The sequence below is a fragment of the Passer domesticus genome, chromosome 3 (assembly GCF_036417665.1).
Source record: "Passer domesticus isolate bPasDom1 chromosome 3, bPasDom1.hap1, whole genome shotgun sequence".
Taxonomy (NCBI): Eukaryota; Metazoa; Chordata; class Aves; order Passeriformes; family Passeridae; genus Passer; species Passer domesticus.
This window is the reverse complement of record NC_087476.1, coordinates 85,557,905-85,609,630: the sequence shown is the minus strand read 5'-3', so window position 1 is coordinate 85,609,630 and position 51,726 is coordinate 85,557,905. Positions and strand designations below refer to the sequence as shown.

At 42.0% G+C, this 51,726-nt stretch overlaps 1 protein-coding gene across 1 annotated transcript; it reads right to left on the bottom strand.

The window, feature by feature from the left end:
* Positions 1-13,075: 13,075 nt before the first annotated feature.
* CAPN8 (calpain 8) lies at positions 13,076-43,778 on the bottom strand. The gene is given in 21 exon segments (XM_064415857.1): positions 13,076-13,250; positions 14,633-14,678; positions 15,269-15,391; positions 16,291-16,375; positions 17,689-17,757; positions 19,062-19,126; positions 19,662-19,719; positions 20,635-20,700; positions 21,336-21,373; positions 21,983-22,193; positions 23,900-23,911; positions 25,916-26,093; positions 26,809-26,967; positions 27,961-28,035; positions 29,376-29,461; positions 30,250-30,345; positions 31,239-31,407; positions 31,711-31,844; positions 32,980-33,098; positions 40,884-40,953; positions 43,545-43,778. Coding segments are annotated over 21 exon segments (2,127 nt in total). The 3' UTR covers positions 13,076-13,216.
* Between the last annotated feature and the right edge of the window lie 7,948 nt (positions 43,779-51,726).

Below are 51,726 nucleotides of genomic sequence, written 5' to 3'. Positions count from 1 at the left end.
TCATGCAATGTTGTGATTTCAAACCTTTACCTCTCCTGTAAATTAAAATTTTGAGGAAAAAGAAATTGCATCAATTAATTGATATTCCCATTCTGCTTCAGCTCTCTTCTGAGCAGCAAGCCTGATTTGTTTCAACACACAGGCACTTTCTGAAAAAAAGAGCATTTTGAAGGATCATTTCTCAAGTATCTGTTACAGAGGCAGGCTGAGAGTTTTCCAAGATCTCCCCCTGCTCGCTCTGGTACTTCACCATTGCTACAACTCTCCTGTCTCCAACTTGTCAGTGCCATTCATATAATTGGAATATCAAAATAAAGGGTCTGCTTTGTCATCCACAGAGTCTGGGCTTAGCAAAATGGTTGAGGGAGCTGCTTTGGAGCATAGCTGCATATGGGAGAGCTGAGTCGTAAACTCCGGGTTTGCATTTGGGGTGAACATTGAGATAATCTGGAATAGCTGAGGTGACTGTAATAACCTCAGTGGGGGGGGGTGTGCACCTGAGGGAAGGCATCAGGCAACACAAAATGAAAAGGGAAAAATTCCCTGGCTTTCCCTGCACGGTGAGCCTTGTACATCTGGACTTCAGGAGGTCAGGGAGGTGCTGGTAGTGACACAGAGAGACACTCAGCATCAGCTGCTGCTCAAGCACTCCCAGGTTTATCCGCAAAATTAATATATTCAGTGCTGATAAAGTAATACAAGATAAGATAGGAGACAATCAGAGCTGGTCTTATTAGGATGTGATATAATTAATTTTAAATTACTTATTTGTGAAACTGTGATGATCAGTTTTCTCTGCAGATGACAGGGTTATTAGTTAGCTTCAGGCTGCCTGAGGGTATGAAGCAGAAAAGAGCTGTAGTCAAATAGCAGGCATGTACATGCTACACTTCTCTTAATACCCCTCCCGTTTTTTCTCCCCATCATGCCCCCTTGCCATAGCTCCTTGGGATTTTACTTGCTTGACCTCTGGCATGTATTAAAAAACCACTGACCATCAAAGGTCAGTACAGTCACTTACTACTGCTTTTAAACAATATTAATCAGAATTTAATTTCAGCTGCTGCAACACAGTGTGAAATAGAAGCACTTTCTTTAAACACCTCCTGTATTTTCTCTCCAAGCCTCCAAGATTTCATTAGAATTACCCAACTGAGCTTTGTCTTGCAGTGTTCAGATGACATTTACAAAATGTTTAACAAACAAAAAAATAATTCTGTGAGGGGACACAGACAGTCCTTGATTCCTCTCCCCCATACCAGGGCTCACCCAAAGCTTGTCCCTCGGTAGAGGTTTGCATCAAAGCAGTTGATGTGAGCTGGAATTGGGCTCATGCTTGGGATCCATCCAGTGCTGACAGTTTGATTCTGCACTCGTTACCTTAAGGCAGCTCCAGCATTGGTGGAAGTCACTGGCAGCACAGCTATATTGAATATAAAGTATGGGGCATCCCTTCTTAGCTGGAAATAAAGGATTCAGCCACCTGGAAAGCCAGGAGCAATGCTTTATTTTAATTGACTTTTCAGATATCATGGAGCCTTCTGTCACATTCCAATTTTTTTTTTCCTTAAAGAAAAAATGATATGCATTTCTATAAAATCCAAATAAGGCTTATGTTACATTTTTAATGTTTCCTATTGATTTTAGTGTGTTTAATGGAGTTCTTTTTAAAACAAATTTACAACATTCTTTATACCTGTTCAGAAATCAGCTCAAATTTAAAGTTTAGTGTCAACAGAATCAATACCTAGGAGCTTTTGCAATCTGTCCATGTCTCTTTAAAGACAGAAGATGCTACATAGAGGATAGAAATGGACATAATAAATTCAACCCATAAAAAAAAAAAAAAAGAAAAAAAAAAGGTGTTAACTGGAATTTCAAAAATCAAAGTGAGACCATTACAGCAAGGTTAGCTCAGACTCTGTCACTCAAGCCCTTCTGGGAGAGGAGACGCTTGCAACACCTCTCCATCATTTATACATCTTTGGCTCGTTCTGGCCATGTTTCTTTAGCAGGTTTCTCAGTAGAGGACCTTTAAAATGGGGTGGACATCCCTGTGAGGGTCTTTCCCCTTCATTCTCCTCTGATAGAGTTTGTTCTGAACTCCCAGGCAGTGCATATCCCACCTGCAGCACCACGCCCCAGACAACAGGGGCACATTCCTGAAGAGCCCAAGGGGAGCTGGAGCTTTCCTCTGCTTGGGAGCTGCCAAGCTGGAAAGAAACTCCCAAAAAACCTCTGCTTAAAAATACCCAGGCCCTGCCAAAAGGAGCTGGTGTGTTATCATTTCACCAGTCCTGCCATACATGAGTACTCACTGGGTCTTGCAGTTAAACAGTTCTAGCCTTGAAAATGAATTTGAAAACAAGAGATACTAACTCCTTCCTTTGAGCAGGAGCTGGTGACATCCCCTTGACTCTTCCCTGTGTATTGAGTTGTGAGTCAAAAATTCATGTCCAAAATTAAAATTAAGCATATTTATTATTTTTAGAGCTAGCCACTGGCACTGGCATATGTGAGTATATTCAACAAAGTTGTTTTGAGGATTAGAGCATCCTACTAATCTGAACTGGAAAGAATGAACTGTTTTATTATCTTACCTAACCTTTGCTTGTATTAGAGTCGAGCCTGTGACTTCAGTGATAATTCATCTTTTATTGTCTTTTTATTCCTGTTACTCCTAAAAACCCTGAAAAGTGTGGTCCAGATTTTACTTCCATTCTTTATCACCAGCAAAATAATGTAGTGAGTTCCCAAACATTTATACACTGCAAATTCACTTGAAGCAAAGATTCTGCTCAGGGTCCAAGGCTGGAAAAAGGTACCAGGGCCTTTTTTTTTGTTTGGTGGAACCTGTATTGAACACAATGGTCTGGGACATCTGCCCAGGCTGATGGGAGGCATTGAGAAAGAACTTTTTCCCTTGGGAACTGAGCATATTGTTTTAAATGGATATTGTGGGTGACAGAAGACACAGGGCTCTGCAAGCCTGCATGCAGAACTCTTCCTTTTAGAAAGAGGACTCTCTTCTAAAACTCAACATCAAGATGAATGGTGTTGCAATTCCAGCAGTGCAGACTGTCGCATACCAAGAGAGATCCCAAAGGAATAAGATGGGTCTGGAGGCTCATGCAGACCTTGCTGCTGTTTTATACTGATTTTAATCAGGCTGTGCTGAAAGGCAATTTTTGTATTTCACTGTTTGTGCAGTGCTCATGGATGCGGCACCTGATACACTTCTTATCCAATTTAAAAGCATATCTGTCTCACAGATCTCGGGTGTGGGAATAGATGACAGGGAAAATCTTGGGCCAAAGCCTTGTGTTGCTGGGAGTGAGTTAAAAGGGCTACATGAAAAGGAAGCATTACAGCTTGGATATCATCATCATCACTAAAAAGCATGTTTGCAGACAAATATATTTCTCCCTTTGGGCACCCAGACACTTCTCCTCTGGGGACTGATCCCTGTCAGGATAGCTTTTTTTAAAATTCTAGTGGTTTTTTATTCCATCCCACAAATAATTTTCTAGAGCTGTTAGAAAATAGGAGTTAGGAAGGGATGCTTTCAGGAGATCTGGGTTGTCATCAGATCTGAAAATCAGAGCCATGGGTTGTTGTCCCCATGTTGTACTTCCCAAGGGACATCCAGGGAGGCTTTTCTGGCAGAGACCAGGATTATATTAAATTATTTTAGTATACGTCTCAGTGCCCTCAAGCCCACATATTATAAGCAATCTTTACAGAAAAACACCAAACAACTAATTATGCTTTTCTAGGTTCTCTTGTGCTTTAGAGTAATTGTTACTAAACAAAAATATTTCAGCCAATTCAATAATTGGCCAGAACTGGGCTTTGCAAATACCTATCACAGTTTCATTGCCTTATAAATGTATAAATAAAGAATAAACATATGATTTATCACTCCATAGCAATTATTTAGGATGCAGTAAAAGCAGCAAAGGAAGGAGGAGGAGGAAAAGTGAAATCTTTCTGAGAGGGCACAAGTTCCTTCTGCTCTGTCTCTCTGCTCAGCAAAGCAGAAGTTGGCAGGAGGCTCCTGGCAACCTAGAGGGGTGAAATTCAAAGCACTGGTGATACCTGCACAGCAGATGGACCAGTCTATTTGAGGTAACATGGAGCAAGCACCAGTCTCCTGGGAGGGATCTCTGGTCAATCCAGTGGACCATCCTGCCTCAAAGTGTCAAAGATCAAGTGTTTCAGAGTAGCCACACAGATGGAGGGTTATTTTAAACTTCACCGCAGGTTTGCTCTCAATCTCTAATATTAGTGGTCAGCTCAAAGCCTGAAATGATGAAGTTTTGTAATTTTTCAAAAGGTGGTTTAGCAATAAAGATTAAAACAAAACCACTGATTGTCCTTTTGTCCCTACAAATGTCTGATCCCTCTTCTCATCTTGGCAAGTACTGTAGACCAACAACATCCAGTTACAACAAGTTTTGCATTTTAGTTAGAATTTGAAAATCTATTTCCTTTGATTGGGTCTAAGTGTGTTACATCAATATTATATTGAACAACTTCTCCTGCAGTACAGCAGATGTCTTCTTGAGAGATCTCCTGGCAAACCCACTGGCTAAGAATTTAGGTTCTACAAAATTTGAAAACAGGGGAAGAAAAAAGGTACAAAATCTACCAAACATTATTATTATTCTTGGCTGGTTTCAGCAAAATATGGGGATAGTGCCAAAAGTATCCAGACTCCACTACTTGCCAGGAGTGGTGGAAACCCAGATGCACCAATGCTGTGTTAAAGCACATTGGTGCCATTGAAAGATGTGGAATACACTTCAGGTATTTAACTTCAGTCTGAGTGAAAGTGCACCACTACCTAGCAGATGTATTTGGCAGCACTGGGATATGTGTGCTCCCTGGCAACCAGACTCCTCACACTTGGATTTTGGGTTACCTGGCTTTTTATTGCTGGTGGTAATTACTCTTGCATGGTTTTATTGTGTGCTTGACTGCACCCCTCTGTATTGCAGTTACAATGGTGGGATATATGGAGGTGTCTGGAGGGGGAGGTTCTTTCTATCTGTCAGATGATTTGGGTGTGTTTGTGTTCCTTGTTTCAGGAGCATGCCTTCTACTGATAAAGACTTAGTTATTCCCCAAATTAGATGGTACTGAAGAACACATAGCCCAGCTCATGGGTATTGTAGGACCAATGAAACTGTGGATGAGCACTGCCAAAGGCTTCCTCTGGCTCTTGTTCACAAGAGATCTTAACAACATCCTTCTATCATGCGGTGTCTCCACAACAGCCCCATGGCTGCAGTGGCCCTACTCAGCCAGGGACCCTGTGTGAGTGAGGGCATCCATCTGGGCATGAGAGATGTCACTACAGCACCTGAGGGCTCTGCCAAGTAGTCCCCAAGCAGTCTGTGTGTGCTAGCACAAAATTAGTCTGGGGACTGCGCTGATACAATGACAGCCAGAATAATCTGACCAATAGATAAAGAACCATGAGTGGTTCCTCAGTGTAATTAGGAAGAGCACTCTTATGCAATTAAGATAATTAATTAGATGTAGATGTAGGGAGTGCAGGTTGAAGACATATTGCAGCAAGGTCTTGTCTAGCTCTGTGGTACTTTTGAGATCTGCTGGCGGTATAATTGGTTTTACAGTGTCTCTGAATGAGCTGCATTCACAGATTTCTCTATTGACCATTCCTGTGTCATGGAGCATGATTTACTACAAACAGCAGAAAACTCCAGCCGATCAGAATTGATATCAAAATATGCTCAAGGCAGTGAACCTCATTAGTCTAGCCAGAATCACTCTGATGGAGAAGGAAGACTCGTTCACCAGATGATGATCTACAAGTCCCGTCTTTATTCCCAAATCGCCAATTATTATACACCTTTTAATTAGCTCATGCATAGTGCAAAATCCCAGCTCACCATTGGCTAATTAGTTATCAGCTATCTATGTGCTGTTTTGGTGCAACTACCACCACTTTCCCAAGCTGTTTTGCTTTACCACCTGTTTTTGTACATTACTTCATCCCGTGGGACAAGGACACACAGTTTAATTGGAATGGCAACTTCCCTCATTCTCTATCTCGGTCAAATTAATCTCACTGTGACCTTTAGCTCGGAGCCAGCTTGTTACAAAGCTCTCAACATCACTCCTCTTCTAGCTGAGTTCTGATTTAGCTGTCTCCATCCCTCTATGAAATGATCTTGTACTTTGGGATAGAAACATCAAGTAGCCTCAAGCCAGCTATCATTGTGTTACCAGCTCCTTTTAAATGAAATGAATGAGACCTGGCCAAAAGCATTTTACTTTCCTTTTTCTCCCAGGAATCCCAAAACACGAGTTCATTCAGAGGAAAAGAAAGTTGAAATTAAAAAATCATTCTCCTGGTATCTGAGGAAATTTCATCTGTTGTATGTGTAGGAATCCAGAGAAGCAATACCATGGTTTGACAAACATGTGATTATTCAAGACATGCTCATTTATATGTTATTCACAAAATGTACCTTGTGCTAAAAGAAATGTAGATTCCTAGTGACAGTATGGCATCACTGTTACAGAGCTCCATTATATCACAGAGTGTTGATAGGACATCAGGTACTGAGGGGAGATATCCTTTAAACTAGGATAATGTTTGCATCCTATAGAAGGGGGGGGTGGGGGTCAAGAATTTTTATGAGGACAGGCAAAATTAAATCTGCCAGGGTAACATGTAATAATAACCCACATAATTTAAAAAATAATTTTTTTTCTTCTTACTCACATTATTGGTATCACCATAAAGTACAAGGTGTAAGTTTTGAAATTAATTGTGTTTTCTCCCTCCATAAAGCTTTTTCATTGTTTGTACTCTAGTCAACCTGGACACTAAAATTTGGTTAGATAATTTCTCATTCAAGCTTTCATGCACCAGATCAGCATGCCTGCAATTCATACATTATGAGCATGTATAAAAGCACACACACATAAAAACAGAATCCCACCCCAAGACTGAGATGAGTTCAAATTAAATTAACATGTAGAAAGTTGGCACTCTCTGCTGGAATCTTTGTTATGATTAAGTTTACTACTGTTTCCGATAGCTCATTCTCTCAGGGTTCTGGCTAAAGGTGCTTTACAAATTAGAGGTCAGGTTGGTACTTTATAATTTTCTCATTTTTCCTTTAATCTCATTTTTTTCCATTTAATTAATTCTATGGAGATTCTTTCTGAAACTGAAAACATTTTCCTAGTTTCCTGTATTCACAGTTACCATCTGCCGGGCAAAGCTGCCCCAGCAAAGATACTTTCACTCAAGGCAGATGGGAACACCCTTCATATGACACAACCTGCACACTGCAATATCCCTTGGGAATGCTGCTGCATCCCAACACAGAGACCCTGTGGGATGCCACACCACCAATCACCACCAGTCATCAATCCCATGTTTGACAAGCACTGCATTTCCTGAGCTCCAACTCCGTGCAAATTAATAAGCAAATATGATGATCTTTTAAAACATTGCAAAACACAATTTGAAATAAAATGTGTTGGTCACAAGGCTCATTTAAAGTCTCAAAAGATCATACCTGCTCTGGTATGTGCACTGGGTAAATTTGCACAGTGGTCTAAGATTGTGATTACAGCTTGGGAAAACACACACAGTTTTACAAACACAGTTTTAAGCTGGCTGGCTTAGTTACTGTGCCAGATACCTTATTCATATCAATTACCAAATAAACCTCTTTAAATAAAAAGAAATATTTTTTTCCTGATCAAGCCTACATGGATGACATCAAAAACAGGTAACCTTGAAGTCCTGGTATCAAGAGAGCTATGCCCAAGAAGTGGCCTAGGAGTGCTGGGTAGCCAAGTAAAGCTGTGTTGAGAATCTAAGACAGAGAAATGAGAAATTTCTGGAAATGCCAAATCCTGTGCTATCTGTAGCTAAGCTGTGGCAAAAGGATGCCCATCTTTACTAAGGAGAGCACTGATGATTTCACCATTAAAGCAGTCACACTGCCTTGGCCTATCCTCCTTCTCCTTTGAAAGCTTCATCAGACAAACAAGTAGCCTGACTCCTTTCAGAGGTGTTAGAGGCAATGGGAGCTACTGGTTTAGTAATAAACCAGTTTCTGTGTCTAAACATAGGCGCTCAATGGCAAGGAGGTTGGCTGCTTATTTTCTCTTTATAGTCTGTGATGCCGTTTCAAGGGCAGTGATATTTGTGGTGGAAAGTTCAGTGGTGTCCCTGTGGAGTTACAGAGTTGAGTAAGGACATAGAGAAAACACCCACTTACATGGAAATGTGGTTACTGTACCCATGTATCTATGATGCAATCTATGATGCAGTCTTTGGGAAGATTTATGGTGTTTTCTGTGTGGACAGACTGAAAGTTTTCTTGAGGACTCTGTGGGGACTCTGTGCCCCATGTTCCTGGGCTCTGCAAACTCTTTCAAAGTGCCCTCAGCAGAGCACCTGGGTGATGTTTGCCGGTGATTGTAGCTATTCCTGCTGCTCCACCTCAGTAACTGGTGGTGGTATGGCAAGTCTGGAGCACGGTACAGACCCTGTGATCTAGGTATGGCTTGTGTCTTCACTGGCAGGGAGTGAACAACTGAGGAAGATGAAGGAAGTTCCCCTTCAAAACCAGCCTCAGTAGTGTTTTACATATAACAAAGGAACACTGAAACATTTCACTGTGTCATCTGAAAAGAAGCGTACAGCAGAGATAAAAATGTGACAGTCTGTGCATTTTGGAGAATAAGAGAGAGACTATAAAAAAGGATATAGGAATTTAGGGAAGCCTGAAATTCTTTAAGATATTGGAAGAGGGCCCTCACTGTTATTTTCTCTGTAAGAGTGAGATCAAGCTACACCATTTAAATGAGCCTAGGGAAACCTAATTTGGTCAGAGGGATCACATCAAGGAGCACACCAAGTAGTTTGAACTTAAAGAAAATACCTTTGAGTTTGGTGGTTTGTGGGTTTTTTGAATGAATAAAAGGTGGATTAGAAGAAATACCTTAATTACTCCTTGGGCTGATTATGTACTTTTTATATATTTAGAGGTGAGTAAAGAGACAAAACTACCCATGTTTTACAGAGTTTTCCAAATAGCAAAAGAGCATTTTTTTCCTAAGTCAGCCATGTGTATTTTGAAGGGAGTGTACATGTCTTCTTCCCTGAAACTTGCAGGGTCACAGAAGAACCCATTTTCTCCAGTTCCTGACATTGTTCAGCCCCTGAATGGAGCTGCTTCATTCAACTTCTTCCTGGTTGTTATTTCAGTTATTATTCCTGGTTTTTTGTCCAGGCACTTCTTGAGTCCATCTCTCAGATACATTCCTACAGATTATTTTCTGCTCTTCGTCTTTGCACACAACCCTCCCCAAGCACCTCCTGTTCACACAGTGCAAGTCAGGTGAGAGCTGCATCGAAGATTTCAAAGACTGAGGAAGGAGTTAATGAGTGGCCAACAGTAACAAGTGAAGTAATTTGCTCTATTAAAGAAAGAGAGGTTTTTATGCTGTACATGCCAGTTATACAGAGAGAGACAGACACCATGGCAACAAGCTTGTCAGGCAGGAGCAGGGCACTACTTTAAGATGAACTATCACTGGGGACATCATTAGTGGTGGAGAAACTTCAAAAGCTTTGGAATTTGGGTTCCTTTTGCACCCAGAATTTCATCTGCTGTTATGGAATTTGAATCTCCAGTCTATAAGCTTAGCCTGGGATAACAATGGCAGGTTGGGATGTTGGATGCATCCTGCATAATATGAAAAGGAAGAATGTGACTACAGTATCTCAGTGCTTCCAGGCCTGCCTGGTTGTTGGAACTGTGTGGAAAGGAAGAATGAAAACATACCATTGAGTCAGGTTCAGGAGGATTGTCTGAAATAAAGATTGAAAGGGAATTTGTAAAGAACTGTTCCTTCTGTGCTTACTCATAAGCCATGGATCTGATAATTAGCCTGCACTGATGGATTGATCCCCCTGTAAATCTCCCATTCTGGCAGGGTGGACAGATAATTGCACATACAAGGTTGATCCTTTTTATTCTCCTGTGGTTGTCCTGTCCACAATGCAGACACTTAGTCTGGTGCAAAGCTGGAGTCAAGTGCTGATAGGGTAGGATTTATACCCACGGGAAGCTCCTCTGTAGGCAACCACAAAGCAATTAGTGCACAAGCCATGTGGGACTCTGACTGTGGTCTAATGTGAATCTCATTTTACCAGAGCAACATACAGAGTTCAAGTTTCCAGTTCACAGCCTGCAGTGCAGAGGAAAACATTTCTATGGGCAAATGGAGAGGGAAAGGAAAGTCCTGAAGACCTGTGGTAGAGTTTCTGTGACTGTCTCTTTAGCCCTGCCACGTGTATGAAGTGCTGAGAATGCCACACAGCAGAGTTTTCACTGTGACGGAAGGAATCACAACTTCATGAACCTTTGTGATTTGCCTGTATTATAAATCCCCATGACTGAGCTACTCAAATCTAAGGAGAGCTGCAGTCCTTCACAGCTCCAAAAATGAAGCACAGCCAACATGCAGAGTGTAAGTGTGTAGAGGCCAGATGCCTAAGCTATGTCTCAACTCACCATGCCCCACTGCTTCCACAGGAGCTGCTGCAGGAATTTTAGTCAAAAGCTATTTTAGCCCCATCAGGACTAATTGGGAGAAGTGATGAGCACAGACATTTGCCCACCTTGCAGCATAGGGAAGGAAAATCAGGTGGACATTAATCATCTTTTTGCAGATGCATCAAGTAAAAAGGAGAAGCATATTCAATCCCACAAAAACACTTATTTTTGAGCAGTTGTTCTCTAAGACCTGATAGCCAAGTGTTGTACTCAAAGAACAAATGAAACAAGAGGTGGCTCCTCTGGCACTGCCTGCTTTCCAAAGATAAAGGAAGATGGAGTGCAGCATTCTACCCATCCTGTACAGGAGGGTGAGAGCCATTGAGATAACTTGTTGCTGTCCTATTGCCAAGGTTCCGTACCTTCTCGGTGGTTTCTCACACACAGCCCCTCACAGCACTGACTCCTTCTTCTCAGCACAGCCAACAAACTCCATCACTCCTCTCGATCAGCCAACCTGCTCTTTTATAATACCCCTCTTAACTGGATCCAGCTGTGGCCTATTAAGAGCAGGCTTGTTCTTAATGCTTGATAATTAGCACAGCTGTAACTCCTTAGGGGCTAGATTACCTTCACCACTGTCTCTATTTTCCTACTTTTTATCTAACCACAATAACTGTGAGAATTATTGTGATGGGGGCATCTGGCTTGCTCTAAAAAGAGAAGAAGTGGGAGCATTTAATGGATTTCTGCATGTGTTTGAGTTTTCCCAGTCCTGTGGAGAGAGGCCTCTCTGACCATAATTGGAATGAACTAATGAACAGTGCATGTGAGCAGAAAGCAAATCTGAAGCTGTAAGCAGCCAGCTCACCCTGCTGCATCATTAGCAAGGAGACATGTTGCATATGCAAGATGCAGGGCAGGGAAGGACACACTCATCCTACCGAAAAGGCAGAACATTCACCAGAATTTTCTGGTGGTTTTGGAGAGGTCATCTTGCCCCAGGTAGCTTTTCCTTCCAGGCAAGTGAAGGTATACAGATGTCTGTTGTTGGTCAGCAGGCAAAAATCTGCCAGGAGAAACTGGTGGCAACCTATGACAGCTGCACAAAGGTCATGGCTAGTGATGTGTGCAGAGGGAGAGTGGGGGAAAGCCTGTGGTTCCTACTCTGGCTTCTTTTATCCTGCAACCTAAACTAAATATTTATTTCTCTTTTACTGGCAGAGGACATCAATTAGAAAGGCAGAGTCATGCAGTGACACAGGTTATGCATCCCTTTTAGTCACATAAGGCCAACAGCAGGAAGAAATGCTGGGAGACGTGAGGTGTGGGGTTTGTCACCAGGCATTCTGTGATCAGAGATGGGAATCAAAACAACAAACAGCTTTCTTCCTGCTCAAAGGAAGAGCTTAGGAACCAGCAGGCATGCAGAAAGGCCTCTCTTAAACACAGCACTGAAGAGAAAGAGGGGGACAGAGTCATGGCCCCACATCTGCCTTGAGGACACAGATGTCAGCTTCCACTCCTGCTCCTGGGGAGAAGTGTGTGTCATGTCACTGACCATGACATGCATGGTCTTGTCAGATCATTACTGCAAGTTCCAGAAATATCTTCTGATTGCTAATACAGCATGCTAGATTATCTTGCCTGCTATTATATTACTCTTTAAAATACTATGAAATTTAATGGAGAGAGGAGCTTTTTTTTGGAGGAACAAATGTTTTACCAGGTCTTAGGAAGGCATAGCACTGTGAGCCAGTGCAAAGTTTAAGATGCTTGAAGCCAGCTAGCTTCAGTTTCTTCTTCAAGTCACAATCCACATTAACACATCCCCCACATTCTCAGGCTCCTAGACCCCCTACATGTGCATTTTTTTATTTCTTGCCTTCAAGAGATTCTGAGCTCCAGTCACTCATTAAACTAAAGCTCCAAATCCCGTCATTTGGCATGCATATGGACAAGCATTCACAGGAGAAGATCTCAGCTGAAATAACTGCAGAAAATTGCATCTGACCTTCCATCCTCTCTCCTCCTCCTGGAGGACTGAGCCAAGACTTGTGGAGGAGTGCCATCACATTTTCCTGATTCCCAGTTAATCCTTGGGGCTGTAACTGTGCCCAAATCCTCTGTGCTCTCAGTAGCTCAGCATCTGCCTCCAAGTTCCTTACCCCCAGCCTCTGAAGACATTTGGCACAGCCAAAGATGAAAATTGTCTGCAAAAGGAGGTTGCCAAGGCAGCAACATAAATTTTGCTCACACTCTTGAGCATGGAGCAAAATGTATGCTGGATTTTGCAGCAATGGAGATCCCTTCCAGGATTTTGAACACTGCTGAACTTTGCTGCACAGTCAGAAGTCAAACCACAGCCACCTGGGTCCAACCATGCTAAGTCAGAACTGATGAGATTTCAGCATGGCACAGAACAATATTCTTTGGGCAGGAAAAGTAAAGGAGGTCAGTCCTGGGTTTGTTTATTTGTTTGTTTAAGAATCTATTTATTTTATAATTGACAGTTGATCATTTTTATTGGCTTAAAGTAACTTGCCAGGAATAAAAACAAGTTTCTCTTTCTTTTCTTCACAACAAGGAGATGCCAAACAAGTGGTTTTATGCTCAGAAGAGCCTCAGAGGTCTCTGCTGAATTGATTGACCGTGGTTCAAACCAGTGTGCAGCACAGCCACTGAGGGAGAAACAGAACAAGGAGTCAGAGCATCAGGAAGGTCCAATAGTAAAAGATTTTAAAATCATAGAAAATTTGGGGATTTAGAAAGAAAGCTACACTTAGTAGGCCCTGGGAAATTGTTAAAAGTAGCCCCTGGGAAACACTAGGCCTTGTGTTAGCCAGATCATGTGAAATTGCACCTGCGTAACCAGTATATGATAAATGATATCATGTTAGATGTGATGATTGTTTAATCGTAAGAAGAATCATGAGAAACTATGTTCAAGGGTTTGGGGGGGATCACAAGAAACCTATGCTTGGATGAAATCAAGGTATGCAATAGAACAATGTAAGTTTAATAATTAATATGTAAGTTATATAATGATAGAATATAAAAACATGTTCATCCCGAACCCATGGCAGAGTCAGATTTGGTCTGTACCCCTGACACCCAGAGCTCTTCAATAAAAGCACCTGCATATAATCATTCTGTGATTATGTGTTCCTGAACGCTAACAGGTCTACAGGTTGCCACTGGGGCACTCTTCCACGGGCCTCTAGGAGAACAAGCTGGCAAAGGCTGGAATTGCATTTTTATCTTTTATATGTGTAGGATCCATCTGCTCTTGAACTTCAGGGAAATCTACTGCCAGGATCAAACTCAAACATTGCAAGTAGGGTCTCTTCCAAAGGAAGATGAGTTCTGCAGGGCAAGCTGGAGAAAGCTTCAACTTTTAACCTTGAAACCTCTAGGGTGGGAGTATGCCATGTACAATTTCTGCTATATTTAACTAACTATGACTGAGGGTCACAGGGCTTTCTAGCCATTCTCCTTCCTTCAAGCCAGTCTTCAGCTGAGAGGACTAATTGGAAGGACCTCTTGGAGCTCCTTCCAGCTGTTTTCTGAGATATATTTGTATTCTTCAATGGGAAGGCTCAAGCTGATTGCTTTTACAACAGCTTCAACAGGAAAAAATTACATTAAAAACAATGTGGGAAGAAAAAAGACCTGGCATCTTAAAAGGTTTCTTCTAATTCTGGCAGGTTGATCAGTACATTCTCTGCCAGAAAGAAGAGTTCCCTGCTGTGTGTTTTCTAATGAATTGACCACTGCCCTCAAAAAGGAGATAGTGAAATGCACTGTGTAAGCACTTTCTCCATCAGCCTTTGGACTTTTGAAAGTATCTTTATTTTTTTGCTCGTATAAAGGTAAAAGTTCATTCTACTAATTCAGATAGGCCTTGTGGGCTGAAGAACCTTTTCACATAAACAAACTTGCCCTTTGAATCACTACCATGTTTCTCTTACAACAATGATTAAATCACTTACAATAGTGATTTAAAATAAGTGTGTTTTAGTGTGGTCTACTGCTACAGTTGGATCAGGAGGTATTTCAATCTGACCAGCAGAGAGATCTGGATGACTCCATTCTTGTCTTTGTACAGGAGATGAAACAAAGAAGAGTGGGGGAAAAAAATGGATATAAACCACAGACTTTGGCACGTAGAGAATCGCTGCCCAACAAAATGTAAAAGCTTGGTCTGGCCATGATCTACTGGAAATTTAGACTGGTTCTGTCAGATAATATTACAGTGGTTCTTCTTTCTTCTTACAAATAATTTCTAAGCTGCTTCATGTGGTGGAATAGACCTACAGCAGCAAAATGGAAGTTGGCAGGAGGACAACTATAAAATCTGATGTGGTGGCATCTGGCATGACCTGAGGACAAACCTGTAAATCAGGTCTGAGTAAGGACTGCAAGTGATAAATGGTCCCATTTGTCAGAGCTGCGACAATGTGGGGACCAGAGCACTGACCATAAGTTGCTGATGACTGTAAAGCACAAGAGAATGGTGTGTTACGGAAACGTGTCCCCTAGTCCCCATGGGCATTCAGACAGAAAGGCTTTTGCTATTTCTCTGCTGCTTCCTCTGACTCAATTTTGCTGGCATGCTGACCTTTCCATGCAATTTGCTACATTCACAGCTAAAAGACACCAAATACCTAAGGCAACCCCAAAGATTTCAGCAATTTCCCTTGGGCACTCACTGAACAGGGTCTCCAGGTGGATCATGCAGGCCACAAAGCCATCAAAGTCGATGGTCAGCTTGGTGCTGCAGGCGTAGCAGGTGACAATGCTGTGCTGCACCTCATCTTTGAGCCTGAAACCTGAGGGCCAGGAGAGGACAGGAGTCACTGACACAGCAGTGTTAAAATTTACTGTCTTGGATGTGACTTATCCGTGGACTGCTGCAGCTGCAGGTTGAAGGGCAGGATTGTTCCTCCCAGAAGGTCTGTTGGACTTTCACACCCACCTCTGTGGGTCCTTTCCAAAGCCAGTTTTGCTGGCTGAAGAGAGGCATAGAGTTCTCCTACAGAATTTTGTCAGACTGCATAATTCACATTGTTTCACAGTATAACCAGTCCTACGTTCCCCAGCTAAACCCCTAATTAGCGAGTCTTGGCACTGCAGCTGAATAGCAGTGATTGAGATAGAGCCAATTGCTCACATAACACATTGGGCTCTATTCAAGCTCATATTCGTGTTATTTCTGTCTGGATCATTCACATAAAATCCACTGAGCACAAGACAAATAAAAAAAACTCCCAAACCAGTGCTCCTCTAGACGTCCCTTAGGTGGCAAGCTCTGTTCCAAAAGTGACATCAGAAAGGACATCATTGGAGCATGCCTTGATCAGGCTTGCACTTTCTCCAGAGGAGAGAAATGAAGGAAAAAGAGGGTGGGAGGAAATGAAGGAAGAAGAGGGTTTGGGTGTAGCTCTGAAAGAGGATTATTAGATTAGGAAATAATGAGGCCAAAAATACAGCAAGTAATAATCAGATGCATAAGCAATGGTCACAGCATGGACAAAAGTACCAGTGGTTCAAAACGCAGAACAGAGGATGGGGTTTGATGTGTGAAACAGCAAAAGGATTGCAGTGTGTGACTGTCAGGAAGGCAGAATGTCACTGGAAATGCTGTGATCTACGTGACAGGAGAGAAGAAGAGCCGTTAAAACGCTCCGCTGTTCTCCCAGTGTTTGGTGATCCAATCCCCAAGCAGCACACTCATCTGCCTTTCTGAGGGCATTTTGCATCTTGTGGGAGTTGATGGCACCAGAGTAGTCACTGTCCACTTTCTTATAGATTGCCTGTGGCAAAGAGGAAGGAGGGAATGGAAGAGGGGACTCGAGTGTATGCCCCTGCAAGCAATGCTGTGGTGTGGGCACCAGAGGCAGGCTGGGCTTGCATAGCTGGCTCACAGCACCTATGAAGTTGTGGTAACACAGGTCTCATCAGGGGCTACAAGCCACAATGAACTACTCAGAGGGCTCCTCTAGGCTTTAACCTTGGTTTGCTAGCCCACCATGCCCTGCCATTGTCCCTGCTTGTGTAGCTAACCAGTGCCAGGACAATCATTCCTACCTCTGCCATGTTCACACTGTCACTGCTGTGCCCACTGATGGCTGGGACAGGGACTGCCCTACCACCACAAGTTCCTACTCTTTGAAACACTAACGAGCAAGAGAAACACTTCAAGCGACAAGTGGCAAGCCAGGCAGAGTGGGAAACACGTTCCCCTGGGCTGGCAGCTTGCCTGCCTTCACATTACATGGTGGCAGACAGGTCATTGAGGAAAATATCCTATCATTTGGCAAACACTACAACAGACCAAGTCCATCTTGCTCAATGTTTCAGACAAGATGACAGATGCCTCCTACTGCCAGCAGGTCTATTATCCAGAATTAGAAGCCACCCAGACCTAGAGTTAATAGTGGATTTTGGTCTCAAGGCTTGCTTTTCTGACAAGCCTTAGGGCAGAGATGTGTCTTCATGAACCCAGTATTTCTTCATAGAACTCCAGGGCAGATGCTCTGTGATGAACAACATCAAGTATGGTGGCAGCAGGCTTGCCTGAAAGGGACGTGGTCACACCAGGAAAGTCCAACTCTAACCTTCCTTTTGACCGCTTCGTTCTGGGTGAACTTCTTGGAATATTAACTCCTCTATAAAAAAAAAATAAAATAAAAATTAAAAAAAAAAAAATTCAACAGTTCTACAAGATTTCAAAAATACAAGGCAGTTTTTTCTAGTCTTAAAAATATGTTTCTTGTGTTTGCTTATGCTCAGCCAGCAGTGCAATATATTGCAACAGCCAAAATGTTCATATGAGCTTTAATAGAGCAGGCAGCAGAAAGAGCTGTCTTTGCCAATAATCAAAGAGAGTTATCTGTCTTTCCGTAAGGTATTGCATATTATGGAGAATTATGGGGCCAAGGTGAAAGAGGATTTGGTTGTGCCCTGTTGAGTGAGAGGTGTTTCCGAGCCCTGGAACAAATTTGAACCCTGAGAAGGAAGGCTTGCAATTATATCTGCCTGTGAGGGTTTAACTCGATCTCAGTTCTGGATCTGTACTTCAGAGCTGAGAGGGGAGGGAAGGGGATAGAGTCAGAAATGTTGTTACCAAATACTTTTGAATCTTCATCCAAAGTGTCTTGAATTCTACAAGTCCCAAGGTGCTGGTCCCATCGGTCTGGGTCGTGTTAAGGCATGGTTCACAAATCAGGATTCCTTCATCTTTAGCAAAATTGGAGTGTAAAGACAATAGTTGGATTGTGCGACACTGGAGAGCAATCTGGAGAGCAGTTCTGATAAAAACAAATCACTCATCACAGTGTCATCTTAATGCCAGTTTAGTTCTGATTTGTAACGCATCTCCATCTCCCACAGACATGCCCACAGCTTCACATTTGCTTGGCTAAAGGCATGACAAGAATTTCTAGGCTATCTTCACTCTCAAGGAATGATATATGGGATTGCTAAATATATAAGCAAGATTAAAGGCATTCACATTTTGGACACTTAACAGTAGATTGGATTTCACCTTAGGGGGAAAAGAGCCTGGCCTTGCAGCAAACAAATGTTAGAAACCAGAGGCAGGAGCTGCAAGTGAAGAGAGTCAGTAGCTGCCTACAAAATCCTCTCCCATGTCCTTTAGGGCTTTGAATATCCCTTCCAATGGAAAATTATTCAGAAACAGGGATTTGGACACCGTGACATTGTATTTACTGAGTTGCCCCATTAAGCTTGGGGGCCTATGGAGTGTAGGGCAATGGCATCACTTCTCATCACTTCTCCTAATAGCCAGTTATTCACAAGATCCACAGTGAATCTCTCCTAGCCTCAATATGGCCATGCCGTGACACCAACACCAGTGAGATCCTGGCAGCATGGGTCATCACCACCCCCAGTGCAAAGGAGCACCTCTCAACTGGGTAGAGGTGTTGACCTCCCTTTTTCCTTTGGCTACACAAACCTGGGCAGAGGTGTTGACCTCTCCTTTTCCCTTGGCTACACAAACCTTATAAGCTCCCAAGTATCCCCCAGCTATGCAGAAGGGAGGCAGGACCTGCCTGTACTTGCAGCCTTCCCCCTGAGAACAGGCTCAGCCCGTTCCTGCTGCTGTGAGCCCGGAGCTCTGTAAGCAGGACCCGACTCAGAAACAGAAGCTGTGGATGTGCTCAAAACCTGCATCCTGCCAAGCACGCTGTGTATGCACCTGGAACTACACAAGTGCAGCTAGGCAGAAAGGCCCTACTTCTCCCCACTATATTTAGGAAAATGTTTAAGCAATGAGAGATGGTGGTGAGAGAAGCAGCTGGTGATTAAATGGTTCATGTTTCTGCAACCATGAGCTGATAGAGATGCTTGGTTAAATTTTTTGCCCCCAGCCATGTGCCGGGACAACAGAAGTGTAAACTTAGCCCAGCTTGTCAGGAAGCTTTGCAAAGGAGATGCAGAAACTTTAAAGATGATGAAATTACATTCAAAGGATACATCTAAAAGGCTGATGATCTCCCTGCAAGTGTTAATGCTGAATCTATCACTTTTCACATCCTTTCCTGTACAAAAAGGAAATATAAAAGTCTAAGTGAGAAATAGTTTAAGACAAATATTTTTCTGCAGACAATGCTGAAGATACCAACCACCTTAAGATCTTGGTAGCAAAGCAAATGCTCTGCCATCTCTTCCATAATGTTCTTTCAGTTGATTAATATGTTTTTTTTTTTTGTTGTTTTTTTTTTTTTTTTTTTTTTTCCACAGTGGGAGGGGATGTTATTTGTTTTGGTGGTGATAAGCCTCTATCTGTCCACAGAAGTCATGCAGCAGCAGCATAATAACACTGTCCATTGGTGGTCCTCCTGGAAAAGTACAGGGAATGTTGTACCTCTGCAGAACATCTGCTGGCAGCATTTGGAAGGGAAGCACCAGGCACTATTTCCACCCCATATTTAGAGGTTCAACAAACCAGGAGAAATTCAGCTGGGACCAGACAAAAACTCTGTTTTTCATCATCCCTAGCTGACAGAGCTGGGTTTTGTTAGCACAGACCCTGTTCTCAGCTCCATCCAATGGGAAGTATGTAATGTCACTCACTCTTCACAAAAACCCGGTTTAGGATCCTTTGAAGTTCAGTGGGAGTCATTTCACAGTCCTGGACAGAAAACAAAACACACTGTCAGTGTTAACACAAAAATTATTTGAAGCAAGCTCTATTGGTGTGCTATCAGACATCCAGAGACTATTTTCTTTCCAAATCTAAGACATGTAAATGCTTAATTTTTTTCTAACCCTTCACATTTACCCTCAGATATCAGAGGGAGAAGATCTTCAAAACCAGTCAGATTTCCTAGACACTCAACCAGGAAATAAGTGGTTTGTTAGGTGCTATGGTGACATGATCAAGTAAATGGCAACTTTTTAAAATGTTTGACTGAAAAAAAAGTTTCAGGAAAACATTTGAGATTTTCAGGACTTACAGAAACTACAACCAAACAACTCTAAAATTGCCATCTGAAAAAGACTCAGAATGGTCTTCCCAACTAAAAAGATGTTTTCCCTCTCCAGTAACAGTGGCCACCTGTTTATTAAGAGGAAACTTGACATGACAGCCAAAGGCTAACACAGCAGGACTTTTATAGATACTGTTTTTCAAATACATTAAGTAGAGAAAAAGCCCAGCCAACAGGTTTTTGATTCCTGGGGCTAAACAAAAAGGAAGGAATTGGCCAGCCAAGCAATTGTCAGAATTATATGATAACTCCACAGGTAAGTTATTTCACCCTGGGATAATATTTTCACAATCCTCACTCATATCGCCCCTATTTTCAAAGTTGTTCCCAGCCTTGCACAGCCAAGGGGAAAAAAAATATCACATTTTGCACCAATGAGAGGAACAATGTTGAAAATCTTCTCTATTGTCAAATAAACTGAACTGAAGCTATGAGTTAATAAAAGGGGAGAAATACTTGTTTTTTTTAACAGTCAGTAAAAGGAATTGGTAAATCAAATATTTGTATAATCGTAACAGAGAGGTCTCAGGTTTTTTTGTTCAATTTAATCCACTTACCTCTCCAGAGAGCTTTTGGAATAGAGTCTTGAACTCATCATCTATATCTTTGTTGTCAGCATGAGGCTAGAGGAAAGGGATGGCCAAGAGAGTGGTTAATAAGGTTCTAGGAAGTGAGCTGTGTATATTGTAAAGATGCTGTAAAGGGGCTTATTTACAGCAACAGAAAATGAGCATGTGCTCTGCAGCAATGGCAAAACAGAGGCACTACTTTAGTCATGGCCAGCCAGGGGCTGGCTTAGTTTGAGAGCAAATACTTCCTAAGGCTGATGAGATAGTTTTTATCTGTTACCAAGACAGCATTAGAAAATAGCAACAGTAAAAATGTTGCTGTATTTGGCCAGAGCAATTCAGCAGCTCCTTGGAAGCCTTTTACAGCTTCTCCCAGGCCTCAGGAAGACTATTTGTTTCTATAGAAATGTGCTCTCTCCACCTTCTCCTACCCATGCAGGAGGTAAGGACAATCATACGTGTTCCAGTTCAGTCTACAAGGGTGAAGTCTCTGTGCCACATGGCCCATGTACATAAAAATGAACGTGAAACTAAGACATGGACATATGTAAAAAATTCCCACACGCAAAAAATATTTCTCCTCAGCACAAAAGCGTTCTGTAATCCCAGCTCGAATAAGAAAAAAAAATCATTCCCCTGTTTTACTTCCACATTATGAAGGAAAACTCTGTCCAGTTAGGTCATCTAACCTCATATGGCTTTGCAGACACCTCATCACCCATCATTTTTCCTAAGGAAAGAAAGAAAACTGTAAAACAACCAGAAATTATGAGTCTACTTTAAAGTCTTGCCTTTAAAATAATTAGGGGGGAAAAAAAAGTGCAAAAGCTGTTTAACTATAAGATGTTAATAAATGCACAGAACAAGCCCCCAAGTTTCCTGCTTTCCATGCTCCGCATCCCACCTCTGCCTGCCCCAGCTCTTTGAAGATATTTTCCACAGGAAATGCAGCCTTGCTGTTCTTGTCTTCCATCCAGACTCCTGCTTTTTCATCTAATGGATGCCATTGATACAACCCCTTTTTAAACCATCTTATCATCATCATAGTCTCAAATCCTGCACTCTTTCATTGTGGGAACTTCTCCTTCACAGAGCTGAGGGACCTTGTTCCCAGCTGAGTGCTTAGGGGACACCTCTGAAGAGCCATGACTCTGAAGAAGTATCTGCCATGGATGTGTGGTCACTATGGTAGACTGTATTAAAAATGGGTTGTGGAAATGGGCCTATTTTGCTGGTTAGGACAAAAGATCAAGCCCAGGGTATGGATGCAACATGTGACCTTCTCCTTTGCGTGCCTCCCCAGCAGAAGGCGGGGTTTTCAGGGAAGGTACTCACTGTGATTTAGCCTGATTCTCAGCAAAAACTCTCAGTCAGAACTCCCCATTCTTGTAGGGTTGAAAGGTGGAGGGCACAATGAGGTACTGTCCCCGGGACAGCATCAAGCAGCTGGAGACCTCACACAGGTTCACATAGGGGTCAGTCCAGGCTGCCGGCTGGTGCCTTGCAAAGAAAGCATGGCTTGTGTGCACATCTGTGCTGCTTTCCAGCTGTGGAGAATGTGGTTTTGTCAGAAACCCTTTGGCAGTTCCCTGGTAAGCCAGCCACCTTATTTCAGTTTCAGTGCTTCAAAGCCATCTCAAGTTTTCATTGAGTAAAATAATAAATCTGTGAAGGATGGTACAAAAGAAAGCCACCAGGGTTCTGTCATGGGAAACAGGCAGATGGTTAGGAGGGGCAAAGGTCTTCCTCTATAAAGATTATCTTTTCACATGACTCTTTACACTTGGTATTATAAAATAAATAAAAGTATCATAATGTGTACTTATATCTGATCAAATTACTACACTCTAAATTTTCCATGCATTGAGCATTTTTTGTTAGCTTATGGCCTAATTTGATTTTCAGAATATTGTTGAGGAATTTATGGTATCAAATAAACCTCCCAATTGCTTAGGAATTGTAGTCTTTGACTTCTTTAAATAGACAGAAAAAAATAGTAAACAAAACAAAGTAGTAGTCACAAGGGTGAGACTTTTGGGGCCACATTAGGTGATTTGCCCAACTTCTATTAGTAATACTAAGGGTATACATTTGGATTTTGTAGGAAACAGTACTTAAATTTTCCTTAATACCAATATACTCTGTAGGAAGTTAAACATTGCACAGTTCATAAAATAAAACACTGACATAAGAAGGAACAGTAGTGTAAGAACAACATCCCTGCTATAAAACTCCTATTCATGACTTTTGGTCCACAAAAATGTCTTTCAAAAAGTATGATTCAGTGACACACAGAAAATTCTGTGTAGCTGATGCAGGATGGGGAGCATCATTTAGGGATAAGGTTTCTGTCTGTCTAAGACCAGAGCACACAAAAAAAATCTTAACAAACCTTGTATAATCATTCAGGTTTTCTGTTGTAAACTGTAGAAAAATATGCATGATTTTCCTCTTTTGTTCTGAGATGAGATTGAATTTGGTATTTATTCAACAGCCCCATCCTTTCCCCTCACTCAATATTAAGCTAAGTGGGACTGCAAAGGTTAAGAAGACAGATCCATATCTTCCCCAATATATAAAGTTAATTTTCCCTTTGCATTTGCAAGGGTGCTAAAAGAGCACATTTAATTGTTACATGGCCACATGTTCATTTACTGAGAGAGGAAAAGGGCTGAAAAGCCAAGGAAAAATTAGCAGCATAGGCTGCTGGGCCTCAGGAATAGGTGTAGGATATTCCTACTGCCAGACACCCATGGGGTCTCTTTCTTCAGCAATGAAGTCTCTTTGCCTCAGTATTGATATCTGGAGGGATTAGGGAAGGTTGAGCAGGGCTTGTTCATTACCAGGAGCCTCAGCTCAGAACTGTAAGAAGAACAGATCCACAGAGCTTGGCATTTCTTCTAAACAATATTAGCTACATTTTTGCAGTTTTAGAGTCCAGAGGTCCCGTTCTGCCTTCACCTGAACTAAACAGACAAATTCTGACCTCGGTTATACAAACTTCCTGGAAGCCAAGTTTCAACAAGTATAAATGAGATCAAGACTGGGAGTCAGACATCTGTAATAAAGCCTCGTGGCCTAGTCCCTTGAAAATGATTATTCAGAACTTGAGATATTGGTCCAGTGATTCAAGGGCAAAGCTCTCCATAAAAGATATCATTCATAAGAAAGAAGTCATTGTGACAGCTAAATTCTCCAGTGCAAGAGGAGGTGCCCATGTGGAGGCTGGAAGTCTTCAGCAGAGACTACATACCTCCTGAGGAATCTGGAAGGAAGAGAAAGAGACAATATTAAAGTGCTGCTATATACCTGCACCTACCAGTAGGAAAAAAAAAAATCAGATAAAGCCTACTTCAGACACTTTTTGAAAAAAATGTTCACTGACAACTGCATATAATAGTATCAGATACACATTAAATTGTCTTTTCCTCGAGCTGTTCCAAAGGAAAAACTGTATCTTCGTCCAGAGAAATCTATAGCATATCAAATTGCTTTTCCCCTGATGTAGTGTGGTGAATGATACTGTTGGTTGGAAGTATTTGACTAAGTCTTTAAATGCTCAGTCAGGAAAAGTCAACAAGTTTGTCCTACTTTGCTAACCTAAACTAGAGAGTTCATTACAGCAGACCCGAACTCCACTAGTCTACTGCTACTGAATATGATGAAAATATAAGGCTACGGTCACTATCAGTCAGCCTGGGGATGATGAGATTGTTGGGAGGCAGCTATAACAAGTTGCAAGTTTCAATATTTGGCTCTTCCTAAATTAACTGAATTGCTATGTTAACGTGTACCTCCAAATATAAGGCAAATTTTCCAAAAGCAATGAGTTGTCTTGAGGTCACAGATTCCAGTGAGAGCCAAAGAGAGGGTCCTCCCAATTCCCAAAAGATTTATTGCAAACATCACCCCTACAATGTTTGTGGAGCCTGAGTGGCCCCTTGAGACTTCAGGGTCTCTTGTTGCCTATAACCAGAACACTGGGGCAGCAAGGGCAGGGGTTGGGTGATGCAAACACAGTTGTTGTCAGCGGGCAGATACACGACTTAGAAAAGCTCTGCAGAGCAGGTAGACAGACTTGAACACACATCTTTCCACCTTCTTCTGCACAGAGATCTGCTTTAGGTTATCATCTCTGTAGTCCTAACTGGAGCTGCCCAGCCACAGCATCAGCTGCGATGAAGTAAACCTACTACAGTGTGTGATCCAAGGGAGCTGGGATCATAGCTGGGTCATAGCCTACCTGAGATGACTTAGCAGCCAGGTTTTTTAAAAAAAATTAACACCTTAAAAGTCACTTAAGTGACTTAAGAGTCAGCAAGTCTACCCTACTGTGGGTGAGGCCACAGAGGACACAGATAGGATGGAATAGATGTAAAGCACAAGGAGTTCTCCACTGTTACACTCAGTGATGAGAGCAGATAGACATCCATAATGCACGAATTTGGGATGCTGATAGGTGAGCGTGCCTGGTACCACAAAGAAGGCAGCTCAGAAATGTGCTCAGTGTGTGCATGTGGGCACTGGGCACTAGGGAAAACCTTCTGCAATTTCAAGCCAAACCACACAAGGTCTATTAGCAAAAGCCAGCAGTTTCCATCTGCTCCACGTGTGCTGGATAATGATCTTCATCCGGTGGAGTCTGTACAGCATTTAATTGCTTTTCTTCACATATGATATTGGTCATGATGATACTGATTGGAAATTTTACATTTGCTTCTCTCCCCTCACACCACAGGAATTAGAGATTACACTGTAGGTTTTTTCCTTACATTTTTAGAAACACTGGGAAAATCAGGGAAAACAAAGCCCTGAATTTACTGAATCAGAACAGTATAGCATATGACAGACAATGGATTTAAAAAAAGACATTTGAAATACAAAGGAAAAATAGTAACAAAAAGAAAGTGAAAACTGAAGGCTAATGATAGGCTGTAATCAGAAACACTTATGTGGAATTGCCAGGCACCCCAAGCCTGTCCCCATTCAGATTTTGTAAAAAAAGATTCTCAATGAGACTGTTACTAAATTACAGGCTCAATAATTTACACTGCTATCCTGTTGAAGTGGGAAAAAAATGAGCCTCAATTTATCTGAGTCTTCCCATATTATGGGGGTCAGGAAGAAACGAGAGAAGTAATTGAATAATTCTTCAAAATCCAGATCTTATTGAAGTGTAGTGCTGAATGTTAAGATGTAGCACTCTGCTAATTTTTTCCAGCTTAACAGGACAAGGAATACAGTCTTTAAAATGAGGAACAAATTTTACCTGATAGAGTGAATAACCAATACTAAGCAGACCTTCTCCCATTCTCTTCTGTCTCCTGTGGTTCTTCTGCATCAAGCCCACCAGAATGGTACAGCATGGCTCATTCAAACTCCCTTCATGGTCATCATCTGGTTCATCCAACTGGATTTTAAACTGGGGATTGGTCCAGTATGTTGCCAAGAATTCCCAACAGGAGACAAAAAGGAGGAGGCTTTGCTGTCATTGCAATTGTCATTGCAATCAAGATGGCTGTCACTAGGTTGCAGAGAATATCTCCCTGGAAGGACTTTTGCCTGGAGTTTTTCCAGTTCTTTCCATTGAGTTTTATGGGTTTATGTTTTCACAGCTATGCTGAGTGTCATCTGGAGCCATGAGAAATCAATGCACCAGGGTATCTCCTGGGACTAAATACCAACAGGGAGGAGCTGATACTGTTAATTCCAGCCAGTTATGTATCTCCAGGAAATGTCCTTGGCTGAGGCTCTTATTGTTGCAAGAGGACCAAATGCCAGACAGCCTCTCCAGAGGTCTAACCTGAAAACAAATTGGAAATAACAGCACCACTGAACTGCGACACTTTCCTGGCCTATCCAACCCTTCAGAAGATTACTCCAGCAAGTAGCAAAAGTCATGTAAGAAGGAAAAGCAGACAGAGAAACAAAAATATTGCCACAAATTAACTGCTTGGTGCACTGGTAATCCCCCATAAGAAAATAAGTGTGAATTAGATCTTCATTTAAACTCCCAGGCTTTTGCTTACTGTCTAAACCCCACAGAGATTGTCGCACCCCCAAGATCTTTTTTTCCCACCAAAGCCCCGTCCAGCCCACAAGGAGTTTTTGAATGTTTTGTTTGGTATTTCACTAAAGGCCCATTTGGTTGGGTCCTTACGTGGGTAATTCTGGCAGCCCCCAGCAGATGAACCCCATCTCCACTGTCCATTAAACAGGGTCAGGTTCCATTTGTTGACCTTGTTTCTTTTCAGTATGTCAGGAGTCAAATTGCAGATCTCAAGGTGACTAAACTGCCTTTGGAAATCTGAAAATGCCATCTTGGCATACAAAGAGACAGGCTAGTCTATCAGCCTGCAATAGATGAAGTAGCTGAGGCTGGACACTTTTCCCAGTGGTGTTGACACTTTTTCCAACAGTGTCCAAAGCTGCATTTAATTGAATTCTGAAACTTGGAACTGGCTTTTGGGAAAGAAAATTGCCCACTGCCTGAATGAACTGTATCTTCTGGAGACAGCCTCTGTCCATGGCTGTTACACATTTTGGGCTCAGTCAAACCATTTTCTGTCATCCCCAGCTGAGGGCAATCCCCCATGGATCATGTTCCATAAACAAATTCACTGGAACTGGTGAAACAATATGTGTGAGGAGATCCCATTTAAAGGGAGTAAGATCTGGCCCTTGAGAAACATCACTCTGTAGGAAAACAGTCTCAGTTTGGTGTTTTGCTTAATTTCTGTCATTGATGTTTGTTTTTACCATTCCTGGTATATTTGCATGAGTGAGAGAGCTTGATTGCTCCATCCTGCTAGCAGAGGTCTGCTCTCATTTCCTAGTGCCTGATGGCCCATGCAGCTGATTGCACTGGAGGGCAGTGGCCATTTATCTTTTCACGCTAGGACAGAGTGACATCAGTTCAGCACTGATTCATATATAATCAGATCAGGATTAGGACAGGCTTTCTATTAGGTCTGAGTAAACAGACTCTTCCCAAGCTGGTAATCTGAACTTTTTCATTAGCATGTAGCATTTAGGCAAAAAAACCAAATCTCAAAATGTAGAGTACCTCAGGTTCATTCTTGCCACCTCATTAATTTTATTACCATCTGGTCTCTATATTTTGGATTAGTGCTGAGTTATGCAAGCTCTAATAAAAGGAAATATTTGAATAGGAAAGGAGATAAATAAAAGGCTAACAATGCCTGCACGTCATTATTAACCCCCTTGGTGCTGGCAGTTTTCTCCATCCAATTGAAAGGATTGCTTAAGGCACATAAAATGTCCAAAAGAGTAAGCTTAATAAACAACTCTCACCAAAACTCTCCATCATCTACTTGCTTATCCAGAGCCTGTTTTTGTTTGGGATCAACATAATTCCACTCATGAGCACTGCAGACAAAGCACAAAAACACTCTGTTCAGCTGTTGCATTTTATTGTACAGTGAGATCTGAGTTAGATTCTATTGTGGGCTGATAAAGGAGTATATATTTCTTCAACAAATAGATCTTGTGCCCCTCCAAATGACAGCACACCCTGCAACCTGACTAATTCCTGCCAGGCTGGAATTAGACTGCAACAGTATTTGCAACTAAACCTTGTATTGCCCCTGCCAGGTGCCAGAAGGTACAAACAGACTGGGTGGATTAGGAAATTTACAGTCTGAAAATCAGTCAGAGCTTCTGCATTTTAGGATTTATTGGGGTGCCTGATATCCTCCCTATGGAAATGATACAACCTCCATTGTTGGGGGTCTTGAAGCAACAGGAAAGCAGAAAGGTCAAATCAGAAAATTTACTGCAGAAAACAGCATTGCTCCCTTGCCATTCTGATATTAATGTGCTCAGGATGGATTCTGCTCTGATCTGCTCCCATGTGACAATGCAGTGCTGCACCTGCCTCAGCAAGGTTGTCCCATGGTAAAAAAGGTGTGACAAAACCAGGATATGGCATATGTGTGTGCCTGAGGCACCTTATCTTGGGACTCAGCAAGGCAGCTCTGATAAAAATAAAATTAATTGTAATGTTATCTCTATCCTTAATTATGATACATCAGCACCCAGGCTATAGTCAGTCAGGACAGGAAACTGAAATCTCAAAGTGTTGCATGAAAAAATATATTGTGGCTCAAATGACAGTAAAATTTAAGCCATTCTAAATATAAAAATTAAAGAGGTGTTGTCGCTACCATGCTCCCAAGACAGTTGAAGCCCAGAGAGTTTCTGAGAGATTTTGAAATTCTTGTGTCTGTATCTTAGTCAGCATCCCAACTTTTTCGAGATTCTCAGATAGGTACCAAATTCTGGTGTGATTTAGAGCTGAGCAACCCTAGAGTCTAAACAGAAGTATAATGGTTTATCCCTGCTTTAACTCCCAGGAACAGGACCTGTTTGTATATTTTACTTAGGTCTTGGAACTCATTGGTAGGATCAATTTGAGAAAAACTGTCTTGCAAAATGACATGAATGTGGCTTGCATGGGGCTTCTCAGAGTCAAACAAAGGACTGTTGTCTCTGATGAGAAAGCTCCGCCTGAGGCAGTATTAATGCCCGCTGGAAAGAATGGATTGATATCCAACATTGGTAATAAATTAACAGTGTTTTATTCCGACTGATTTAGTATCTCTCCTAAATACACTTTGTGATTGGATTGACTGCATTGTTCCAATTTAATTTTTAATAGATTCCAAAATACACCAAAGAGAGAGAAGCAGAGGCATATAAAAACCTATTTATCACTCCAAGATCCAGTCCATTCTACTTCACCCCAGGGATTCCTAAGCCTCACTACTTTCTCTGGCTGTCCTTGGTAACACACCTAAAAGATCCAGAACAAACAGAGCCTGAGCACTTCCATTTTTCCAATCATCAGAGGGCAATTGCTTTTCAGATAGGATAAAACATGTTTTGTACTTGAGTGATGCAGTCCATTACAATTTGCAATAGTTAAAAGACACCTAGATGCCTTCCACCCTTATTTGACATTATCCTGTGCCACCAAGTAAGCCATTAGCTGCAGCATTCACCATTTCATATAATGACAGCAACCTGCAAGGAAAATCATCAGCTACAAACCAGCAGAATATCTACATCCTCAAAAGCACAAAACATTGCACAACACAGCAAGGTTGGAAGGAGGTTATCTGGCATGGGCATCTGTGTAATGATTCCAGCTTCAGAGGAGCAGGAATACCTGGGCAGAGTTCATCAAAGAGGCTCTTACTCTTTTCCCATCAGCTCTGACTGGGAAAGTGCTTGCTCCCATCTCACACAACATAAACAATGGGGAATGGCTGCCTCCTCTCCTGTTCTTCCTTTCTGTACCCTGAATTTTGGTAACAGCTTGGCCCACCTCTACACTTTCTACCCCAGCCTGTTGATACTATACAAGTGGCAGACTGCACAGTGTGCTCCACACCACTACCTGTACAGAGCATCTGACCTGTCTGAGTGCTACAGACACGGACATTTGGCATATACATGCTATAGACATTTTTCTATATGAATGTATGTAAGTTCGGACCATTTTTATGGTCAGTCAATGAAAGACATCAGAAAGTTGAAGGTGCTGCAATGTTGCAGCCCCAAGCTGGTTTGCATGGTGGCCTCAGAGAGGCTGGATTATCTCCTCTGCTCCAGTGATAATGTCCTTTTTACCAGCTTCAGACTTGTGATTACTTCTATTTCAGCTGTAGCAGTTATCTGGAACAATAAAACCATGCACATTTATGATTATATGTTGTGTATGAACTCAGCTTTCATAAGCAAATTAATATGCAGGAAGGTATCCAAAGTGGTGTGCACAATGAATACCAATATTCTTGATGCAAAGTATATTAAATTAAGGTGAGATCCACAGCAAAAGCTGCAGTTTCAGCTGCCCTTAAGACTGCCCCTTAATATGCAGTCCAAGCACAGAAGAAATTCAAGAATGTACAGTGAAATCTAAATCTTAAACCAATTCCCAGCTCAGGTGACAGACCCAGTCACCTGCTAAGACATGTTCACATGAACTTAGCTCTAGCCTGTCTTAGACAAGATCCAATATAGCAAAATTGGAACTCTGGTAATTCTGTATGCCACAATGCAAACAAGATAATGAAACAGGATGTGAAAGGTGTGAAGTTTTCAAAACATGTTCAAACATCTGTAACTTGAGAGTGTTTTATTTAGAGTATTACAGGTGTCAGTAATCTTTAGGAATGAAAACCAAAGCCAGAATCAGACTACAGGCTACAACAAAGTGTCTCAGCAAGCTTGTCTCTGGCAGTCAAGTGCCTGGAGCTGAAATTACACAAAATTTGAATGAGAAATGATATTCAGAGAATGGAGTTCCTGAAGACCAGCAGATGGTTCACAGCTCTAAGTATTAGCACATGCTGTCATGTAAATAGGGAGACATGATGAGCATTGTTTATTTCGAACCTTGTCCAAATTTTTTGATACTGAAATCAATAAAGATCTCACATTAATTCAGTTTGCTCTTGTATCAGACCTTCCTACGCATGTCTTACATTGGTCTGGGCTTTTGTCACAATGTGGGCCAGAGCCCTGAGAAGAGAAACAGGGAGAATAAAGCTGTGTCAGCCTCTTACATCAATGGAGCAGCCAAGCAGTGACCCAGCTCTCAGGGCCTTCTGGATGGTTTGGTAGAGGTTTGAAGGAGCCCTCCACAGCTCATAGGAGTCAGAGATGCCTCCAATAGAATCCTCAAAGACCTCCACAGTGGAGCCTCCTGCCAGAGCTTCATAAGCGCCATTCAGTCTTGGGGGAAAAGGATAAGAGCTATACAAGGGTTCATCTCCACCTGCAAGCACAATGTACCAGAGAAAGAAGGAGTTATCATTCAGTATATCTTAATCAGCTTGGTCGTCAATGTGACCTGGGGCAAGAAAATTGAAGCCTCTTGAAATACAGTTGGCAACACCCTTTATGGACCTAGAAGGAACTGTAGATTCTGAGTGGGAGGGAGGCTGCCTTAGAATGAAGTGTGTTGTGACTGACATCCCTGGTCTGGGCCACCAGCAGGGGCACAGCTGGGGGCACAGCTCTTGCCCAACCCCATACTTGGTGTAGGCCTTCTCCAGCAGCGTGCTCCAGAACTTGTTGCCTTCCTCTGAGTGCACGAAGAGCAGCTTCGCATTCTTGGTGGGCAGCATGTCATCCAGCACCACATCCACCCACTCCCCATACTGCCAGAACTGAGGGAAAGAAGAAAGGAAAAGATGATGGAGGCTGGTGTGCCCAAAATAGCTCCCTGCTACCATCCTCCTACCCCTTCACCTGTCATCACTTCCCCCAGCATAAGCCACTGTAGTGTTACTCCTGGGCTGGATCGCTCTCCTTTGTAATAAAGACAAACTCCTCCCAGTTCTGGATCATTCAGCAGGCTTCTTCATGCTATAATAAATTTTGCTGATAGGAAATACTAACAGCATCTTGTTGTACATAGCATCAAAAACACTCTCTGAACATGAAAACTGAGTTTACATGGTGGACAGCCCAGAAAGCCAGCATGGAGATAGGATACTCTGAACTATCTCTAGGCTCAAACCTTAAGGAAAAAAAAATCAAAACAATATGCCAGTAAAAATGCCTGTAAGTAGAGCTCATCTAAAGGGCAAGCACTCAATAGTGCCAATCCCTTTTGCAAATGCTAGGAAATACATGAAATATGCTAGTGCTAAATTTTGGCCTTAAAGCTAGAAATGTTTACTCCTGAAAGGAGAGATGATAATTCACACCAAAACACTCAAAGGTGAGCTGGTGGAAAGACTAGGTATGTGTTCTAAAACTTCTGTCCTCACCAGAACACCTCCTTTAGCAGGGTGAATCCACACTGCTCCCACCTGTGCCCAACCTCCAGTCAAAGCATGTTGGATAAATCACAACACTCTGGCTCCACAGGCAAGGAAGTAAAGGCAAAGCAGGGAGGGAAAGGGAGGAAGCAGAAGGAAACACACTAGTCTGAATTCACTCTCAATTGCTGGCAGCAACAGAGCTTGGTTTGGGCTCATGCGGCCTGATGGTTCAGCTCAGTTTACAAAATCTGTATAATTCCCCAGAGCCCCATCAGCAGAACCTCACCAGTGAGTGAGCAGATCTCATTCAACATTATTTAACTCTGTTCTTATTTTCTTTCTCTCTCCCCCATCAATTTCACATACACACTGTAACTGTTGATTACTTCACGTGTTCCAAACAAAACAAAACAAGACAATAAACAAACAAAACAAAAACCCAGAGGGGAAAAAAAAAAAGAAAAAATAAAAAGCTGTTTCTAGTTAAATACTAGCATTTTTCTTTTTTATTCTCATTCCCCTGATCATAGGGTACCTGGAAATGAAAGATTCCGGCATAGTCCTTCTGGAAACCCTGAGTCTTGGGAACGACATGGAATAGAACATCTGTATTCAAAGTGAGAGTTGCAATGGCAGTTAGGAGCCAGCAATCACCTAAAACCACACATTATAAGGTACAAAAGTTCATTAATAACTCCATTAAGTCACAATCTCACCTGGACTAAAATGACAGCAGTAAATGCTATGCCAGACTCAGTCTTGATTCAGCAATTCATTCTTGTTCTGTTATTTCTCTCTTTTGCTCATTTTCCACTCACGCAAACTACACAGGTATCCTGGGGCTTCTGAGGCTGACCATGGTAGTAATTTCAATGGTCCAGTTTGTGCTTTGATTTTGTAATGAAACTGTGAAAACAGGCTGCTTCACCCAAGCTTGTTAACACCCTCAAGAGATCAAGAACACAGCCAGAAAATGGCCATTTGAGGTTTGTAGGTTGCAGAGTGGCTGGGCAGGACAGAGTTAATGACCTGTGGTACTTAAGTAGACTCAAGCCACCACATCTGGGGCAGACAAGGGCTCAGGAGATGTCCAGTAGAGGGCAAAAGCTCTGGGTTGATGGAAGGATGGTGGGACTTCCATCCCTATCTTTTGGAGAAGATTCAATGGACAGCAGGAACATTTGTGGGCCTACTCCTCCTCAGCTCTTTCTTTGAAGGTCTGAGCTTGAACTTAGAGCTATTGCCAGAGATTTGCCCAGCAGTCTAATGGAAGATGAAGTCTCTTGGGACCTTGAGGAGGCGAGTCCTTTCTTTGGCTCATTCCTTACTCTGGAAAGGCTGGGCTTGCTTAGCTCTCCCTGGAGGCTGTGTGCCTTGCAGCTGGAGTTGTTTGCTTGGTTGGTTACGTGTTTACTGAGGATTGGAGGCTGGGTAAGCAAAATCCTCTGTCACACCAAAGGTTGTGCCCCTGGGAAACACAGTGACTCATGGTGTTTGCACACTGCAAACAGCAGGAGGAACTTCTGTGATTTTGTTTTATTTCTGAGGGGTGCAGAAAGCCTAGCAAAACAAAACTGCTCTGAAGGTACTAATATTTTCCTGGTTTCCTGAGGATCATCTGTTCCAAGACATAGTTCCTTTGGCAGATACATATTCTGCAGAAGGAATTGGCATCACAGCTCTTGCTTCAGAGGAAATAAATGAATTGAGAAATGATGGAGAGTTTAATCTGCAGCAACACTGAACATCCTAGAGCAGCAGTTAACTCTTTATATTGACTTGGGATTTATGATTTAATGCCATGGTGAATACAAGTGTAAAAGTAGGATGAAGGGACTTGCCAGGTGCTCTCTGCTGCCTGTACCCCACAAGGAGTTACCCAGACGGCTCCTATGAGCTGCTTTGAGAAACCCCTGTTAAGGAGTGTCCCCTTGTGTAACCACCTGAGCTGCAATATGAGATATTTCTATGTGTTGTGGCAGTTCAGTTCAGGCAGTTCAGTTCAGGCAGTTCAGGCCTTTCTAAAGGGGAGGGAAAATCCATTCTTAGTATGTGAGGTGCTGCTTGAGCCATCCCCCAGGATTCTCTGCCTTATCTTTTCTGCCACATTCAGAGAAGAGCATTCAAGCTGGAAGGAGGCAGACAAATGTTTGGATTACTTGCATTTTTTATGAGAAGAGGTTAAAAAAATTTGTTGTGCTATCCTATACAAATGAAGTTTGAAGAGGAAGTGTGAGGCAGGTTAAATATTACTTTGCAGAAAAGCTCTTTGAGGCAAGAGCTCTTAGTTGAAAGATATTTCCTTTGAGGAGAAGAAGATAAAATAAAAGGATTGGGGCATGTTAAAAGTGGAAATGGGGAAAAGTTGATAGTCTGCATATAGAAAAGAAAATCCAGAAGCCTCAGACTATAGAACACCTATGAGCAAAAACCTTCTCAAGAAGGGATCAACTTGCTGGCCTGGAAGTTTCCTCCCAGCCTCAGGTACTTACGTATAAAATAAGCAAAATTATAAGAGCACAAGGTGTGGGAAAAAAGGCTTTAAGAACGAATTGCCCAGGAAATGTAGATGCAGGAAAAATATGTGACTGAGAACACTCAGATCTTCTTTGTAGCTATTTCTTCGAGGCTTTCCTTGGTACAGCATATGTCTTAAGCTGTTGTAATTTCTGTTTTCCTTGAAGAGGTAGAAATAATGGTGATAAGTCTGGGGAATGGATTTTCAGAGGAGGAAGATGAAAAGCTGTATCAAGTCAGAACTGAAATCCTCATTTTTCTGATGCGCTGGCTGTCCCTGGCATGCTGTGAAGTGCAGAGTATTATTTCTGAGAAGTTGGCATGGTGGGTGTCCCTGGTGTTCCTATTGTGTCCCTCCACCCTGTGAGACCAGAGAAGGCCTGCAGCAGTGACAAATTGGTGCTCTCCCAATGTGCAACATCTGGAATGGTTTCTCCTAAAATCCCGGCCAGGATTTTAAAGCCAGTGAGTGAGAAACTACTCCAGGTTTTGCTGAGGATGCTGTATGTTGCATGAACAATTAGTCAGAAGATTTGGTGAAATGAGGGAAGTTTCCTTAAAAACGTTGTTTACTTCCTGACTCAGAACTAAACAATTTCATAATCTCAGCCCAGAGGATGCCAAATGCAGTGTGAAATCCTTCAAGGCACTCTTCTTACAACGTGAATTAATTTCTTAGCACTTGGGAGAGTGAGCAACGTGAGTGCTGCTGCCTGTCTTCAACACACCAATGCAGTCTGACCTCCCAAGGAAGCATTTCAGGGCATGCCTGGGAAGGACTGTGTTGGAAGAATTGCAGTAGTGGACTTGGTCTTAAAAGCAGCCATGCCTTGCTTGAGCAGTGCAGAGTCCCGTCTCCAAACCTTACTTTCTGGGGCCTAATATCTTTGACTAAGCTTGTGTGAACCAAAAGGAATATCTAGGAATTGGTTAGTAACTTGATAAAAATGGAAGTGTGTCTGAGTGTACATGGTTTGGGGGCATCTTTGGATAGCAGAGATGCATGACATTCAGGGCTCCTGTGATATTTACTTTCAGAGGATGTAGGAATCTGTCCATATCAAGAAGCTTCCATGACAGGGCCTAAACTGTGCAGTTGGCCTCTTACCTTCTTGTACACCATAATGGGATCCTAGCCTATTAATAAACCTTCTCAGCCCTACTGGATAATATATGACTAGCTCTAAAGAGTACAAATTAGCACATTCTGTTCCCTTTTTTGAAGTTCAACATCATTTTGCCAGTAGCGAGTTTCACAGTTTAGTTTGTGGTTGTGCCTACAGGACAGTGCAAGAGCACAAACTCCCCAGAAAGGCACCATATGTAGGGCCCTCACATTTGTTCTGATTCAGCTGCAGGTTATAAGTCATCTTTCACACTGTGAAGAAACTATTTTATTCCATTCCTAAAAAGGGAATTTTTTTGAGGGAGAGAAAAAGAGGTCAATTGACCAATTAATTAGAATGTATTTCAAATAGGCTTACAGTCAGAAAAATTACAATATGAAAAAGCAGTTCTGCTCACCGTATGGGTCTAAAGTTCCAGCACTATAGCTTATAAAAATAGCTTTTTTTCTTTAAAGCCTTCTCTATATTAACCCTGCAATTACTTAATGGACACATATCACTGCTTCTGTTCAGTCTCATATTTCATGAACAAAATTTTCAGAAAAATGCCAATTACAGTGGCAGAATGTCCTATAAAGAAGCTAGCTTGATTTTTGGATCTGAAGTAATTTGAAATGGTAGTAAAGTGAAATATTCATTGGGGGGGGATTTTGCTGGTTTTTTGTTTTGTTTTGTTTGTTGTTGTTTTTTTTTTTTTTTTTTTTTTTGTTTTGTTTTGTTTTGTTTTGTTTATTTATTTATTTATTTATTTAATTTAAGCAGTCCTGACCTGGAGTTCGTGGTGAAAAAATGAAGCCTACCCATGCCTATCTCCTTTGTGTGTGTGTCTGTGTGTCTCTGTGTGTGTGTGTATAGATACAGACATGTGTGATCTTGGAGAAGTACTTTGACTGTTAGTACACTTGAAATAGCATCTCTTGCTGCTCACAGATGTCCTGAGTTAGCTCATGCTCTTTGTGCTACCTAGGCAGCCCCTAGTTTACAGAGATAATCAAATTGTTGCAGCAAGTAACAAATCCTTGGTGATCTGGCAGCACAGCGACTCCTCCGTATTGATGATGTTTATCCAAGCATGATCCACTTGCAGAGGCCATAAAATCAATGAGAAATTTGAATCATTTTGGTTGCTCCAGAGCTGTGCTCACTTTCTCTTTAGCTACCATCAAAGTGTATAGACACAAAGCATCTAAACTCTCCTTTGACCTAGAGTTGGTGAGTTTGAGCCAAAAGTCCAAGTCTGTTTCCAGGATGTAACTGGATAGCACAGAGGCATTTCTGTCCTGAGTCTATTCTGGCTTGTTGCTGTTTCAGCAATGCCTAGTGTTCGAAAGGATCCAAAACCAGTGCTGTGGCTTCCTGGATTGCCAAGCAGCTCTAACTCTCAGCTTTAGTCTCTGCTGGAAGCCCTTGTTCAGAGCTTGTAGTACCCGCAGCATCACACCACAAAAAAAGGAAGCACTGACCTGCTAGCTTATAATTTATGGCAGTGCAGGTTGCCTCTGCTTTGAGAGTTCTAAAGACTTTCTTAGGTTTTCTATGGAAATTAATTTTGTGCTGCACCTGTGTACAGAAAGGCAAAGAACGCAGCAAAGGAAAAGGCTTTCTTCTCCTTGGGGTCTCCAAGTTTTTAGTGAATGTATTTTTAATATCAATGGGATATATTTGCTAGAACCAGGATCTCCAATATCCCTGAGCCCATGGGATTGAATGTCAGAAGGGCCATGTATTAATGTTTACAGCAAAATAAATGAACAGGCCCAGTACTATTAAGTTCTCTCCTGCCTACAACCACTTCAAAGGCTCCCTCAACAGGCATCAGATCCATCTCAGAGCTGTCAGGCTTTGGTTTGTTCTCCAGTATACTTTTAATCTCCCCAAATCTGCGTGTTGGACAAGCCACGCACAAAGCCCATGTGGGGTGGGCTCCTGGGCTGGTGTGAACTGGTGCATTTGCCTTGGCTTCAGAGAGCTCCTCTAGCTGCCACCCCAGGCCCAGGGAGTGGCTGGGCCTGGAGTGACCTCTGGGCATTCAGAATAAAAGGCAACTCATGAATATAAATAGTGTGGAAAGCTAATATTACACTGAGGGGGTCTCAGTATTTCAGTATGCTTTATATTATTTAGATTAAATTTATGCCACTTACTTCTTAAGAACTACTGCAAACAGTCCTCGGGTTAACTTATTCAGATAGCAGCAAGAAAACTTCATGGGTCACCTTTAATAACTAAGACTGTGTGAATACATATCAAGTTGTTACTAGGCTATCAAAAATATGTGGTTCAAAGAACATTTAAAATATTTCAAGATTTTCAAGTCCCCATCAAACTCCCCAAGCTTCATCTAGCTTACGCTGTTGTCAAAGAAGTAAGTTTAATGGAGTGAGACCAACTCTGGATTTTCTTGTTCCTTTTGTTCACATAAACCCAGACCGGCAGTGTTATTTTTAAAAGAAAAGAGACATGTCAGAGAATATTATTAAAAATGGGCTCTGTTTCCCTAAAGGAGGTGTTACCCAGTCACATATGTAGCTTATGTAAATATGTAATCAGGGTCCGTTTCAATAAAAGTGTTTTCCATGAGGGTTTTAGTAAGAAGGACTTTGATATTCAAGGTGTTGGATCAATATCAAAAAAGCTTAGTATGCTTGTGAGATGCAAAACAAATACCTGAAGGGTAGAAGCCTGCAGTTTATTTTTGTGAAGGGTCAGCGTGTGTAGAAGCAATTGTAATCAGTTTTGCAAAAACAAATTGGATTATCTTTTTTTTGTTTGGTTGGTTTTTTTTGTTTGTTTGTTTTTGGGGTTTTTTTGGGGGGTTTTTTTGGTTTTTTTTCGTCTTTTTGTGGTTTTTTTGTCTGTATGTCTGTGTGTGTGAGAGACAGAGAGAAAATCAAGGTCCTAATAACAGCAGAATCAGATTTTGGGGCTTTTCTTACTAGGTTGAGGATAGTTTTCAGTACCAGCCTTTGGGTTACTGCCCCACCAAAAGATGAAAAGATGTCTTGGGAAAACCCAGAGCAAGGCACCATGGTGGGGTCTGAATTTTGGGATCCAGTTCTGTTGTTACCACAATGTGATGAATTTTGGCACTGATCTCTAATGAAAGCCCATTTAGCACAAGGGACTGGGACTCCACAGAAACATCAACAGGTGACAGAAACAGAAAGGAACTCAGGGTATTTGTATTCAGTTTCTAGTCTAAACACAATGCACTGGCCTCTTCTCGTTTAAGAATACATAATATCTTTCAGTCCTATAGCTTGTAAACTGTCTGGGAAAAATAGGTTTTACTTCAGGTGAATGTTCTTAATTTTTTTTATGGCATTATAGGAATTTTCCAAGTAGGAGGTGACAAGAAATGTTGCTTTTACTACTTATTTGAGCCATTCTCCTGAAATACAGTAAGTGATTTCCCCATAGTCTGCTCTAGCATCCACCAAATAAATAACTTGGAGCAAGTGATTATGATTATTATGATCTACTATTATGATCAGGCATCTAATTTTTAGCATTTGGAACACAAGCCCACACACCAGGGAATTTTTTAGCAATTGCTTTAATAGTGCTGTGTTTACAAGAGCAGCACTGGTCTTATTTATCAACAACTTGCAGAAATTGTTTCAATCTCATTCGCACAATGGATGTGCTGGAAAACCAGTGAGGTCAGGAATACTGCAGTTAGAAGCACAGGAGAGAGAAAGGCTGATTTCTATGTGTCTAATCTATCAAATTCTCATTACAAGAGTTTCAACCTTCTTGCCTCTCTATGCAGTCAAGTGTTGGCTGCTGCTGTCCTCTGCAGCTGGATCTTATCATGAGACAGGCAGGGAAGGCAGCTGCTGCAGCAGCAAGTCCAAGGGAGAATAAAGTTCCCTTACAGCTCCCTTCTGGCCACTTGCACAGCAGCTCAGTTTAGCCAAAGGCAAGAACTGCAGAAAAATAGGTAAGGAAGTTTTTTTATGATGGATGTCTGGTAGAGGATGAGTGCTGCCTGAGAGATACTTCCTCTGCATCAGGCCCTGATTCAGGGAGCTGAGCAGCACTGTCTTTTTTGTCTGTGGCTGGTTTCTGGTTGCTCCTGTCCCTGCTCACAGCTCTACATGAATGCAGTTCAAGCAGAAAGGAGGGTTCAGCATGAAGGGCTTGGAACAATTTGTTTGCTGTGGGTGGTATTACAGAGTTTACATTCTCTGATCATTTCTTTCTGATGTGGTCCTTGTTTCTAACTCATACTTGGACCATCCTGCTTGATACAAAATGGCACATTACAGACCCAGCCCCTCTACTAAACCAGTTCCTCCTCTGTTCCTTTGTTGTTGTGTATTTGTTTTGTGTGAAACTGAGACAAGAACTTGCTCCGCCTCCCACATGAAAGCACCTAAGGACCAGGCTACAGCAGAAAACTTCCCTGACATTCCTTGTCCCCTGAGTCTTTGGAGCTGCTCTTGCTGACTTGGGCAGAAATCTCACTCTCTTGCCTCAGGGCAAGTGCTCCCATGGTTAGGCTGGCATCCACCTCTGTCTTAACAGGTCAAAAGCAAATCGGTTTTCTGTTCCACATAATTACTTCCTTCCTCCAGGAGACAGTTTGGTGTCTTCCAATTTTGACATAGCTCTTACAAGTCCCCATATACCCTCTCTCAGGCAGCAGTGCTGGTATCTGAGTCCTCTTCTTGGGTATCTGTCCCTCCATAGTATGTCTGGGAGATAGCCATAAAATGGTTAATGTATCAGGAGTTTTAAAATGAAGCTTCATTTCTTTTTCCAAAGCAAAATTCAGAAGCACTATACATACCCAGGTCTCCTTGGCAGACATCTGTTTGGGTAGCTCCTCCAGTTATAAACTGAGGATTGGCACATAACTCCTGAAAAGACACGATTTCAAAGTTTGCATCACCCTTTCTGGTCTGCAAAGTTCCCTTTTCTTATTCCTTATTTTAATATTCAAAAACTATTAAACACTTTGAATATTTATTTAAAAGTATACCTTTTCTTCTCCCTGATTAACATGGTCCCAGGACAAAATTTCTTTTTTAAATTGAGGGCTGCATGTATTTTTTTGAGGCAAATCCTGATGCCCTTTGCTACTAGGCACTGTCACTGATACTACTGAGAATTTCTGCCACAGTGGAGACAGAGGTGAAAATTCACCTCAGCGTTTACATCTTATTTCATCTTGCTGAGACTTTGGTTCAAGCAGCACAAATAAGTTTGTGACTCTAGCTGCTGCCTGTGCCACTGGAACTGTGCTGAGTTTCCAGTGCCAACAGTGTGGAGGATGTACCCCCACCCCGACTCTGCTTTCTGGGAGGCCAACCACAGAAATGCTTTTATTAGCAACAACCCCCCTTTCTTCCTGGCCCTTTGGGGCCAGCCAAGTGGGTTATGGCAATGACTGTCACTCCTACCCCAACTCTGAGCTCTCCAACAACTCCTGGCCTATATTAGGAAGTCATTATTATCTCTAGAGACAAAAGCCTTTTCTGTTTTTCTGAGAATTTGCCGTGAGGTTCTGGGTGGCAGCAAGAAGCAGTTTATTGGAAGCCTAACTTGGCAAGCAGAGTTGAAGACAGTTTAGGCAGTCACTGGCTCTCCTCGAGAGCAGCAGTTGTCAGCTCTGAGCATTCCGTGGAGAGACAGAGACAACCCAGGACTTCTTGTGTACGATGGAGAGCCAGTTTGTGCATCTTCCCTCCAATAGGAATGATCTCAGCTGCATCCTTTTGCTTCTGTCCAGTGGAGAGGGGTCCAGCAGTAGGTTACCCACCAAACAGAAGAAAGTTTTGTGGATTTTTTTCGCTTCTCCTTCCAAAGTGCTGCACCTGGTGCCAGTCAGCTGCATATGACTTATTACTCACCCAGACACGTGTCCTTCCTGAGCCACTCCAAAGTGCTGTATGCACCTTTTACACAACTGAGTTTCTCCTTCAGGGCTCCCACAGGCTGGTCTCTGGCAGGCAGGGCTGGGACATTTAACCCTATTGGATCTCAGCCCTCAGTTATTCCTTACGTTGCTGTGATTGTGGCTGTGTGTCTGCCTGCAGCAGGCTCAACACTGTTCTTGTATGAGAAACCAAAGTTTAATTTCATGAGTTTTTGTTGTAGTGAATGCTCCAAGTGTGGGGACACGAGGCTTGATTCCATTTTTTTCAGAAGGCTGATTTATTATGTTATATAATATACTAAAATATTACATTACAACTATACTAAAAGAATAGAGAGAGAAGAAGGATTAGAAGGTTACAAAGAACAAGAATACAATAGAATGCATAACAAAATCCTGTGACTGCTCACAGCCTTGGCACAGGTGGCTGTGATTGGTCATCAAGTGAAAACAATCCACATGGACCAATGGAAGATGCACCTGTTGCATTCCACAGCAACAGATAGTTATTGTTTACATTTCTTTCCTGAGGCCCTCAGCTCTCAGGAGGGGAAAAATCCTAGCAGAGGATTTTCCATAAAATATCATAGCTACAAGTTTTCTAAGACTGATCTTCCCCAAGGATAGGTAAAGCCAAGAAACACATCCGTGGTATTTGTTGAGGTAACATCCAGGTGCCAGAGTGAGGTGATGATAGATAAATGGCATTGCCAGGCTTATTAAACCTGGAGTTACTAAAACTGCAAGTTTCTGTTTCTCACTTATCAGGTGAAAAAATAATAAAGCCCAAAGACTTTTGAAGAAAAATAAATTCTCTGTTCTTCTCATTCTCCTTCCCTCCACCAGATGGAGGTAATTAATTTGGGGGGGGAGGAATCCTCATTTTTAAAAAATATTTCTTGATGTTGCAAAATGACAAAGGAGAAGTAAATGGGGACAGAAATAAATAGAGTTCAGAAAAATCTCTGAAGCCCTGACTTTGTAACTTTAAAAAAAATCATAATCTAATATTTCCTGATGAAAATTACTTTCTTAGAATCACAGGACATTTCTAGGATATATGTATTTAGGTAATAACATTTCCAGTCAGTTGCTATTTAACTGTTACAGGCAGCTTGAAGTGAGACAGAGGATTTTATTTAGGATTTTATTTACGTATTAGTGTGATTTCCTGAGGGGCACAGTAGCTCAGTGTGGGTGATGTTACAAATGATAGTCAGTGGCTCCTGGAGTGGCCCATGGTCTGGTGGGGCTTTTGCATCCACCTCTGGATTGCACCCTGGACTTGTAGCTCTCTGGAGTTGGGATGGACAGGAAGAAAGCAGGTTGCTGAGAAGCAGGAACCCATGAAGCACTTATAGGATTCCCTGCTTTATAATGGGCTTAGAACACAGTGATTCCTTTTCCCACCCCCTGTCCAACTTGGCTTCTGCCGTGGAAGTAAAGCAAGATAGAATTAAGAGAAAAAGACCTACAGGAACAGCGGCTATTCAGCTCACCAGTGATTTAACCTGGATGTTCAGCTGGGCTTTGGTTAGGTTTGAACCTAGTGAAATAAGAGAGCACTCTTACTGTGGGGCACATCCAGATTATCCCCCGAGTTTTGAAGGAATATGGTCTCAGGTCCTGGTAGCCCAGAGCAGAAGGACAGGCTGGGAACTTTTCATCCTTGAGTATGCCAGTCTGCAGGCACTGCTGCTTCAGGGCTTCATAGTCATACTTCAAATACTTGATGGCATTCCTGTTGGATCCAAGCCCATCCACTGCTGCTCATTCTTGGCAGAGTCTTGCCGTGACCTTGGACATGCTGCCCACCCTCCTAGTGTGTGCTGCAGCTCTGCCCTTGCCTCCAGGGACTGCCCCAAGGGCTCCAGCAGCCCTGGTGGGTGGAGGCAGCAGGGGAGCAAATATGTACCAGGGAGATGGGTGGGAGCCACAGCCATCCCATAGAGGCTGGGATCATGGGCACTGCTGCTGCTACTCCCATGGTATTTGCTCTTTTTGTTGTCGTTTTAAAAATACTTTTAGCAAGAAACCAGGGAGAACTTTTTGCAGGCACACCTGTTAACAGTTGGAAAGAGACTTGTGTGCATTCTGAGTGCTGAAAGTGAGGTTTAAGGATCAGTCCTTCAAAAATTCAAGTGAAGATGGTTCAAAACTCCTTTCCTCCTTCTGAAATCAAACTCTATGCTGTTGGAGGGTCATACAGCCACAAAACATGGAGCTGGATATCTATTGCTACAGTTTACATGGCTGTGGAGATGCCATGGAGTTTTAAAGCTAGGGAAAATGAAACCCACTTCTGGCTTTAATGACAAGTTTTCTTAAAAAGACCCTCTCTTTGGTACTCTCAAAGCAGTATGAGTTTATGACTTAATTTATTAGCAACAAGAGATGTGAAGTTGAGAGAGCTAGAGCTGGCCACCTGCAGTAGGTAAAGACACAACCCAGGAGAATGACCTAGGCCAAATATGGGAAATTTTTTCACCAGGTAGGAGTGAAGCTGCTAAGCCCTACTACCCCTCTCCATTGTCACCTTGGGCAGAAGTCACTAAAACATGCCCATCTATAAAAGCAGGGTGTGGTCTCAGCTAGTGAGAGATTACCCATCATGTTTACAGTCTTCTGGTGATGTTTCTTGCATATAAAAAGTTTACAGGCAGAAAACAAAGAAAGCCTTGGGTGCAAAAGTCTTTATAGATCTTAGGAAACAGTGGTTCCTGTTCTTGTAGGAGAAAAGCTCCATTTCTACCCTAGCAACCCCATTTTGTACTGACACGGGGTCCATACCTCCCTGGCAAGGTGGCTGCCTTTGTAGGTTTAGGAACTGAAAGAGGAAATATTTTCCATGGAGCACAGCTGCTCTCTGCTGTCATCCTGTGTAATGGCTGGGATTCCCCAGCAAAGCCACCAGGTGTCCAGCTGAGAGCTGGGTAAACAGTAACTTTGTTTGCCAAGGAGCATGTTTGATGACTACCTCTAGGAAAATTTAGACAGAAGGTGAGGGGAAGGAAAGAGGGAATTTTTAAGGAATGAAACCAGTGAAATAAGGAATTCAAACAGAGGCTAGCTGGGTTTCTTGTCTGCAAATATTTGAAGAGTGTGAATGCAGAGGAAGAAACAAAATTACTTGGTCAGTTCCAGGCAGTGAAGGCTGGGCTGAGGGAATTAATATATCAGTTACCCCAAAATTAAACTAATTCTGTTAAAACTGAGTAAAGAAAAAGAGTGGCAAGCATTTTATCCCTGTTGCATTTCAGCACTTCCCAGGCATATCTGTGTACTGAAACAGAGTGAGGAGTGGAATAACAAAAGGTTGAGGGGACGGTTGTTTCTTTCCACTGTGGATTTGTTTTCCTGCCAAAAAGACCCACTTAAGGGTACCCACTTTCTTTGCTCATGAGGCAGAATAATGCTTTCTTCCTTCACCCTGCATCAGTGCCTTGTGCTGAAGTGTCCTCTCTTCCTGTGGTCCAAAGGAATGCTCCTATTTTGCTGTGATTGCTGTAAGCTGTAAGTTTAGCAACGTTATTCATGGAAAAGCATGGTGCCCCAGCAACTGGAAAAGGTTATTTTGAACAAGTGAATATTCTGTGTTCCGTGTGCTTTTTGAGACATACACTTCATATGCTCTGTGATCTCGAACTCCAGATACCACTTTCAGGAAAGGAAAAGAAATCTTGTGATTTCAGTGACGTTAAATTTGGCATGCTTTGGTCAATATCCCTGCACTTCATGACATCCCATGCCTTTTGACAACGTTCACTTCAGTGAAGAATTTTTTTTTTTCCCAGTATCCATGCCATTTCATTAATATCTTCCCTTCAGTGTTCACTCTTCCTCCTTGATTTTTCCCCGATTTTGCAACATCTGTGAGGTTAGTTTTGGCATGTTTTGGTCCTTTTCACTGCACCTCATTTCCTCCCAGACCAATTTCTTTTAGTCACTAATTTGCCAAAGTGTCTTTTTTTTTTTTCCAGTTGCATTTCCTTTGATCATATCTCCTTCCCAGAGTGTTTGTAAGTCTTTGTTTTGTGTTTTCAAGATTTCAGTGAGGATCAGTTTGGCAGGTTTTGGTCCATATCCCTGCACTTCATGGCAACCCATGCCTTTTGATGGAAAAAAAAAAAAATCGAAACCTTCCCTGAAGTGAAAGGTATCAATTCCTATACCTTTCAGGAAAGGAAACAAAACCTTGGAAATAGAAAAGAAAAGCTCATAAGAACTCTGGAAAGGAGATATGATCAAAGGAAATACAATTGAAAAAAAAAAAAATTAGGCAATTTAGTGACTACAAGAAATTGGTCTGGGAGGAAATGAGGTGCAGTGAAAAGCACCAAAACATGCCAAAACTAACCTCACAGATGTTGTAACACGACATCATCTGTAATAGTTAGTATTGACTTCATGATTCCAGATGGCTGATGAATCACTTTATTATACTATGCTTCTTAAGAGACCCATCACCCTTACAGATAGTCTGATACAGACAGACCTGATTGGTCCTTTAATTAAAACTCCATCACCATTAGCCAATTAAGAAATCACCATTTGGTAAACAAATCTCCATAACACATTCCACATGTTCACAACAACAGGCACAGCAAGTGAAGATAAGAATTGTTTATCATTCTTTTCTCTGATCTACTCACAGCCTTTCTCAGCACAATGCCTGGGAAAGTTGTGGGCTCCTCTTTGTAGCCAGAGAACTGCTACAAGACACAGATGTTGCAAAATCTGCTATGGGAAAAAATTAAGGAGGAAGACAGAACATTGAGGAGGAGATATTAATGAAATGGCATAGAAACTGAAAAAAAAATTTAAAAAATCTTGGCCGAAGTGAACACCATCAAAAGGCATGGGATGCCATGAAGTGCAGGGATATGGACCAAAACCTGCCAAACTGATCCTCACTGAAATCTTGAAAACACAAAACAAAGACTTACAAACACTCTGGGAAGGAGATATGATCAAAGGAAATGCAACTGGAAAAAAAAAAAAGACACTTTGGCAAATTAGTGACTAAAAGAAATTGGTCTGGGAGGAAATGAGGTGCAGTGAAAAGGACCAAAACATGCCAAAACTAACCTCACAGATGTTGCAAAATCGGGGAAAAATCAAGGAGGAAGAATGAACACTGAAGGGAAGATATTAATGAAATGGCATGGATACTGGGAAAAAAAAAATTCTTCACTGAAGTGAACGTTGTCAAAAGGCATGGGATGTCATGAAGTGCAGGGATATTGACCAAAGCATGCCAAATTTAACGTCACTGAAATCACAAGATTTCTTTTCCTTTCCTGAAAGGAAATTTACAGTTCCTGCTGGTAATACATATAGCAATGCAAGATTTCAGATAATTTTTTACTTTTATATGTAACCATTATTTGAAATATTTAAGAGTTGGAGTTTTTTCCCCATAAAATACTTCTCTCTGAAATGTTACTCAGGGTTTACACATAATAGCCCACCCTGTAAAATATGTTGCGGATACTCTGCAGAAACTGCAGTTTAGCAACTAGTGTTGATAACGTGGGTTAAATGACATTCCTCCTGCAGTGATGGAAACTCTGAGACTGACATACACAGACATCCTCAACAGAGGTTAAGGTGGCTTACCTCCTGTCCTAAAGTTAATGTGCATTTTAAAACTTCCCAAGAAGGTGAATTCAAGCTCCTTCATTGCTCTACACTGGAGTCCAAAGAGAATTTCAGTGTACTTTTTGTCATTTACAACTGTCATTGCTTAGCTCTTGAACATAAGAGTCCCCTCATGACTGATGAAAATTGTCTAGTTAAGAGTGGGTCAAAGATATGTCCTGCTCTAGAAGGAGATGAGAAGATTTTTGCAGTCTTAGTCATCGCTACTGCTTGTGATTTCTATATGAAACCGGCGGGAAGTTTATAGTGGTGTTCGAGGGTGCCAGGATGTGCAAAGAGAGGAGAATCTTGTCTCCATGTTTCAGAAGGCTGGTTTGTTATATTATGATATATATTATATTAAAATGCCATACTAAAACTATACTAAAAAAAATAGAAAGAAAAGATTCATCAGAAGGCTAGAAAGAACAGGAGAGGAATGATAACAAAAGCTAGTGACTCTCAGAGAGATTGGCCATTAATTAGCAACAACCAAAATGGACCAATCACACATGCACCTGTTGCATTCCAAGCAGCAGATAGTTATTGTTTACATTTCTTTCCTGAGGTTCCTCAGCTCCGCAGGAGGAAATCCTGACAAAAGGATTTTTCAGAAAATATCATGGTGACATTAGTTTTCATGAGGTAGTCCAGAAGGTGGCAATATGGACAGCTTAGAATGGAACACTTGCTGCAGCGCTACCATGGTGATAACAAAAAGGACTTAAAACATTAAAAAAGGGCAAACAAAGCAGTTGGAAGGAAAATACCATTAACCACTATTCCATTTTTCTAATATATCCTTCTCTAAATCATCATTTTCATGCAGTTTCACAGCTTGAGTTGGTATTCCTGAAAAGGAATCTGAGACAGAGTAAGCTTTTTAGTGTAGATGTGACAAAACACAGGCCATGTTGCCTTTTTTACATCAAACACAAGTCATGCTTGAGCTACTCTTTGCTTAAGGTACTTAGCACACACTAAGAATTTTACTCATGACTAAGTTTTACTGTCACTCAGAATTCTCTGGCTTCCTTTGGTTTTCATTTGGTTTTCTTCCTCTTGCTCTTTTTCATGTCACCTTTCTAGACACCATGATTTAGATTTGCACTTTACTAAGCTATGTTTTTTGTCTGGAATTCTTGTAAATTTTGAAAGGAAGTCAAGGTGTAAATATGCATCTTTTTATGATTGGCTAGCTACATATAAAATCTTCCTGCTGCTATAAAATTCTTTTATTTGGTATGCATTTTTATTACCATTCAAATTAAAAGAGAACTGTCCCGAGTGCACTGTTTGTACTTCTGGAACAACAAATATTTCCTTTGGGCTATGGAGAGTATCACCTATAATTAGGATGTTAGAAGGACCACCTTTTGGCCCATGTTTGCCTGTGGGAACACGATAAACATTGTCATTTTTAAAGTCAATGGACAGTGCAGTTACCAGTTGGCGGCGGGTTCCCCTCAGTATCACTCCGTGTGCTGGGTCCTCCTCATGTGGTCTGGAATCTCCTGGGATGGTGCGTGACTGGGTCTGGGTGGCCTTTGATTTGGTGTCTTTGCGTGGGGCCCCACCACATTCTGCTGGAAGTTTCCCGGACGCTGCTGATAGTACTGCTGATTCTGGGGCCTTTGGTAGATATTGCGAGGGTACCTGATAGGTGACCTCTCTGGACAGTCCTTTATAAAATGTCCAAAGTCTCCGCAGTGGTAGCAGCGGACCTGGTCTTTAGAAGCTATTACTGCATATGCACTAGAAACTCCTTCTGCAAAGACCCTTAGTAACTGCTTCGGCCACTGTATCTTCAGTGGACAAGTGGCGTGTGCAGCTTTCCCAGCATTTGCTGTATGGTAGGTTCTGTGTCTAAAGGTAAGGCTCTCAGAATTGTTTTACATTTTTCATTCGAGTTACTCATGGCAAGCTTGCACAACAGTTCTTTTCTTGCCTCTGTGTTCTCTATCTGTTTTTCCAGAACATCCTTAATTCTATCCACAAATTTGATAAAACTTTCATCTATTCCTTGTTTAATAGTAGACAAGTATTGGGTAGGAGTAGAGTCATCAGGGGTAAGAAGTAAGGAGGTTTTTGCTGCTATAGCCACGTCTCATAGTGTTGCCTTAGGTAAGGTATCAGCTTGGTCAGAGGGTTTCTGCAAATCCCCTTCACCAGCCAGGTGTTCGAGTGTAAAGTTTGACTTATCAGCAGAGAACAGCTCCTATATTCACTGCTTTTGTACTGAATTCAGTTCAATGTGCAAAAAAGTCCTGCTGGAAGAAAGGATGTGCATACAAATTGACCAAGACACATGGTACAAGGGTCTTGTAAGTGCTGGAAGTTTCTCTACCTTTCTGGCAGTCTGTCTTCACAACAAGACTTGATGAGATATTTCACTAGAATTTATTTGACAGAAAGTGATAGCAAAACAAGCAAAATGTAGCAGCAAAGAAGATAGCAGCAAAATGTACATTATCCCCTCTGTTATTTATCATTGTCTAAACAAACTTTTTCTTGCCATGTTACATAAAATACCTTAGTAGAGCTAAAGACTAGAAAAATGAACCTTTGCTCTGGATTCATTAAAACCAAAGCTATCTGTGGACAGAATTGCCCAGCGTGATGCTGGGAACTCCTAGCTGGTTTCAGTGAGCTGTCTGGAGAACTGCATTTTTGATGGGTTTTACTTGTGTGTCTGAACGTGGGGAGTTTATGTGTCAGGCCTTGAGCCCTGAGAGTGCCATGGACACAGAGACCCATCGTGTAGCTCTCTGACCAGCCGCAGCCCACTGAGGCATGATGGATTACTCCCAGAGTTCATGTGGTAGAAAGGTTTTCTGCCTCCGTGAAGAAGGACACTTCCATTTTCCTTCACAGAGCCATTCTGCATGTTACAATGGTACTTGAATTAATCAAGTGCTATTTGCACAATGGCTAGTGAGCTTGGATTATTAAGCTTCTCGTGTTTGATCTGTTTCCTGTTTCAGTAAATAGCAAAACTTCCAAAGACTGCAATGACAAGACGAAGCTGCTACCATATTTCAAATGTTTGCATAATAACTTGGTGATTCTTGCAAATATTTGCAATGATAATTTCAGGTACTGAAACACCAGCTTTGCTCAGGGCAATTCTGACTTTAGCTGTTTTCCCTGTTTCTTAGCAGGTGAACTGAGACACTTCTAGCTTTCAAGTAAGGTGTTTGACAGTATCCTCAAAAAGGCTCAGGCTGCTTGATGAAAAGATGAAAAAAAGGGGGTGAATGGGGGGAAATCTCACTTCTGGTTTATGTCACAGATTCAGCCAGATGATCAACAATCATTAGTTTAATGACCTACCAGTGTAGTCTTTCACTCTCACAGATCCTCAAAAGCTTAAAACATCCAGCAGCTTTTTCCTTGCAACAAGTGCTACGGCTGAAAGCCAGGCCTGGCTGTCACCTTCTCCTCACAGCCTACAAACTCTGCCAGACGTACCAGTGATTCTCACTTTCCTTCTCAGCTACATGGAAAAGCACATCCTTTCTGTGTCACAGAGTCCTTAGTGAAACCGAACAGTGGTTCACCTTCAAACAGCTCAGTGTGCCACGACAGAAAACTTTCACTAACCTGTCCCCTTGCCTTCCTTGCAGCCTTTTATTTTCAGAGCACTCACTGGGCATTGCACTTTGCTTCTCAGCTGAGTGTATTGTCATATTGCTGGAGTCCCACTCATCCATCTTCTTCTCACACAAATTACTTCTGTTGAAACATGCTGATGTTATGTGCTTTACTGCTCAGCTATTCACGCTGTCACATTCTGTGTCCTGCTTGCAATCTGAACCTAAACGGAGAAGTTTCTGGCTATGTCTCACACACAGAGATGTGCCAGAATGGAAAGGTTGCTTGGACCTTGCCACTTACGTTCGAGAACATCCATTCACTCCACAATCAAGAGACAGCTTTTTTGCTTTACATCCTGCAAACTTCACACACACACACACAAACACACACAAAAGAGAGCTATGCCTTTTTTTTCTTTCTCAGCTGCACTCACCTATCCCCCACCTTGACCTCTCTACCACTTTTCTCTTGGCCTTGCCGTGCATGGACATTGCCTCCTATGATACTCCATCGTGTT